Source organism: Chenopodium album, chromosome 10 (genome assembly GCF_948465745.1).
Source record: "Chenopodium album chromosome 10, dcCheAlbu1.1, whole genome shotgun sequence".
NCBI classification, from domain to species: domain Eukaryota; kingdom Viridiplantae; phylum Streptophyta; class Magnoliopsida; order Caryophyllales; family Amaranthaceae; genus Chenopodium; species Chenopodium album.
The window spans coordinates 10,800,100-10,872,188 of record NC_137843.1 but is presented as its reverse complement, the minus strand read 5'-3'; the positions used below and the strand labels follow the sequence as shown (position 1 = coordinate 10,872,188).

At 33.2% G+C, this 72,089-nt stretch overlaps 4 protein-coding genes across 4 annotated transcripts; all 4 read left to right on the top strand.

Moving 5' to 3' along the window:
* Window positions 1-35,872: 35,872 nt before the first annotated feature.
* LOC145564799 (aspartic proteinase nepenthesin-2-like) lies at window positions 35,873-37,440 on the top strand. Its single transcript, XM_081624997.1, has 2 exons — window positions 35,873-36,251; window positions 36,938-37,440. Exons 1-2 carry the CDS (start codon window positions 35,873-35,875, stop codon window positions 37,438-37,440), a joined length of 882 nt encoding a protein of 293 aa, XP_081481123.1.
* Window positions 37,441-37,817: 377 nt separating this feature from the next.
* LOC145564798 (protein ASPARTIC PROTEASE IN GUARD CELL 1-like) lies at window positions 37,818-44,009 on the top strand. Its single transcript, XM_081624996.1, has 4 exons — window positions 37,818-37,848; window positions 38,426-38,485; window positions 41,922-42,536; window positions 43,348-44,009. Exons 1-4 carry the CDS (start codon window positions 37,818-37,820, stop codon window positions 44,007-44,009), a joined length of 1,368 nt encoding a protein of 455 aa, XP_081481122.1.
* A 10,119-nt stretch (window positions 44,010-54,128) lies between these two features.
* Window positions 54,129-55,820, top strand: LOC145564797 (protein ASPARTIC PROTEASE IN GUARD CELL 2-like). The gene is made up of 3 exons (XM_081624995.1): window positions 54,129-54,195; window positions 54,304-54,354; window positions 55,288-55,820. Exons 1-3 carry the CDS (start codon window positions 54,129-54,131, stop codon window positions 55,818-55,820), a joined length of 651 nt encoding a protein of 216 aa, XP_081481121.1.
* Window positions 55,821-55,914: 94 nt separating this feature from the next.
* Window positions 55,915-57,380, top strand: LOC145564795 (aspartic proteinase nepenthesin-2-like). The gene is made up of 2 exons (XM_081624994.1): window positions 55,915-56,284; window positions 57,007-57,380. Exons 1-2 carry the CDS (start codon window positions 55,915-55,917, stop codon window positions 57,378-57,380), a joined length of 744 nt encoding a protein of 247 aa, XP_081481120.1.
* The last annotated feature ends 14,709 nt before the right edge of the window (window positions 57,381-72,089 follow it).

Genomic DNA, 72,089 nt, shown 5'->3' with positions numbered 1-72,089 from the left:
ATAGAGTATTACTTGTAACTTGCATAGCCTAACGCCAGTTACGAATAGTGTTTTTTTTTTTTTTAAAAAAATTAATTAGCAATTTCCTCTACTGCCACCACACATTAGACCTGGCAAATGGGTCATTCGGGTCGGGTATGGGTCGGGTCAAGAAGTTATCGGGTCAAATTCGGGTCGGGTCAGGTCATTTTGGGTTTTGGGTTGATTTCGGGTCAACTGATAATCGGGTCGGGTCGGGTTTCGGGTCAGGTCAAATTTGGGTCGGTTCAGTTCGGGTCGGGTGAATTTTTAGGTCGAGTTAGTTCGAGTCGGGTCAATCTTCGGGTCCAATTTTCGGGTCAACTTCGGGTCGGGTCATATTCGGGTCGATGTATTGGGTTAAATTCAACTCTATATACATTGTATATATTTATATATTTTTTGACGAGAAACTCACTATATTTATTAAGGCTACTTTTTTCATGGAATACAGTAATTGTTTGACTTTAGATTATTTTGTAATTTCATTTGGTATTGAACATTATGTTATGTATGCATTATTATTGTACTATTTTTTTTCTAGACTTGTGAGAATTGTGACTTTTATTTCGAGCTTTAGTTAATTTTTTTAATCTTATGGACAAACTCCGTAGAATAGTCGTTAAATTTCAATCTTTTTACAATTTTTTAATAACATATAGAGATAAAAGGCCTAAGAAATCGAGAAAAGTAATGCTCAAATTATGTAAATTACTTACAATGTTACACATTACAAATTAATAAAAAAAATTAAGTCAGTTTGATTGCGGTTTTTTTCTATTTTGATTTGCTCAGGTCAAGTCTTTAGCTTAAATATATTCTGGTCATTTAAGGTATAAGATAATTTTGGTTCGGGTCACTTTGGGTTTCAAGTTTATTTGGGTCAATTAATTCAAGTTAAAGGTCGGGTCACTTTGGGTATCGGGTCAATTTCGGGTCTCGAGTCACTTTGAGTCGGGTCATTTCGGGTCTCGGATCAACTTCGGGTTGGGTCATCTCGGGTTGGGTCGTTTTGGGTCGGGTCAACTCAGGTTTCGGGTTAAGGTCGGGTTAATTCCACATCGGGTCGGGTATGGGTCGGGCCGGTTTGATTCGGATTTTGGGTCAATTTCGGATCACTAATTTCGGGTCATGGGTCGGGTCATTCGGGTCGGATCATCGGGTATGGGTCAGAATTGCCAGGTTTACCACACATACACTACTTTTTTTTTTTTTTTTTTTTTAATATGAAGACCATAAAATATTAATAAACTTTTATAAAATACAATAATTATCTCTAACCAATATAATGTCAAATTTAAGCGACATCTACATATATACATCATCAACTCTAACATAATACTGAATTGATGTACTTGTAAATTACAAACATGTCTCTCATAATTCACAATAAATAATACTGTATAACTAAAAAGATAGTTCGTTAAATGATACAGTTGGGGCATAAGAGTCAAAAAAAAAGTTACGGGCTACAGCCAAAATGAATGAAAAAAATACCACCAGTATTCCTACCCCGGATAAGAGCTTCTACGGCATCTAAATCCTGCAGTTAATTTAAAGTACCATAATGTAGGGAATATTTCAAGCATCCCACACCTAAGACGTGGTCATGTTGACATATACACAGGGTGTGTGCTAAGGCTAGTGAGTGTAGGTGACATGTTTGACTCGTGTCATGACCATGGGACTAGACTATGTGACTAAACTTAATTAAGGACTAAGCTAAGACTTCACGTATGTGCACTAAACTGGACAGGCTGTAGTATTTTAGTCATAACTTTTGATCTGTGACTCCGAATTAGACTAAACCAATTCCAAATGAAAGATAAAACTCGGGGCTACAGATCCATAGGTTGTACGACTCGTAAATCTTCCTAGAACTCCGGATATTACCAAAACAAGTTGACGTTTGTGCAGTATACGGGAATAAAAATCCGGGTTGACTCAAAGGGACTATGACTCGACTTTAGACATATTTATTGGCTTAAATTAATTAATTAATTAAGCAAAGCCTTTTAGTCCTTTGTTAGTTTATTTAAGCATATTTATGATCACAAGTCAAACCAAACGGTTAGTGGAAACATATATAGGTTATGCACAAACTAATAATACCCAAATAGTCAAATAGTCACAATATGATGTAATGAGTTTGCAACCTAACCATGGCTCTACCTCTCTAAAGTTCAGGATATAGGTTAGTCAAAAAGGGTCCATGGTTATGAGTCCGGATGTACCGCGCGGAAGCCTTATCTTTGGAAGGGTTGGCGCGAGTGGATGGGACCCCGCGAGTTAAACTCGCTTCCATGGTTTGGTGAATTCAACAAACTCGGATGTACCCTTCGTTGCCAGGAGCGTTCAATTGGGTAGATGGAGCGTGAATCCCCAGAGGGTTATGGCCATATGTAGAACACATACGGGTTTCAGAAAAAGGGAAAAACTCAATCAGGAAGTAAAAACGAGCAAATAGTAGTAGAAAACTAGTTGAAACAAGAAGGTAGATTTCTGGCTCGGTATTGGAAGAATTCGGCGCAAGAAAATAGCGTCTGTCGCCAGACGCTGGCACGGTCGCCAGACGACAAGACTGTCGCCAAGCGACAACGCCATCGTTTGGCGATGACGCTGTTTTCTCAGCATTAATTCCTACATGCCTCGGCAGCTTTCTGTTCTTGAATTTTCCAGTTTTTTCATAGCATTACTTCGACTTTAGTTGTGAAAGCTATTTCCCTAATTTCCTACGTGTAAAAATCCTATGTTTTTGACGCATTTTGGATGGTCTTTCCAATGCAGAGCTGTTGATGCATATGTCACAATGTTAATCAAAATTACGCACATGAAATACTTAGAACTTTTCGAGTCTCATCCACTCATTTTAAATCATTGTCAAAATAAATTTTAGGAATTAAAATAGAAATCCTTCCCCAGTGAAGTCGCCAAAAAATTGTATGGAATATTTCAAGCATCCTACACTTGAGCCCCATTGTAATCATACACTTAAGCATGGTGGCGTCCAAAGGGAAGGAAGGTAGAGTAAAAGAGTCGCCAATAAGTTTTATGAACTTGTAAACTATTTATAGGGTGAAGGTTACACCCCTTAACGATCTAGGAGATCGTTAACTCCAATAGGTTTGGAACCATGACTGGAAGTTCGGGAATGAAGGTACAAATCCAACCTATAAGAGATTGAACCTGCTCTAAAAAGGCCTCTACTTTATTCTTCTCGTATTCATGTGCGCTTTCTGACTAACATACAATCAACAGATTAACCCTAAACATGTTTAATCTATGTTGGTTGAATATTAATGCACAAGCAAATCTATTATTGGCGATCACTTGAATTATAATCATATTAGCCTAAACAAGATTATTAATTATCTTATTAAGCGTGATTACAAGTACAAATTCCCTTTAATCCTGCAATAGAGGGCGTTATCAAGCAATAACAATAAATAAATATAATATCAAGCAACAATAAACAATCACAATCACAATCATAATAATAATATTCTCAATCTCAAAGCATAATAATATGAGCAAGATCCTAGACATGATACTAACAAGATTAATAACAAACCCTAGCATGTCACTAAACATTAAAAGATCAAAGCCCTAACATGATACTAACATGATATTAGGAAAGAAATAGGAAGCATCATAATAATATACATGATATTAGAAATATTAGTTAACCCTAAACATGATACTAGGAAGCAATAAACATCCTAACATAATACTAGGAATCAACAAAATAATCTAAGCATGATTTCTATATCAAAAGAATAATTAAAGCAATTAAATTACTTACTTCGATGCCTCGTACCTCTTTCTAATAACAAAATACAAGCGTTAGTAACTTCAAGGAAAATAACAAAACAATTAAATTAAATAATTGAAATAGGAATTTGGGACCAAACCCTCAGAAATATCAAACCTTTCACGTCTAGGACGAAGGCAACTTCGAACTTGGCTAGGTGTGTCTAGAACTAATGAATGTGGAATTTTGTAAAAGGGAAATTTTAGAAAGAGGGAGAAAGCATAAGCTTCTAGATTTTAGAGAGAGAAAGAGAGAGAATAGAGAATTAGATGATTGTTGATCGATATTCCCTGAAAACGGAGGAGATACGATCCCCGTTTATAAGAAAATAGTCCGAAAACGATAGAAAAGAGTTCAAGTCCCATTCGAAATAAAAGACCTCCTGCCGTCAACGACAGGAGTTAACGCCAGACGACAGGAGCAGCGCCAGGCGATAGGTAGTAGCGCCAGGCGACATACTTGTCGTTTGGCGCCGGAACAGTTTTTTTTTACGGATTTTGTTTTTATCATATCTTTTAATCCAAAATTCCAAATAAGTCATATCATATGTCGTTGGAAAGCTCTTGAAGTCTAATTTCTAACCCAATTTGAATCAGATTAAAATCTTTTGTAGATAAAAAGATATGGACGAAATAGTGGGACGGTGTCAGTTTTGGATAGAGTTTCGTATTTCTTTCATATCTTTTTCGTTATACCCCGGAATTAATATTATAATATATCATTGGAAATATAATTTCAAGAACTATCCAACCATATAAGATTTGGATAAAGATTATGAGGCACGAAAATAATATCTGAACAAATTCCATTTTGCACAGAACAAGGACTCTGAAAAAGAGAAGTTTTATTCAATTCCGAATTCTTTGATCTTATCTTTTCAAAAAAGGATAATTAAAATCTTATAGAATTTTATAGAAGCTTCTAATTAAATCCTAATTAGTTTAGGAATGGGATTAAACCTTGGGACCCTCCACATGATCATTGGGCCGTGGGTAAAATACGGTTTGGGCCCAGTTTAGTATTTTGGCCATAACTTCCTCATTATTCATCGGAATTGGGCTTACAATATATCGTTGGAAATGTCTTTTCAAGCCCGATCCAACTACACTATTATTGGTCCCTTATCATGGACCAAACTAAACTGGATTGGACGTTTTCATAAATAGAGTATAAGAAGAAATATTTTCAAAAACAGAAAGAAGAGATATAAAAATATCCTCATCACTATACTTTTCACACTTTCACCTCGTTTGATAATCAAATGACATGGAAGGTATTCATCACCGGGTTTGGTTTTGCGGAGACTCATTTGGGTGTCTACACATAATCAAATTATGTTTGCAAAATTTCAATTGAAACGTCTCCTACATAGAACAATAAACCCACAAACAATGAAAATACTTAAAAGATGATTTGATGGCTCGTCCAACAATAACAAATGTGGCTTCTTGAAATTAATCTTTGCAAAAGCTTGTTACAAAAAACCATTCTATCCATTAAGGGAGTCCCAAAACTTCAACAACCATAAATTGCAGGATCACTGAGAAGCAGGCAAGATTAAGTAAAAAGTCTAAATTAGAATTGGATATAGTTTTCTGCATCCATCTTGCAAGCTAAGAGAAATTTTCCATGATGACCAGCACTACTAGAATTAACAGTTTTAACGACAAAGTAATAACGATAAATGAGTTTTTTGTCGTTAATAACCTTAGTAAGTCACTTTATTACGACATTCTTATCAGTTGGTCGTACATGATTGAATGTGAAATATAAAAGGTTAAATTAATAACTCTATAAGCGTCGTTAATATGGTAGATGATAAATAAATAAAATAATAATAAATCATATTTTGTCGTAAGTGCTGAAAAGTGAATTCATTTGTAACGCGGGATTAGAGCCCGGGCAAAGTAATCATCAAAATATCAAATATTTCTATCAAAAACAAAAGGCACAATTTATTAAAACCTTATTTCCTTTCTTCTTCCCCTAAACCTCAATACCTCACCGCCATTACGCTTGTTTGTTTATTCAAGTATCATCAAATTTCTTTTGCTTGCTTCTAGTAATTGGCTTCAGTCAATTGTTCAAACAATTCTCAAGGGTCATCAAACAGATTCTTGCTTGTAGGTGAATTGGGTTGAAGTTGATCGGTAATTAGGGTTCGTCGATTCAGAATTTTAGTTTGAAAGTCAACTAAAGGGTAAATTTTTTTAATTACTCTGTAAAATTTTGACCTTAATTCCTTACATGTGCTATATAATTTTTAATTAATTTATTTTTCTGTTTAGTTTTATTGTGTATTTTTTGGGTGTTTGTTGAGATAATCAGTTTCCCGTTTAGCCGATTATCGTTTGTCTCTGTTAAGTTCAATATGTAAATCCCACATGTCAACTCAATACAAAGTTTAATTGTTTCTTGCGTATGTATTAATTTCTTGGTTTTTAGTTTTATTGGTTTTAATTAGTTGATTCCTGTGATATTTGAAAGATTATAGTATATTATTTAATAGGATTAGTGAAAAGATTATTGAAAAGTCAAATTTATCATGTGATTGTGTTCATTATGGTGGCTATAAATCAAGTATACAAGGGGTCAATATCTTAGAAGTTCTCAAAACTTGTTGTTTTGTGGCTTTATTATGATGAGTATTAGTACTCTTGTTATCTCCATCTCAAACTACTAGAACTCTTGCTGTGAGGTTATTTTTTTGCTAGCATATGAGCAATGTCCATAGCAGACTATGTGACTTGGCTCATCTAATGTCATTGGATGATTATTGATTTATGAAATCTAACTTTCACTTAAAAAAACACATTGAGCAACACATAATTTTAGATAAGTTAATTGAATTTAATAGAAACAAATGTAAGTGGGGTAGTTGAAATAATATAAAATTATAAGAAAAGATAGTACGGGTTAATATTTTATTAAAACGTAAGGGATATGAGAGAAGAAATAAATAATAAAATAAGTAGTATTGATTTTGAGTAGGACATGAAAGGAATAACACTTCAATAACGGCCAAATCTGATAAGCGTAATATTTAGAGTAAATAAAATATAACTCAAAGAAAAAGTCATAATTAGACTAGACAATGTATTACATGAGCAAGCTAAAGTGTACCATAAGTTACATCAGAGTAGAATTAGAGTATCTTTGTACGAAGTATTAATTATTATTGTGGCTAAATGCTATTATACTCTTAATATTTATCTAGACAATCTATCTTATTCTACTATCCTTTTTACTTTTCCTTTTTTTTTTTTTCATTTTAAACACCTGATTAAAGTAGTGGCACGTTTGTATTCCTTTTAATTTTTTCCCTTTTCATGCATCATTATTTAAATCCTGTATATATGTACTAAGGTAATGTTGTCACATGACTAGTATTGATATATTTCTTGTGTTGAATTTGCAGATTTTATATAGCTAATTTATTCCCTTAATTTTAATAACTTGGTAAAAATGACTCCTAAAAAAGATTGGATGGCCATTGAAGATTATGTTAATGATCCTTCATATGAAGAAGGAGTAAATAGTTTTTTAGATTATGCTTTTGAAAGGTTGAAAACTGAGACAATTCGATGTCCTTGTTCAAAATGTGTTAATGGAGAATCTGGTGATCGTGAAAAAATTAAACAACATTTATTAGTCTTTGGAATTGTTAAGAGGTATACCTTTTGGTATCATCACGGGGAAGGGTTAAATGAGCCTACTCAATCTGACGGGGATGATGATGTTCAAGAAAATGAAAACCATAATGAGGTGTTTGATATCTTGAGGGATTTATATCCTAATAATCTTGATGATATCAATGGTAGTTCCTCCTCCATTGGTAATGATGTTGAGGAGCCAAATATGGCTACCAAAAAATTTTATAACTTGATTAAGGACTCACAAGACCCTATCTATGAAGGTTGTAAGAGTTCTAAGATGTCTGCTTTATTAAAACTTCTTCATATCAAGACTCTTGGCCGTTGGAGTAATGAGTCATTTACCATGCTTTTGGATTTCTTGAAGAAGGAACTTTTACCGAAAGAATCAAATTTACCAGATTCTTATTATGAGGCAAAGAAGACCATAAAAGATCTCGGGCTTTCTTATGAGAAAATTGATGCATGTGTAAATGATTGCATGTTATATTGGAAGGAGAATGAAAGCTTGGACTCATGCAATATATGTGGTGCATCAAGATGGAAAAGTAACAAACATAATGGGGAAGACAAGTGTAAGAAAAATGGTAGAAAAATTGTGAGGAGGTTCAACCTTTCCTTCGGTAAGAGTCTTAGCCCTAATACATTTATCATAGTTTGTTTTATAGTACTTTTTTACCATACTTGGGGTTCGATATAACTATACCGTGTTTAGATCGAGTTTGCATGGGGGTGGGGATAAAGGAGGTGGTCTTGTAGGTTAACTAGGAGGGATGCCTCTCTGAGGTGGCGGTGTGTATGCAGCTTGTGTATGTGAGGAGCGAGGGGTCAGAGATGAGTGTGGCGAGGAGGGGGAAGGCATGTGTGGGCCAGCAGCAGCAACAGTAGGGGAGTTTGGAGGGCTGGCCGTGCGCTGCTGCTGGTGCGGCCTGGCAGGCTAAACCGCATGCTGCCTGCGGTGTGCGGCTGTAAGCCGCGGCTTGCCTGCGGGCTGCTGGGCTGGGCTGCGTGGTCTGGCAGGCTACTCCGCAGGTTGCCTGCGGTGTGCAAATGTGTGCCGCGGCCTGCCTACGGTGTAGGCTATCTTGCACGATTAATGGCTAAGAAAATAATAAACTGTGGCACGTAATTGACTAATATTTCGATACGGAAGAGTGTTTTCATCGAATGTGACATGTCTAGAGATAATGATTTTATTAGTGGTAATATCTAAACAACGATAACCCCTATGAATCACGATGTAACTCATAAAACTCAAGATGAAAATCTATGTATATTAATAAGAATATATTTTTTGATGTAAGTCATAACTAATTATGTAGCATACAATATTAAGCACATAAATTTTTGTTCTCTTAACATATATTTTCATATTAATGTTTATTTTAAGCTTTTAATGATTATAAAATCTATATCACATGTGCAGGTAGCACAAAAGGTGTTTAAATCCAAGTCTCGAGATCGAGTAATAGGCTATGGAGGAGGAATAAAGTTGAAAGATATTCAAGGACCACAACCTAGCAGAGAAGAACTTCAAGTTGAATTGAATGCCTCTAAAAAACAAAACCAAGTTCTTATAAACCATGTTGAACAAGTACAAGAGGAAAACAATGAATTAAAAGGTCGCATTGGATCAGTTGAGTCTAGAATGAAATTATTTCAGGAAATGTTAGTGACACAGCTTAATGTCACTATACCTTCACAGGATGGATCTGCTTAATCTGGCACATGATGAGTAGCTGCAATATATCATTGAAGATCCAGGATCTCTAATAAAGTTTTTTTTTTTTTTTTTTTTTTTTTTAAAGTTTAAGATATCAGAATTCTTTTTAGATATTCCTTGTTTAAAACATAATATTTTGTCTTGTTATATTGGATGGTAGTTGGTTTAAAATACATTAAATCTAATATAATATTAAGTTATGAATACTTTGGTTTTTCTGTTTTGTACAATTATGTTTATTGTGTTTTTTCCTTATTACCATAATAAGTATCTAGCAGTTGAGAACAGGTGGGATATGATAAAGCAAAATAGTTTATTAATTTTGTACGATTTATTTTAACGACGAAATATTTTGTTGTTGTAAGATATCAATTCAAAATTTAGTTACCGTTAGAACAATTTTTAACTATAAAATTGTTGGTCGTTAGTTGGTAATAGTTCGACACTATTAAATCTACAAATAACGACAAAAAGTCAAATTGTCGTAAATAAGTAACGACGAACTACTATTTCGCCGTATAAATTTAACGACGAACGTAGTCGTTAAAACCAATAACGTCGGAACCTATTACGACAAAAGCACGACGAAATAAGTATTGTCGTGAAAGGTTTTAACGACGACTATTGAGCCTTATTACGATAAATATTTTCGTCGTAAAAACCCCTTTTTCTAGTAGTGCAGCATACCAATATGAATATGCTGCAAAGGAACATACAGTAGCAGCATCAATAATTTCTTCTAAGGTACTTCTAGTAACATGATAGGATAAGGTAGTAGCAACATCATTAAAGATAGAAGCACACAGTAGCAACAACATGGAAGCAGCAGTAGCAGCAACATGAAAGCAGAAGTAGCAGCAACATGGAAGCAGAAGTAGCAGACCATGGAAGCAGGAGGAGCAGCAGCAATAGCAACAACTCTAAGGCTTAATCCTAATAGAAAAAATAAGATAGTCACCATACAAAACAAGATAGTCACCATAAGCAATTAGCAAAGACTCTCATAAGCAAAAACAAGATAGTCCTTTATTCTTTGTAGTTCACTTAGCTTTTAGCAAACTATTAACTCCCATATCCACACTATTTGACACAAGATAAACCCCAAATTGCGTATCAAATGCACACACAACTCCGGGGATAAGCAATACGATTCTCATCAAATCCTACCACTTACAGAAAATTTTAACCTCGTAAGAATGCCAATTACTTTTTTCTACATATCCATGTCCATTACACAACCTCACAACCATTGAAACATAAGGTTCACAACTTCACATATAAAACCCCAAGACAACACTACAATCAATATAATAAGACTTAATAAAATCTAGAAAATTTACAAATCTAAGTCATACGGCCTAGATAGTTATCCCACATTCATAAGAGAGACAAATCATAATATATTCACTTGAAATTAACAATATTTTCATACTCTAATATTCGAACTCCTTGTTTTTACTCTATCATCATTTGTCCTAAAACATGCCTTGTATATTTATCTTAGCAAAAGATAATGGCTACTAGCAAGGAAATGAATAATCATGCATTACCAAGTACCAACCATCTACAATAATTATAACTTCTACTATTTTGAAACAATCCCAAACAAAATCATAAAACAAAATTAGATACTAGTATAGTCGCAAGGGTTATGTTTCGATACAGGGAAAGAGAAAACTAATTGGAAAAGGTTTTTACTTATTTCTAATACTTGTTGTAACACTTAGAACTCATAAGAAACAAGCCTCACACTCTCCAATGGAAACATTCAAATGATTTAAAAGGAAGCAACTGATTTGGAAGTAGCAACTGGACCAAAACAACAACAACAAATTTTCCTAATCGGATCAGATATACAAGAATGAAACTCCTGATTCCCACATAAAATAATATAAAAATAAAAAATAAAGCTAATACAACTGTCCAAGTGAAATTTAGGACTCCTCAGGCTGGAGCTAGCAAGCAAGATGATTCTACCTAATGGGATAAAAATAAAATAAACACCATAATCACAGTAAAAAGTAGGCACCCTGGAGCAAGACATCAATTCAACTTCACATCATAGTGATCTGAGTGGCCTCCAAGAAAAAGAATGACGGATTGTTTCAAACCAAAAACTTTCTAAGAGTTCTTAATATTCCAAATAATCTCGCGATATTCAAAAAAGGAAAACTGGTCATGGGTCATATGCAGTCTTTTGCTCTTATTCTATTAAACAACAACACAACAACAAGCCAAATAGGGTTAAAATGTCCATATAAGATACATTTCATAGCAAAGCAAATATCAATTATTAAAGCAAAGGATTTGTTGCACAGATAAAGAAGCCACTTAAGCAGCTGAATATGAAGCATTAGAAAGTAAACATACATTGCTCAAGCCTGCAGTTGTTCGCAACAAACCCTCCGCAAGGAATCCCTGTAACATGCCAGCAACAGATAATCATTATGCAAGCGATTTACGTCAAAGTGTAAAAAATTTGATACACTTTGCATAAAAAATACATTCAAATAATAATGATATATATCTTAATCTTTCCTTAGAAAATTATCAATAGACAGAGATTTTGCAAGGTGTATATTGCAGACGACAATCATCGCATCGATGACAGTAATTCACTTTATTCCCTCACCTTGTTTGGTCAGCATAAGTAATAGTGTAGTATCGTAGTAAATATTCATCCACAAACTGGCATTTCTACTAAAATGACTCTCATTCTCATATGTTTTCAAGCTACCTGGGATACTTCTATTTCAAAACTTCATCATAATCATAAAAACCATAATTCAATCAAAAATTTGAATCAAACCCAATTATATAAATTAAAAGGGGAATTAAATTAAATTAAATTAAATTAACATACCCTAGTATTTAATCAAAAATCCCCTTTCTTTCACAACCCTTTTCGAACATAAAGATCACACTGCGGAATCCTTTCACAATACAACAAGCATAAGCCCAATCGACAAATCTGCAACATCATCAATCAAAACAACAAGAGTATTTGTAACCTTAATTTCACTTTATAATGAACCTTAGATTGAGAAATTGGTATTCGATAATTACAACAATAAAAAAGGAAAAAAAATGCTTACTTGAGTGACCGCTTCAATGGCTGAGGGAAAGCTCGGAAACTGCTTCGACGAACTAAAAACTCTAGCGTTATCCATGGAAAAAGGGAAAGGGGACGGTGATTGATGCCATTTTTGGCGATTTGAGGAAGAAGATTGGGGGAAAATGAGAAAAGATTGAGGGAAATGAGAAAAACAGGAAAGAGAAATAATGAAGCGAAGAGGACGACGAAAGAAAACCAGGAACAAGCCACACGGTAAAGTCAAAAAAGACAAAACTACCATAGGTAAATTGGGCAATTCAGCAAAGGGGGCAGAGGGTAAAGGCGTCATTTCCCTGTTCATAAGGAACAATAAATGTGCAATAGTAAGGGTACTTGGGGATTTTATATAGGTTAAAATATTCCCTTAAAAAAATTCCAACGAGAAATTGTTTTCTTTCTTTAAAAAAAATAAAATAAAATTATTTTCAGTAATTTAATATTTGTAACTGACGTTTGTAAGTTAGTTACAAACATTTTGGTCAAAGTTTCTTTACTTAATATTTGTAACTAGCATTTGTAAGCTAGTTACAAACACTTTGGTCAAAGTTTCTTTGACCTAATATTTGTAACTGGCGTTTGTAAGCTAGTTACAAACTTTTTAGTCAAAGTTTCTTTGACTCAATATTTGTAACTGACATTTATTTAGTCAGTTACTAATAAAACTTCAAACAATGATAAACCACATATTAGTAACTGACATTTACTACGTTGGTTACTAATGTCATGAAATTTGTAACTGTCATTATCTTAGTCGGTTACTATTGATGCTTACAAATAGCATTTTTTCTACTAGTTTGATTGAACATTAATTATATGCCAAACTCTAAAAGTGCGATTTTTGGTAGGAAGAGGTAGCTTTCCTAGGTCATGTGATTTCTAAGGAAGGAGTATCGGTGGATCTAGCAAAGGTAAAGGCTGTAATTGAATGGCCGACCTCGAGGAGTGTGTCAGATGTTCGGAGTTTTCTTGGGTTAGCAGGTTATTATAGGAGATTTGTTAAATATTTCTTAAGAATTGCAAGGCCTATGACGAGATTGATGAGGAAAGAATGTAAGTATGAATGGACTCCAGAGTGTGAGAAGGCTTTTCATACGTTAAAAGAAAAGTTGACTACGGCACCTGTGTTAGCCCTGCCTGATGGAAGTGAGCAATATGAAATATTTGTAACTGGCATTTGTAAGCTAGTTACAAACTTTTTAGTCAAAGTTTCTTTGACTTAATATTTGTAATTGGCATTTATTTAGTCAGTTACTAATAAAACTTCAAACAATGATAAACCACATATTAGTAACTGACGTTTACTACGCCGATTACTAATGTCATGAAATTTGTAACTGGCATTATCTTAGTCGGTTACTATTAATGCTTTCGTAACTAGCATAACATACGCCACTTACTAATAGGGCGTTACAAATAGCATTTTTTCTACTAGTGGTATAGTGATGCGTCAAAATTTGGGTTAGGTTGTGTGTTGATGCAAAATCAAAAGGTGATTGCTTATGCCTCGAGACAGTTGAAGCCTTATGAGGTGAATCACTCGACCCATGACTTGGAGTTAGCCGCAATTGTGTTTGCATTGAAGATTTGGAGGCACTATTTGTACAGAGTGACGTGTAGGATTTTCACCGATCACAAGAGTTTGAAATACATATTCACTCAAAAGGAGTTGAACATGAGACAATGACGATGGTTGAAGTTGATTAAGGATTACAATTTGGAAATTCAATATCATGAAGGGAAGGCGAATGTTGTAGCTGATGCATTAAGTAGGAAGTCAAGTTATACAGTTAACGCGATGATTCTCCCAGATCAATTGTGTGTGGAGTTCCAAAAGATGAATTTGGAGGTATTGGAACAAGGAGAAGTAAAGAAAATTTTGAGTGCCTTGTTGAGCATACCGTCAATTTATGATGATATTCGAGAAAGTCAATCGGGAGATGAGAAGTTGAACAAGATTAAGGGAAAGATCGAGGAAGGGAAAATATTGGACTTTTTGATAGCCGATGATGGAAGCATAAGGTTTAAAGGGAGATGGTGTGTTCCACATAATCGGAGTGATTTGAAGCAAAGGTTGATGGTGGAAGCTCATAGTTTTCCTTATTCAATGCATCCCGGAGGGGATAAGTTGTATAAGGACATGAAAAAGACATTCTGGTGGCCGAACATGAAAAGGGAAGTGGCAGAATTTATGGCTATATGTTTGACATGCCAAAAAGGTTAAAATCGAGCATAAGGGACCACAAGGTACAGTTCAATCCTTGGAGGTATGTAGTTGGAAGTGGGACTCGATCTCTATGGATTTTGTGGGAGCTTTGCTGAAGACTCGAGCAGGGAATGATATGATTTGGGTCATAGTGGATCGATTAACTAAGTCTGCAACGTTTATACCAATGAAGAGTACATGGTCGATGGATCAATTGGGAAGGGCATACTTGAAGTTCGTAGTGAAATACCATGGTGTGCCAAAGGACATCATATCAGATAGGGACTCAAGGTTCTTATCCAACTTCTGGTAAAGTTTACAAAAGGATATGGGGACTAAGTTGTTGATGAGCACTGCATTCCACCCCACAACCGATGGTCAAATAGAGAGAACAATACAAAATTTGGAGGATGCTAAGATCATGTGGTATGGAGTATCAGGGTTCGTGGGAAGACCATTGACTTGATAGAATTCTCCTATAACAACAGTTATCATGCAAGCATTGGAATGGCGCCATTCGAAGCTTTGTATGGGCGGAAGTGTAGAAACCCGATATGTTGGAACGACATAAGTGAGACTGTTACACTTGGGCCAGAGATAATCGAAGAGACGGTGAAACAGGTAAGGATGATTCAAGAGAAAATTAAAGCCGCACAAGATCGTCAAAGAGCTATGCATATTTGAAAAGGAGAGATGAGGAATACGAAGTAGGAGAGAAAGTTTTATTGAAAATATCTCCGATGAAAGGAGTAATGAGGTTTGGGAAGAGAGGAAAGCTAAGCATGAAGTACATTGGACCCTACAAGATCATCCAAAAGGTGGGAAAGGTAGCATATAAGTTGTATTTGCCTAACGAGCTAAAAAGAGTTCACAATGTGTTCCATGTGAGTCAAATTCGAAAGTACATATCAGATGCTTCCCATGTCTTACAGCCTAAGACCATCGAGATGGACGAGAGCTTGACTTATGAGGAAAGGCCTGTGAAGATTTTGGATAGTAAAGTGAGAAGCATTAGGAACAAGGATGTTAAGATAGTCAAGGTTTTATGGTCAAACCATAAAACCGAGGAAGCTACATGGGACCCCGAAGCAGATATGAGGAAAAGATATCCAGAGTTGTTTTCTGAGGTCAGTAGTCGAGTTACAGGGACGTAACTCCTTTTAAGGGGGGTAGAATGCGATAGAGTTTCGCTCTTTTACCCTTTTTGGTTAATTTTTGATTCATTTTGAGTTGTTATTGTAGGAGTTTATAGGTACTACGCAGCGGAAATAACATGAATCATATTCATACAGTACCTAAACCAAGGATCTAATGCATAACACATAAAGCACAAATAATCGTACCTTCGAAGCGTGATTCCACGTGCGATCGAGCAAGAACAAAGGGAGATAAAGAACCCCAAGCGTGATTCCTCTACTTGGTCCACGGGCACAGATTAAGACCTCCACTAATGCTAGTTAGTCGCAATTGAAACCTTCAATTGACCTTCTATGAAAAGAGCGACATGCTAACCAAGAACCACCACGATAACCACCACGAACCACCACCTAAGTGGCGGCCGTACAAACGTGAGGGGAGGAGAGAGATAGCCGTGATTTAGAGAGACGATTAGGGTTTTGGGATTGGTTGCATTGATGTCAAAATTCACAGTGTGTGAATTATGACTCCTTCATACAAACCCTAGGCATGAATCGTATTTATAGATCTCATCTCTAAATAAGAGCCCATGTCATAAGCCCAAAACCTAATTCCAATCTAACTATGTTAGCCCAATCCAATTCATGATTAGTTAATTGCTCATGAGGCCCATTAATGGGCCTCTTACTTGCTTAACCCAATACCCTTGTTGTGTGACCAATATAGGATCCATTCTAAAGGGCTTTGGGCTATTTAACTAGCCCAAAGATCATCTCTCATAGTCTAGCAACAGAGGATGACGCCCCAATAGAATGAACTTATTATCTCCATAATAGTGATCCTTGATATATCTAGTAATTGCACTTATCGAAGACATAATTCCTTCAATCTCCCACTTGTCTGAGACAAGTGCGCAATATTCAAATTCCTTAAGTCAATGTGTGTCGATTTGATAATATGATTGCATCTTATGTCGTGATCATATTAATCTACAAATCTTTTCTTGAAATCTGAGTTAGAATTGCAAAACAAATGATTACTACGTAATCCATTTGAGCACGGCCATGCATTTTCTGAATTCTCCCTCCTCAAGGGGCCAAGACACATTCCTAATTAAATAGGTAGACTCAATCCAATCTTATGGCAACCAAAGCTCCCACTCAACTTCTGAAATAACCGGGAAACACCCTTTATAATCTCCAGTTACGGGAAGACGTTTGAATGTACCACAGTTATATCATCCATTGAATGAAACCAATGTTCCACTCATGTCAAAGGAATCCACTAATATATCCGGAAGTTCTATACTTGAACTTCAAAGTAGGTCTTATAGTTCGATCCTGCATCATTCATGCATATCCATGTGATTGACCGAGCATTATCACTATGCTCCTATAGCCCATGAAACCGAGCTATCCAATCAATCTTACATGCTAGTCCATTCATTGAAATCATTTATGTCCACTTTAATGATTTCGAACTAGGAACTTAAATAATATGTGGATTTTGTTCACCTGTGGGGTTTCATACACCAGGTCTCTAAAATAGATAACCTGATGAGCCCATCAATCCATAATTATTTTGGACATTTTATTTAATCTTGAAACCACGATCAAATAAGATTGAAACTTTGTTTCAATTGATAAACATAATTCTGCAAGCTAATGTATTTACTTTTTAATATGCTTTCTCAAAAACATACACAACTAAAATTACATAACTTGCTTCAATCCAAAAACCTTAATATGACTCTCATACTTTGGTCATGGAAGGGGTTTAGTAAGTAGAGTTCATGAGACATTCTCATAAACATGAACTTTGCAATTTCTAAATCTTATAATCATTTTCATCTCCATACACTAAGAATTTTCCTTCGCCCTTTCGCAAGGAATGAACTTAGGAATTTCTAATTTGTATTCCAACGTTACATTGGATTTCGATTGAAATCTATCATCACTTGTTCTTTAAAACACGCGAATCAAATGGACGAGTATAGTCCATGGCATGTGCATGATGCATCCTTTGCGAATTGCATAAGGATCATCACTCAAAGTCTTAATTTCATCAACCTTTCTCAAGGTATTGAATCATTAAGCAACGTGCCATGTCACATGGGATTGAAACTCTTTTCAATATAATGTTGAACCTTATAAGAATCTTATCAATATAAGCTTCTTAACCAAAATTCTAACATCCTTCGAGACCTATCTATATAGATCTTGAATCCCAAATGTGCTCATCTTCTTCTCCAAGGTTTTCATACAAAATCCATCAACCATTACTTGACTATTCAAGCAACAATTAATCGCTCTTTGTACTAGACCAAGAAGACTTCATAGCTCCCACTAAACGTCTTATACACTCAAGACCTTTTCCTTCATTTTACGAGAACATCAAACGATTTGACTAACTCGCAAAATTAAGAACATTAACTCCCTGATGCTAACTTCAATCCATTATGGATCTTTTAGGCATCCCTAGGATTATTAGATCTCCAAACTTTTGATTGTATCATATACAAATCTTCTTTCATGAACAATTTCAAGAAAGTGTTTTGAAATCCATCTACCAAATCTTATAAGGTAGAAATCACTAAATATCTTTAATAGATCTTTGCAACATGTAAAGGTTTCATCGTAATCATAGTCATACTATGAATTAGTTGAATCCTTTAACAAGTCTTTGCTTTAGTTAGAAAACATTTTTCTTTCTTGTCTGCTTTGCTTATATTGGGTTTCACCCAATTTAGGCAAATTATTCAAGTGTCATACATTTGCTTACAGATTTAGAATCTATTTCAGATTTCCTGATTTTAAACCACTTGGAGTTATAACTTGTCAAATCATCTTTATTACTTGCATAATCATAATGTTCCAAAATAAATATTTTAGAACTCTTAGTCAATATGAAATCATATTTCTTTGGCTAAGTTTTACGTATGCTAGTCATCATTGTGGGTTTTTATGCAACAATTGAAACTCATACAACAACTTTGTTTAGTTTTCAATGAGAAACGACAATAGAGGATGTGCACTTGGAATGTACTACCTTCGACACATGGTTATTAATCCCATTACACTTAATGAGACCACGCGTTGTCATTTGTATCATGAGGTGAATCATGCTCACATTGTTGCTGTTATTCGATAACTTCTCAAATTTCTTCGAGATTTTCGAAATCACTTTTCTTGAACTCTTTCAAGGCTCTCGAACTTTTCGAGGTTCTTATACTCCCACTTACCTTTTGAGGAGGCATATTTAGCACAGGGTGAACCAACCATGGTTTTGAACCATGTTTGTTTGTTGCTTTTCTCGAACTCTTTTGAGATTTACACTACTCCCACTTGACCTTTTGGAACAATTTCCATAAGGGCACCTACTTGAGCAACAAACATTTTGTGCTAAGTATGGTTTGTGTAGTAGTACCCCTTGCTGTATATAGGAATCGAGTGTGCATTAAACATTTTAATACAACTTTTATTCCTTACTTTGTAGAAAGACTATATGAGAACTTTTCTTATCCATATCACATATGAAGCCTTTGCTACATTCTGATTTGACCTATGTAATTTTTGTTTAGTTTTGTAGCTTATCTTAAAAGTATATCCCTTGAACAATGGTTAGAAGATAGGTAATTTACATCCATTATCAAAGTATATCTCATATAGGTTGATAGCTCCCTTCATAAACACTTCACAAGGTTTTCTTTTGGACTTTGTTGTAAAACGATTTCACAACTCTTGGATGTTTATCAATGTCTTGGCTTAAATTCTCATTATTACGATCATATCGCAATACTTTGAATGTGTTGCCAATCATGTCTCGACTTAATATTTTCACAATTACAATCATATTGTAGTGTAATCATTATCTTGTCAAGTTGATACTGAAGTTCATACTGAAAATTTTGAACTTTTCAAAATTTTCACTTCCATGCTTCAACTAAGCATAAATAGTGATCGTATCACTAATGAAGTTTCATTGTCCGTCTCTAGCCTTTGAATCTTTGGTTTTCTTACATCGATATGTATTCGACCTTGAGTTCACATCATCATTTCTCTAAATGGTGACTTTGTCAAAATTTCAAATTTGAATGATAATTACATATATCAATGGATTCATAATCCAATGATATTGAAAGTCCATCCCTTTGGATCTTCCGCATGCAATTTTCATTTTCATTTGAATTAATTGACATATTAGAGACAATTTATATATATAGAAATTGTTTAATTATTTCTATCATATAGAATTTTAAACCTATTTAGCAATTCAAAACACATTATGACTCAAAGAAGCATAGAATAACATTTATTCCACGTTTTGAATCTTCGATGCTTAGTCATTACTAACATTGAATGGTGTTTTGATAATGGCAAGAATGAATAACATTTATTTAATTCTAGCCAATTATTAGTGGTGAAATACTGGTTCTACTTGTAAAGTTGCAACTTTTGCTTCCAGACTTGTAGATTCTACTTGTGAAGTAGCAACATTTGCTTCTAAACTTGTAGATTTATTCCTCCTTTAGCTATAATTTCTTCCTTTAGTTCAATCACATTGTGCAATGAGTGATCTAAACAAGACATCATATGTCCAAGAAGTAGCAATATGCTAAATCAATTTCTATAATATAATTCTTAAATTGGAACATTTCCATTCTTTTACCTTCCAATTATATGAGGTAGTTTCTAATCAATTGGAATTGGTCCATTTAATTTGAAACATTTGTTGTTCATAACAACTTTTAGCATGTAAGTAGTTTTAGGTTTGAGAAGTAGCAACTTGTTTGCATTTCTTGGCCTATAACTTCTTAATGCGATCCTTATATATTCCTAAACCTTTCCCTTTGAGCCACTTAGAACATTTCTCTTAGGTTCAAAATGATACCTTGCTCAACTACTTTAAGCATTTTTCATGATTTTGCTAAGTCTATTCTATCATTATTTATATTTGAGTTTAATCAAGTATTAAACTCTATATAAAGTAGATGAAGAATATTGTCATTTGATCAACTTTTGATCATAGATATTTCCAATCACTTTCTTATATTCAATCATATTGAGGATAAGAGATTTTATTGGATTTTTATACTTGTCTTTGGAGGGGTTTGTACCTCTCATCTCATTATATCCCTTGAAACATTTTTCAAAATGAAGATGTGTTGATATTTTACTCAAACATCTTGAATAAAACCAACCTTAGACATGTAGCATGAATTTCTAAAACTTGCCTTTTAGAACAATCTTAGCAAAATTGGAATATAGGTTTATGGATTATCTTTTAAACTCTTTTGAGAACGTTTCTCAACTTTATTTTCAATCGAGGAGATTATATATAATAATAAAATTAGAACGACATGTTACTAATAAGTAAACGCAAAATTCAATTATGTTTATAAAATTTAAAGTACCATAAGCGAATTAAATTGGTAACTTTAAAGCATTTCATTCAATTTTAAATTGATCCCTATTGAATTAAATGATTCCAAGATCCTTTATTCGTGCAATAATTAACCGGACTTTGGCCCTGCCATCAACCATTACATTTTCAAGGTGAGTAAACTCTTTACTGATTACAACTCTTTGTAATTCTTGGTTGAATAATTAACCATCTCATGTTTAATTATTACCCTTAGCTTCAAGGTTCTAAACTTTATCTTTAGGTAACCTTGTTGAGTATAACCAATTAAAAGTGTAGAATTTGTCCTACCCCCACTCCCCAATGAAAAATATGATGCCCAGCTTTGGCATGACCCATCATAAATGTCAAAGGTTTCATCGGGTTTTTAATTGGAAAAGCTGCCTCAATATTACTGGGATCTAGATTTATTATGTTGTGATTAAATAGTGAACTCTAGCGCATCATCACAAAACATCAATAAAATCTAACATGCATAAAATACTGAATGCATAAATAAGACATAGCATGGCCCCTAATCCTAAGAAAACTAATAAAGTAAATGCTCCCACTTGAATCATCATGGATCACATCCACCTTGCTCCTTTGGGCCTTCACTTCATGGGCTTCTTGGATTAACTGCAACCTGTAATTCTACTCTATTCTATCTACTACTTAAATAAAATAAAATAAAATTACAAAATACTTTATCGGTACGTAGACCGTACTAAGATTACAAAAATACATCACGATGCGCAGATCGTATTTAGCAATCTACTGGGCCATACTAGTCATTATATAGCAATAAACAACATCATATATTATAAAATTGCCACATAATAAATCACTCATCATGCTTTCCTAAACTATAACATCGAATGATCATAATTAAGGAAACATGGCATCTAAATATCTCATATTTTAATTAAAGTAATTAGATAATATCATATATTATTCATGATCATCAATAAAATATCATATATTCTAAATTAGTCATGAGATAGAATCAAATCTTATTTTAATCTTAAAAAATAAATCATATTTATCCTCAAAGATTATCCTAACAAAGTTAGGAAATTCTATCCTAATTACTAGCCAATCACAATATTTTAAATCAATTATATCCAAAAATAATTATGGGATAATCACATTATTTAAATCAATCTTTATCCTTTTGGAATATGCTCAGAATATTCTAACAAATCCTATCCAAAATTAACAACCTTAATTAAGGATAATTATCAAAAACCAATTTTTGAAATTTGATTTTATCCCAAAATAAAATCAGATTTTATTTTAAAATATATTTAAAATAGATTAATTTAATAAAACAATTTTTTTTTTTTTTTTTAAAAATTGAATCTGCTGCCACGTCAGCCAGGGGAAGCCCAGCCAACGCAGCAGCTGGAATCAGCAACCCGCAACCGCAGCCAGGAGCAAAGCCCAGCCACGGCGCAAGCAGCGGCTCTGACCGGAACATTTCCAGTCCACCACCTGCCGGAGCCACCTTCTGCGCCTGAATTTATCGCCGTCGCTCGAGGGCTGCCGTGGCAGCTAGGCCGAAGCCCAGCCACCAGCAGAGCTGTACTAGCAGCAGCAAGCGGCAGTGCAACAGTTGCACTTTCGCTGCTGCCGCCTGTCCTCTGCCCACCATCACGCACCCTTTCCGACCTACTGGCAGCCGCCGTGGCCCACCTGACGGTGGTTCGACCACCCAGCCACGGCTGCCCCCTCCCAAGTTTGAATCCCCTTTTTTTTTTTTGAGAGTTTTAATTTAATTAAACAACTTTTGCAAAATTAATTTAATTAGGTCTTTTGAATTAAAACATAACATTTATGCCCAATTCAATTTTGAAATTAAATTCACAATTCAATTTCAAATCTAGGGTTCTTCACAAAATTAATTCAAATTTAATTTAACTTTTAAATCAAATTATTGATTATACAAAAAAACATATTTTTAGTATCAAATCAAACTAATTAAATTTATGAAGCATAAATTTTCGAAAAACATCAAAATTAAGCACACAAAATCAAAATTTTAGAGCTTTATTCCAATTAAAATTTTCGAAAATACTAGGGCTTATTTCGGATTTTGCTAGAACAATTGAGCAATTAAATCATATTTAATCATATTCCAAAAATTAAATCTCCATTTAATATAAAGAATGAACCATAATTAATTATTCTCCCTCCTAATTGAATTAAAATTGTGGATTATCAAAGAATTATTGGCAATATGCGTAAATGCAATAGGCTAACTGATACCACTGTAGGAGTTTATAGGTACTACGCAGCGGAAATAACATGAATCATATTCATACAGTACCTAAACCAAGGATCTAATGCATAACACATAAAGCACAAATAATCGTACCTTCGAAGCGTGATTCCACGTGCGATCGAGCAAGAACAAAGGGAGATAAAGAACCCCAAGCGTGATTCCTCTACTTGGTCCACGGGCACAGATTAAGACCTCCACTAATGCTAGTTAGTCGCAATTGAAACCTTCAATTGACCTTCTATGAAAAGAGCGACATGCTAACCAAGAACCACCACGATAACCACCACGAACCACCACCTAAGTGGCGGCCGTACAAACGTGAGGGGAGGAGAGAGATAGCCGTGATTTAGAGAGACGATTAGGGTTTTGGGATTGGTTGCATTGATGTCAAAATTCACAGTGTGTGAATTATGACTCCTTCATACAAACCCTAGGCATGAATCGTATTTATAGATCTCATCTCTAAATAAGAGCCCATGTCATAAGCCCAAAACCTAATTCCAATCTAACTATGTTAGCCCAATCCAATTCATGATTAGTTAATTGCTCATGAGGCCCATTAATGGGCCTCTTACTTGCTTAACCCAATACCCTTGTTGTGTGACCAATATAGGATCCATTCTAAAGGGCTTTGGGCTATTTAACTAGCCCAAAGATCATCTCTCATAGTCTAGCAACAGAGGATGACGCCCCAATAGAATGAACTTATTATCTCCATAATAGTGATCCTTGATATATCTAGTAATTGCACTTATCGAAGACATAATTCCTTCAGTTATGTGTTATATCTGAGTCATAATTTGAGTCGTTCCGAGTCATTATAGGTTGTGTATAAGTCAATTTGTACTAACTTGAATTATTTAACCAACTTTTACTCAATTTTCGAGGTCAAAACTTCTTCTAAGGGGGTAGACTGTAATACCCCGTATTTTTAAAAGCCATTTACTTATTTTTAACTATGAATTTTTCCGAAATATTCTATTATTATACAAAAATATTTATATGATTTTACGAAGACGATTTTATTTTTATACGAGTCAAGCAAAATTTGTCGTACCCAAAAATCAGATTTTTAACCGTTAACACTTTGTACTCGATTCAGACGACAAAGTATCAAATTCGTTTTTTACACAAGTTCAATTCATATGTATAGTACACTAGTACTACACAAAAATGGTACGTCAACCTACCTATTAGCATTCTACTTCAATACTATCATTATTATTGTTATTATTATTATTATTATTATTATTATTATTATTATTATTATTATTATTATTATTATTATTATTATTATTATTATTATTATTATTATTATTATTATTATTATTATTATTATTATTATTATTATCCCATCTTCCTTCTTATGATACGTAAGTATCATCTCTCCATTTACCATTATACCTTCATGGAAGCTTCTCCTTCACAATCTTCACCATTTACACCTCCTCTCCATTACACATCTTTAACCACCTTCCTTCCTCCAAATGTCAAAAATAAGGTGAAACACCATTATAATTACCTCAATCCTCCTTCCACCATATGTGGCATCATCATAATCATTCACTAAGATTGAGTTTCAACCAGAATTTTCAATCCAAATTGCTTATAAATAGTGTAAGTTTTATGCTTAATTTCTTCCCAAATTAGTAAAGAAACTTCAAATTCTTTCCCCTTCCTATTCGTCCACCTCGGCCCAGCCCAGTCGCGCTGCACCGTCACCCTCCCTACGGGCTGTTGCACGCACCACCTCCTCATTCAAAAAATGGATAATAAAAAAGGATAATAAAAATAAATGTGAGGTGGGTTCCAATTCAATCTCAAGTCTTAAGTTGAGTCTTGGAATTTCAAGACTCAACTTGAGACTTGCTTGAGATTTAAGAAGAAAAATGGAAAAAGTCTTAAATGTAAGTCTTAAGATTCAAAATAATGATGTCACCCCAAATTTTAAGACTTAGGGCTAAACTTGCTCTTAGGAGCTTCCATACTAAAACCAATTGGAAATAGTAGGAGGTACCCCTCTACCTTATAAAGTGGAACAATCTCTTCTTTTTCTCCAATGTGGGACACTCACAAGTGGGTTACAATGAGTTTCAACACTCCCTCTCACTTGTGAGTGTCCTTAGAATTAGAGCACACCAGAAGGTATAATATAAGAGCAACTCCAATGGTTATAGCTAAGGACTTGCTTGCATTTTCATTAATTCTCTAGCTACGCTTGACCATTGGAGCTAGAAAACTCGATGAGCTTGGCTAAGTAAATTAGAATGCTCATTGCATCAATTAAGATCTTTCCATGTATTTTCAATTCAACAACTACTACTAAGCTAATAGCTAGCCATTGGAGCAAAAAGTAGCTAAAATGATAATTAGCTTAAAAGCTTATGTGGCATGTCAAATTAGGTTGCCATTGGAGTTGCTCTAAATCCTCTTTGAGAATAAACATCCAATAGAGGCCCCTTAACTAGTGGCTTGACAAATACCCAGTTATGAACGACCCAACAAACCTGGGCTCTGATACCATGTTAAATTTCGAAACAATATAAAATGGGCATGAGCAACCCGAATAAGGAAAATGAGAGTTTGGTCCACAAACTAGGCTTAGGAGCTTCCATACTAAAACCAATTAACAATAGTAAGAGGTACTCCTCTACCTTATAAAGTGGAACCACCTTTCCTCTTTCTCCAATGTGGGACACTCACAAGTGGGTTACAATGGGTTTCAACATATCTCTCTCTTTTAATGTTGCTTGGATCATGTAATGTGTTGGGCCTCTAATTATTTTTCTTCTCTCTCCACTTTTCCCACGTGGTCCCTTTTATATAGATGTGTCTATACATGATCCGATCCGATCCAATCAAAACCCAATTTAGATTTTGACTCATATAGACACAATAATTTAGCATGACTTAAGTTTGAACAAATCTGTCCCAACCAGAACTCATTAGATCTTGACACCTCTACTTCTGTATAGATCTATTTCTACGACATATATTACATGTGTTGGCATAACAAATGTCTTGTCTTAATTGACCAATAATACAGACAATAATTGTTACAGTACATGCAATTATTAACGATTTGTTTCCTTACTATTAATCATAAATATAATACTGGTATTTGATTTTCTACCAAATCAAACATATATACATTTACTGTGTATACATTATATATGTTTCCACAATATGTTATGACATTTGAAAAAATCATACATTTATTTAATTTTCATATACAACCATCATTAAATTTTTTTCTATGGTCTTTTACCTCAAAATGCTTCCTAACACTCTAATTTTCACCATCTTACTAGTCCTTTTTGTGGCTTCCTATCCTCCTAATAAAGGCCTAAAAGCACCATTGATCCCACCATTGTCTCCTAAATCCCCATTCTACACTCAAATCCTCGAAGCCAACAACATCTCAACAACAGCAAAAAACATCACCTAAGATCGAAACCACTACATGACATGGTTTCTTTCAAGAATATCAGTATCCCCAAACGGGAAAAAGCCAATACTCCTTTAAAGAAGATGCAGGCGTACATTTACCTTTTCAATTGCTTTAGACATTGCCATGTCTTGAAATGTGAATATTGTGGTAGGCTCACTCCCTCCCATAGACTTTTAAAAGTCGAAAAAACCCAGTCAAATTTGTCAATCTTCTCATCAGCTATAAATGCACATCCAAACATCACAGTTTGCCAATGATTATTGACTCCTACAATAGGGGCACAAATGAGATTGTATTTGTTAGTCCTGTATGTTGTGTCAAAAATGGTTACATCACCATAGATGTGGAAGTCCTTCATTTTTGAGTCTCTTTAGAAGATGCCTGTTAACTTGTTGGTCTTTTCATCACCTCCAAGTTTGAATCTGAAGAAAAGGTCTTCTTCTTCTGCTCTGTCTTTGATATAGACTGTGTATAATAGTTTGTGCATCCCCCCTTCAATTTCTTTCATTTTTCTTCTTGAAATGTAGTTTAAATGGTCCCTTAAAGTATGCCCTAGCAATTTTTCACCTCCAGCTTCTTTAGTCATCAGATTGTAAGCTTCAGTTGGCTTTAATCCACTCTCTTCCATAAGATCAATTACTTTTTCTTTGTTTTCGGTGATCTATAATACCCCGTATTTTTATACGTATTTTATTTTAAATAAGTATTTTGCGGGGTATTTAAATAATTTGAAATGAATTATTTATGACATTTTAATTATTTATTTTAAATAAGTTTGGAAATATTTTATAAAAGAAAAGTTTTATTTAATAAATTATTTTATTAAGTTGGGATTTAATTTAGGAAAGTTTTATTTTAGTAAAGTTTAATTAGGAAAGGGATTAGGAAAGAGTAGAAAGGGAAAGTTTAGGTAAGAAGGGTTTCTAGAGAAAGGGGTATAAATATTCAACATTTGGGCAAATTAAACTTTGCCCAGACTGGAGAATACCCAAAGTAAACTTTATCTCCCTTCTCCTTTATTTTTCTTTCTTTTTCCTCTTCCCCTTTTCGGTTCACCACCGTCGGCCACCACCACCACCGGTGGGCCGCCGGCAGCAGCGGCGGCGCCACCAGCAGCCTGGCAGCAACCGGCTGTGGTGCCAGCCTGCTATCCGGCCACTCCCCTTTTCGAAATTTTTTTTTTAATATTTTTTTTTTCTTTTGTTTAAATCCTAGATCTAATTATAAATTATGAGTTTTATATTAATTTTATGATGATTGATATTAAGTATGGTGCAAATTAATTTTCAGATTTTAACTCTAATTAAAAAAGCCCCAATTTTAAAACCATAGATTCATAAATAACAGATTATTGAAAGAATATGATTTAGGGTGGTTTAAACCTTTAATTTAAGGGTTTTAAAGCATAATTACAGTAAGTTTTATTAATATATATTGCTGGAATTTTTGGTAGTATGCTAAAAATTAAGTTTCTTAAAAGAATTTTAATTACTCATTAATTGGGATTAAAGTATGAGGTTTTAAATAAAATTTCAGCTTGTTTTAATTAAATTATGAGTGGTTTAATAAGAGTATATATTGCTGGAAATTTGTGTAGAGTGGATTTTAATGCCCTATTATGATTTTGGGTTGTAGGAGACTTTGAAGTAAGTGATTTCTATTAGTTGTGGCGATTTTAAGATTGTATTCGAGGTACGTTCGCGTACTTAGCATATTTTTGATGATGTAGTAACATGCTAGGCTTGATTAATTAATTCCAAGTAGTATCATGCTAGATTATGATTGAAAATTGTGATTTGGTTGATATTGGTGATTGAATTATGGAGCATGATTTATTTCTGATGGATTAATGATTTGAAAATAATCATTTGGCATGTTGAATATAAACCACACTTTTATTTATGGCATGGTAGAAAGCATGTTTAATTAAACTAAATGTTAATTTGGTTTGGAATATTAAAAGGGAATTTTATTATGGTTCATATAATTTTTATTGACCCTATAAGCATGGAAAGGAGCTATGTAAGTGTCTATATACACGAGGAATAAATTATATGTTGGTGTCTTAGTGCACTTAAGGTGTTTCTAACACCGAGGGATAGGAATTTTGGTGCATTATGCGTTTAAGGTGTCTTTGACACTGAGGTAGATTTAAAAAGGGTTCAACATTAAATATTATGTGGTCACTAATTATTCAAGAATTAAATTGGAATGTTTGATTGTTTGAGTAATTATTATGATTGAAGGATAATGGTGTGAGAGTTATCACCAAGTTTAATAATATGTAAATAACGTAAATTGAAAGAGATTACGCACCAAAACTCTTGGAACGTATATACCTTGAGTATGAACATATGGTGGGAGTTATGGGGTTTTATATTTGGAAAATTTAACAAGAATAATCCAACCTTTCATCGGTTCTCTCAAAATAATCCAACCTTTCAATTAACCTAGAATAATCCCACCTTTACTACTTATTCTCCCATAGCAATCCTATTTTACCTGTGACCTACACAACTGGTAATTTTTTATTTTTCCTTTTAATTTTGTTATTATTTTTATTCAAATTACAGTAAATTGTTTTTTTTAAAAAAAAATAAAAAACCCTTCTTTCTCCTTCCTCCCCTTCCTGTTTCATCCTCCTTCTTCAACAGTTCAAGCTAAGTCACCATTACCACTTCACCTCACCATGATTCACAACCACCACCACTAAATCCACCCTCACGACATCAATCCACCGTCACCTAAACCCCTACACCACGAATTGAACTACTACCCACCCACTCACCTCTCCACTACGAACCACCAGTCCACCACCAATACGAACACCAAGCCATCCATGGCTGCCATTAACCCTGCCACCACCTTCTCCTTTTCTCTCTCTTGACAAACCCACCACCACGAAACCCAAACTCCACCCTCACAATCCGATTATTTGATTGAAGGTTAAGGGTTTTCTGGTGGATGTGGATAGATTTCAATGGTGGGTGAGGAGAGGCAATTGCCGTCGGAGCTGCTGCCGGAATGGCTGACACCACGATGGTTGTAGGGTGGTGTTTTTTCTTTCTAGGTAGAGGAAGTAGGGTGTGGTAGATGGCAAGATGGTGGTTAATGACGGTCATAAAAGTGGCAGTGGTGGCTGGGCTTAATGGTGGCCATGAAAGGGGATGAGGGATATTGGAGCAGAAAGGGATGAGGGAGAAGAAGATAGGAATTTTATTAATTTTTATTTTTAAATTTATGTAAAGTATTAAAATTAAAAGATTAACTAAAAAATAAAATTTCAACCAATAAGAGAGTGCCACGTGACTTGGCAACCGGTCATAAGAGGTGTGGTGACCTGTTGGGGGTGGTATGGGAGAATAAGTACTAAAGGTGGGATTATTCAGGGTTAATTGAAAGGTTGGATTATTTTGGGAGAAACGATAAAAGGTTGGATTATTGTTGTTAAATTTTCCTTTATATTTAACCATAACTTCTACTGGGAGTACAGGACGCTGTATTTTCCATTTATTATTATGTGCGGAAATTCCGCCACTTACGAGTGGTTCTTTTATACTGGCATGGTTAGCTCCCGTGTTGGTACCCCTTTATTGGGGCAGGTTAGGAGGGAAACCCGTTCGATGCATAATTAATACTAAATAAATTATTTAGTTACTTAGTTGAGAAGTTTTGTTGTATGTTGCGTGCTTGTAAATAGGTGCAACGAGTTAAGTTGTGTGTTGATAGGTGGAAGTATGTTAGTGTGTTTAAATACGCTTATGTGCTCAGCTTTGCTGATTGTGTGTTTGTTGGCCTTGTCTTTACCTTGGCCCTATGATGACCCATTTTTAATGGAAAGTAATGGAAACAAGTAGAGAGAAGCTTTTCAGGTGATGAAGCATATTCATGATGGGCATGAGTAAAGAGCGAATCATGCTAGTTTCCATAAATTTATGATATGTTTATTGCTTTAAATTATTTTATGATATTATTGTTTGTGAGACTAACGCAAAGGTTTTAATTTAGTTCGGCTTTGTTAAGGGCCTACAATGGTTCCAAGTTGTAGGTTGACTTTGTTTTACTCTAGTTTGACTTTACTTTCGTTGGTTGACTTTTTAAGTTGAGTCATATTAAATATTTTAAAGGAAAGTTTTCCGTTGTGTGTCTTTGATAGTTGCCTTAGCCGTTTTCACAGTGGCGGTAACGTCTTAGATTTTCCTATTTTGAATTTTAAACAGAGCAAAACAGATAATTTTAAAGAAAGGAATTTTTAGGGTGTTACAAAGTGGTATCTGGGTGCTTAGGTTGAAATTTTATTACCAGTAAAGCTAAAAACGTGTTTTAATTTGAAACTCGGCCAAGTACTTATTTATTTGTGAATTTCTAAAGAGAGTTATTTTATTTAATTTTATTTTGAGAAGATCAAATATTTTATTTGATTAAATTAAAAACCCGTAAAATTATTTTTTTTTTATGTCAAGGTCCCGAATTTTTTTTTTTTTTAAAAGGGAGGTCCGATTTTTTTTTTTTTTTTTTTTTCATTTATTTTAGATGTCCATAATTTTTTTTAGGGGGCTGAAAATTTTTGGTCTCTTGATTCTTATTTTCGAAAATTTTATTTAAGAGGAGTCAAAAATATTTTTTTTAGTTTGTTCACTTTGCAGGAAAGCAAGGATTGAGGTAAGTATTATGTGTTAAAAGCTTTTAAAAGCATGTTGGTGAGATTGGGTAGGAAAGATATTGGGCATATAAGTTAGAAATAATCATGTTCTTGTATACATTAATATTTAGGTTGTGAATGTTTAATCATGTGAATGGATTGCTTGTGAGCATGTAATTATGTGATTAGAAATAAGGAAAAATTGTTTGATTGAACTTTGAACCTAATTCATGCAAGAACTGTATTATTTTGTTTTCTTTGGGAAAGGAAATTCTTTTCTAAGTTTTTTCCTTTACAAGATGCCGATTCTCCCTAACAAATTCACCCAAATTGGAACTCTCATTAAGAAAAACAATGAACATCCCTACGATTACGTAGAAAAGATTCGCTATTTATGTTCCTACATGAGCAATGTCCTAAGGGACAAGGTTTATAATACTCCCGACCGTATTTCAGCTATGATTGTTCATTGCCTTCCGGATGAGCCTTCTTATCTCGCCGTCAAAGCAAAATTTTCTGATTTTTATCTCTCAGGGGACATCCCAAACTACCACAACCATAAGGATTATTTTGGACAATGGTACCCAGACTACAGATTTTCCATTACTTATCTCATTAGGGTCGAGAAAGCCCATTGTCAATGTTTGCACATTCCATACCCTGACTACTATTATGACAATCCAGTAGGGAATAATACCTCTTCTTCTAGTCACCAGTCAGGAAGTTCTTCTTCTTCTTCTCAGGGCGACCAAGCAGAAAATGGAGAACAAGGAGAGGGAGATAGTTCCCTAATGGAAATTTCTAACCCAAATCCACCTCCAACTCCAATTATAATAGATATTTCATCTGATGAGGAGGCAGAGGGAGAGTTCATGCAAGTAGAGCCCGAACCAGAGTCACCTGAACCCATGGAGGAGATAGATGATCCTGAGTTCGATCCTAGAAGCTGCCATTCGCAATCTCTCCATACTAATTATTATACTATGATATCTCTTGCACTAGGGAGTTTTGTGACTTTTTTGATGTCTCTCATATTCATAGGTCGGAAAATACTGTTGCTCATTACGTTGCTAGATGGGATACTAGAGGCTGTAATGATTATGTTTGTATTGACTATTTTCCGCAAAGCCTCCTTACTTTAGTGGATCTTGATTACAATTAATGAAATGTTCTCGACCAGTTGCCATTCAAAAAAAAAAAATCTTGTATAAATGAAAGAAATAAAGAATTAAATTAAACTAGAATAACTTTAGGTGATTTCCCCTTCCCCTCCCCTTTCTTCCTTAAAAAAAAAAAAGAATAATTTTAGGTGATACATCTTTTATGAGAGATTATGATGTGGATTCTAACCCCTTGTTTATTCAAGTTTTTAGAAAACCCACAATCTTGAGATAAAGATCCAATCTTGAAGGATTTCTTTAAGATTGCATATAAACGAACCGATATTTCTCCTCACAAGATCACTCCTGAAACTTATGATTCGAATCCTCAAATTAATTAACCCACTCCTGGACGCTAATTATTTTGAGATTAAACTCTTAGCCTACTCCTAGACACTAAGTGTTTAATGTTCTAATCTTCAACCAACTCCTTGAATTGAAAACTAGCAAAAACGTTTAAGCAAAAAGCTAAACAATGAATTTTTATTCAACTGAATTTTTGTGTATTTGTTATGTCTTACAAAGACACGAAAACCCTCTATTTATAGACTAAAAACTAACTAATTCTAAGTCTAATAGAACTAGGACAAGCCCCTAGCCTTTAGCTCCAAGTAACCTAAATAGAATAGGAAAACTAGTTCTACTTAGATTAGGAAACTAGTAGTAAGACTAGTTTAACTTAGTCTATAATTCCTAAAACAAAACTTAATCAACTAAGGAAACTTATTAAGCTAAAATAACATAAATTAAAAGGAATCCTAAGTGTTTAAACCAAGAAAAACCCTTTCAAGTGAAAGGTAAAAACTTGCAAGCAAAACTCTAGAAAAAAACCTATGTATGGAAAATCTTCCATTTCAAGTCGGAGTCGAAACTCGTTGCACGCGCCTGACCACCGTCAAGGTGGGTCCAAGCCGGAGTTAGGGAGCCGGCGCGTGGGGTCGGAGTCGGCGCGTGGCAGCCGATATCCTCGTCGGAAGTAAACTGCTCCATTTCTTCTTTCTTGGAAATCATGCTTCTTTCTTTCCAATTTAAGCTATTGAACCTTTCCTTGTTTATTTCCTTGTTTGGGCAGCCTATAATGGAGTTGTTTAGACCTTCTAAAAGTGCATTAGACCCTTCAAAAGAATTAGCCTCTTGATTCACATCAGATTAACATTTAGCAACCATAATTTTTATTTTATCATGATTACTTTACAGTGCGTTTGGTTTAAGGGTGCAAATGAGCCAGAATGTTCGTGAACAACTTGTGAACAAGCTCGGTCAAAGTTCGTTCAAAAAATAAATGAACAAACAAGAATTTAGAGCTCTTTTAGTAAATGAGCCAAGCTTGAACAACTATGTGTTTGACTCGTTAAGGCTCGCACAACTCGTTTATAACTCATTTTGAGCCCTCATTTAGTACTCGAAAAAAGGCTTATCAATATATAATTAAATATTTAAAACATGGTTTTGTGTTTGCCAAATGACATCATTTGACATACCTTTTTTTTTTTTTTTTTTTGTCAATCTTTAATATAATCATACTACTTTAGTTCCCGCGTGCGATGCACAATTTTAAACAAAACACATTGTAAGGTTTATTTATAATACTGAGAAAGAAAGTTTTCTACTCTGTAATTTTTTTGTATACATGGTAAGTAAGTTCTATTGTAAGCATATTACTTATAAAATATATATAAAAAAAAAATTTTAAATTTATAATGAACACTTTTGAACATTGAAATATAAATATACCTGTAAAAAAAAGGACTCGGTAACGACAAAAGATAAAGTTAAAAAAAAAAAACTAATGACATCATCATAGTAAATTGGCGGGAAAAAAAAGTTATGTCAGAATGACATGTGTACAATTTGAAGAAGGAATGATGTCAGCAACGTTTTGTTTTAGTATTAGTTAATAGATATGTTTAATCCTTTGTCTTCCTTTATTCACTTACAATATTGTTAATCATATTCAATTTCATATATTTTTAAACTTCTTCGATCTTTCTCCACCTCCTCAATTTCTATACATTATTATTCTCGAAAAACATTTATATTAATATACACCATTCTAAAATTATACCTTTTGATTTTTAACAACATTTATATAAAAATAGTCCGTTCATCGAACGGGTAAAAAACTAATTAAATTTCAAAAGTACTTCATAAAAAATATTTTTTAACTTTTTTTTTTAAAAAAATTAAAGTATTATTGTTAGTGATCATTGTGTAGTGGTTTATAATAAATATTTGCAAGTTTCTTAATTAATATGTAATGAGCCAATCGTTGGTTTGTACACCCGGGTGTACCATGAGCATGGTACACCTAGATCAAAGTAGAAAGAACATAGCTTACAGTTTTAAAGAACATCACTAATTTATAAGAGAACACAACATTGATATATAAAGAACACAATAAATTCAGAGAAATAGTTTCAAAAAAGGTAAAATATAATTATTAATTGATTTTTATCATGTCATAATGTTAAATTATTTCAAAATATTCAGTTTCTATCTGAAATTATCTTCTCAAAAAAATAATTCGAGGTTTTGTTTTCACATTTCAAAAATTCAAAATTTAAAACTTTATTTTCAAAATTTTAGTTTTCAAATGAACATAAAAGAACAAACTATTCAAGTAAAAAGAACATATCTTGTATTATTAAAAATCAAAAGGCATTTTAAATTAAATTATATTCCTTAAAAAATTTAAATAAATTGAATTGTAATGAACATATAATTCAGAACCAAAAAACATATTAATTAAAATCAATGAACATTCCAACTAAAAAAATGAATATGGATCCAAAAAATGGTAAAAGAACATTTATCATAAGTTAAAGAACATCTTCTTCAACCTCTGAAAATACACAAAATGAAGAAAAAAAAAGTAAAATTAATAGATAAATTGAAAAGTACCTTTTTCCTAAACAACGAATTGGTTAATTACATCTTTCTATAACAAGATTCATTGAAACAACTCCATAATAATTTTAAATCACTTTGAAATTTATAATTTTCCATTGTTTCTCTCTATGTAAAACCACTTTCTCTCTCCATACAAAGAAATGAAAGTTTTTTAATCAACAGTAATTTATAAGATGGAGTGTAAATAATAAATCAAATTTTGGAATATAATTAACAAATCAGTACATTAGATCAAGGGATTCTCATGTACTTTATGTTAATATACAATGTTCTTTTTATTAATATACAATGTTCTTTCCGCATTTTTTACAAGTCTTGTATTTTGACCGGGTGTACCATGCGGGTGTATGATAAAATTTTCAGTAATGAGCATGTATTTGGGTAAGCCAAAGCAATTGATGCATGCCAATCTTGACACAGGAAGTGGTTTAACATGGTTCTCGTGTAACAATCGTGCATACAAATCGAAGTTTCCGTGGTTTAACCAAACGGAGTTAGTCACCTATAGCACCATAAGGTGTAGTAATAAGCAATTGTGCGACACTGCTGCCAACAGAGCTATCAGAGGTTGCGATGACTTGGGAGATATTTGCGAGTTTAAGATAACATATCAAGATGGTACTAATGCTTATAGAGAGATGGCTACCGAAGACGTCACATTTGATTGGCCTAAAGATCATGAGTTGGTACAATACATGTTTGGATGTAGTTGGGACAACAACATCAAATTGATGGAGGTCATTGGTATGTGCTCTGCAATCCCAACTTTTTTATTTTTTTATTTTTTAATTTTTAATGTGAAAAAAAGCCCGCACTTGGAGGTCCGGACCTGTCTGAATTAGGCTTGAGATTCCAGACCAGCATGTATGTATTTGAGGTTTGGACCAGCTCGGATTAGGCTTGAGAAGCTTAATTAAATTGAGGTTTGGACTGGTTTGAATTAGGCTTCCTTCATTTTTTTAACTTGCAATCAATTCTGTTTTCTAACCATTTGTCAATGCATAACGTTAACGACGTTTATATCTTTAACTACAAAATATAAACATTATTTTAAAAAATTTAAATTTTAATAAAGTAAATATTAAAACGAATCTAACATTTAAAGTATAATTCCCGAAAGGAAATTGATATTGGGCTTTACATAATGTACACTATTGAAATGGTACAAGGCCTGGTTCTATTGGCCAAAAAGGCCCAAAAGCCTAATCCGACTTTTGAAGAGTTTTGTGTCCGGGCTTGTTTGTGTCCACATTAAATAACCATTTTTCTTTTAACAGTTAACCACGTACAGTAATTAAAGTAGAATTAGTGTACAAAATCAAAACGTGTCAACTAAAATTGAACGAAAACAACTTAGAACTTGAAATGCAATGATAATAAACTAACAAGTAATATGTGAATTTAATCATCCATGATTCTGTTAAATTCAGGTGCATCCAACAACAAGTATTCTCTACCAAAGCAGCTATACCGAGATGATCCCAAGTTCTCATACTGCATTACAAGCGACTTAAAAGCCACCAACGCTGTAATGTTTTGTCCTGATGCAAACCTCAAAGGCGACGTCATAAAAATGTTCCGAAACGACTACTATGACTACTATTACATCGACGTTTATGGCATCAAAGTGAACGGAATGTACTTATATTTGGAACCATCAGTGCTCCAAATGTCGAAGTCTGGACAAAGAGGCTTCATCGTAGACTCAGGCACCACCCTAACACAGTTAACCTCAGAAGCTTTCGAGGTGTTGAAGAAGAAGATAGAGGAGTTATGTGGTCCTCCGACAAAGTACTTAATATACGAAATTTGTTATGACAGTGGAGTAAAGTCTGAAAACAATTGGTGGCCGGGAAGAAGAGGCCTACTATCGGACTCGACAATGGTTATATATCGTTTGAGTTTAAGGAGAGTAAATTGTGGCGGATTATGACCTTCTCTAATGGAAATAAATTGGAGTGCTTACAAATAATTAGAACAAAGTCATTGTTAAGCATTCTTGGAAATCAGCTTCTTTTTTATGTCAATGTTGGGCATGATCCTAGTAATAATCTCTTGTTTTTACAAAAGACAACATGCCCTACCATTTGAAAATTTAGTTTGATGAATAAAGCATAAGCCAACATATTATCTAATGTTATGTTTTGATTTAATTTTAAGTTACTTGGATACATACAAATTGTTATTGTTGATATTTGGGTAATAATGTTCAAGCTAAGTTCCGTTTCCTATAATCATAGTTACTAACTAATTAAACATTTAAGATTAAGTAGTAATATAATAAAAAAAACAAACATTGTGTGAGTAGCAATGGAAGATCCGGTGAGGGTTTGGTGGAAAGGTTTGGATAATAATACAATATCTGACAGATTATAAAACATATTCCTGGATCTCAACCATCAGTTCAAGGTTTTAGTTGAGTTGATCCTTTAACATAGTATCGGAGCCAATGTGACACATAGGTCGAACATGATAGAGTATAAAGCATATTTCTAGGCCTCAATCAACAGGCTAAGCTTATAAATGAGGGAAAAAGATAGAACAATCTTGTATTCACATTTCAATTGAAATAGTTCTATGATAGTAATATTCTGAATAGTTGTAATACAACTATACCAACAAAGAATTTTTGATGCCAATCTATATTTGTTTGGTACTTTTTTGTTAAAGGAAATATTTGTTTAATACGGAGTACTTAATAATATAGATTGGTATTATAAATAATAACTATGATATGGACATATGGTAATTGGTCAAAACACGTGATAGTGGATTACTTTGTTTTTATCTATTCTTAATGTTGCTTGGACCGTGTAATGCGTTGGACTTTATATGAAACCGGTTAAACACGTAATGGTGTGTTACTTTGTTTTTATCCCTCTCTTCTAACGCATCTACTTAGCTGTATGCTTGTGCAGCTATAATAGCTGTAACAGCTAGACCTGGTAAATGGGTCGTTCGTGTCGAGTACGGGTTGGGTCAGTTTGGGTCGGGTCAATTAATATTCGGGTCGTGTCAATTAATATTTGGGTCGGGTTTGGGTCAGGTCGGGTTTCGGTTTAGTTTCGGATAAATGGTAATTCGAGTCGGGTCAATTCGGGTCAAGTCAGTCTTCGGATCAAATTATCGGGTCAAGTTCGGGTCAGGTCAAATTCGGGTCTGGTAGAGTTCGAATCAGGTCAATTCAGGTCAGGTCAATCTTTGTCTATGTCGATGTAGAAATTTGACCAATAATATATTATAATTATCAATAAGTATAAAATATAACAGTTGAATATTAATTATATATTTAACTGATTATTCCAACAGTATTATATATTCAAGACTGTATTGTTTCATATGTATGATCACTATCATTAAATTGGTCAAAATTCAAATTAATTAAAGTGAATGGTGGAAAAAAATTCAATGTAACACTTAAAAGAAGAAACTAAGAGTAATAGTAATAATAACAATAACTAGTCTTCCTAATCAAATGGAACTCTTTATGAATTACGAGTACTAAATTATACGCACTTTTCAACAATTTTATATACAAAATACTATATTGTTTAATTTAGGTTAATTTCGATAAGTATTTATTTGGGTTAAATAATTAAGCCCTAAATCACTTATGTCATTTTGAGTATTTGTTAATTTTGGATCGGGTCATTTCGGATATAATTCGGGTTGCTTCAGGTTTCAGGTCCCTTCGGGTCAAAATCAGGTCGGGTCACTTCGGGTTTCGAGTCACTTCGGGTATCGGGTCCATTTCGGGTCGGGTCAATTCGGGTATCGGTTCAAGTTCGGGTCAACTCTACTTCGGGTCCGGTATGGGTAGGGTCGGGTCAACTTTGTGTTCGGGTTAATTTCAAATCTACATTTTCGGGTCACGGGTCAAGTGATTCAGGTCGGGTCATTCGGGTAGGGTTAGGATTGCCAGCTCTAGCAAGAGCACAAAACACAGCCTTTACTGAATGAAATAAAGCCCACTTTAGTCTAACTCTAATGTAATAGGGTCTATTTTATGCTGGCTTCTGATGGAGTGGGGCAGGCCCTTAGTGGGTTAAGCTTTCTATCTCTTAATCTGGTCATCTTTCTCTCTCCTTTGCTTTTCTGACTGTCGTTTTCACCGTCACCTTCATTTTCGTTTCCTTCTTTTTGTTCTTCCTTCACACTTCTAATTTCCTCATCTTTACTTCTAGATCTAATGACAAAGTTTTTATTTTTATTTTTTTATCTACTAAATTCAATTGGGGAATAAAAAATATTTCTAGAATTTGAAGAATTGAAGGGAGTATTTCAATGCTTAATTTAAAGACCCATAACTATTATAGGTGGATACTTCGTAATATTCAATGGGGTACCTTCTTTTTTTTTTTCTTTTTTTTTTTGTTAAAAATTTCCTTATTCAATTAGGTGGTGAATTTTTTCTTAGGTTCGATCAATTTGATCTATGTATGAATTTTGATTTATTATGTGGTGGTTTTGTGATTAATTTTGATTGCATTTTTTCTGATTTCGGTTTTATCTGATTTTGAATTCCTTTGCATTTTGTTAGATTTTTTGTTAGCTTCAATGAATTCAATCTCCCATAGTTTTGAAAAGAAGGTTCTTTGGGAAAAGTTCTTTTGCATGCTTCAGCTTTTCACCTAGTTTTTCACAATACCCTCCCATAGTTTTGACCAAATCAATAAAATCTTCCATAAATTCCTCTTACAGAATGAACATACAGAGCAAAGGTAATGAATATAAGGCCTTTAACTATGAACATAAAAAACAGAAGAAATAAAAAATAAAATGATTATGAAACATACGCATTATAAGTATTAAAAATATGAACATCCGCATAAAAATTGTGAATATATGAATTCAGAAAGTGAACATAATCAAGCAAAATATGACATATGCTTAGGTTCCCTAAAAGTGAATATAGAAAGCGAACATAGGCATACAATATATGAACACATGCATTTCAGAATAGATATATAACATAGGCATGCTTTTCAGAAAGTAAACATAGGTATAAAATATATGAATACATGCATTTCAAAAAGTGAACATAACCATTTAAAATATGAATATATTGATTGTTTTCCTTAGTGAATGCATAAAGAATATGAACATATGAGCACATGCATAAAGAATATGAACATATGCATAAAATATATGAGCACATGCATAAAGAATATGAACATATGCATAAAATATATGAACATATGCATTTCAGAAAGAGAATATATACATAAATAAGTGAAAAACTTGCGTTACTTTAGGAATTCACCCATTAAAATTAATCTAAACAATTTTCTACAAAAACAAGTGAAATAAATGTAAATACAAACTAATCTAAACAATTTTCATAAAATCGAAACATCAATTCACTAATTAACAGAAATTTTTTGAAGAACAGAGTTTCGAAAAATTCAGATTAAAAAATTTACATAAATTCGGACAAAAATCAGTAAAAATTTACTTTTTCTTGGGATAATCCTTTTGATTTTCCATCACTTTTCGTATATCCATTGTTGACTTTTAAATTTTTAGTGAAGTAAAATCATGTAGAGGAGAGAGAATGAAGTTTGGAAAGAGAAATCAGAGAAATTAATTGCAAAATTTTATTTTTGAAAAATTAATGAGAAGTAAAACGGTTTTTGTTCAAAAAAATAAATTTAAAATCAAAATATGGCGGTTGTAAATTGATGGTTTTGGAGTGGGCTGCGTTTGAAAAATGAGGGTTTAGGTCGCGTTTTCGTTTTGGGCGAGTTTTGCAACTAGGCTTCTTTATTGGGACGGTGGTGCATGTAGAATAGCTGCACAAGGGTGCAACTTAGACCAATTGCTTCTAATGTTGCTTGGACTATGTATGTGTTGGGCCTCTTTTTTTTTTTTTCTTTCTCTCTTCTCTTTTCCTACACGTGGTCCCTTCTATATAGTGGTATCAAAACCTGACCCGACTAACTCGATTGATAAACTATCCAATTAAAATTCGATTCAAATTTTGACTCACATGGACACAATAATTTAGCATGATTCAAATTTGAACATAACAGACCTGACCTGACCTACCTAAACTCACTAAACTCTACTCAGATATCCGAATTAACACATCTACTTTTGTATAAATCTAGTTCCAATACTATATTATATGTGTTGGCATAACAAAAGTCTCCTCTTAAAATAAGTCTTCAGTTGACCAATAATACAGACAATAATTGTTACATGCAATTATTAACGATTTGTTTCCTTACTCTTAATCATAAATATAATATTGGTATTTGATTTTCTACCAAATCAAACACAAAAAACATTTATTGTGTACACATTATACATGTTTCCGCAATATGTTATGACATTTGAAGAAATCATACATTTTTTTAATTTTCATATATACAACCATTATTGCTAACACTCTAATTTTCACCATCTTACTAGTCCTTTTTGTGGCTTCTTATCCTCCTACTAAAGGCCTTAAAACACCATTGATTCCACCATTGTCTCCTAAATCTTCATTCTACACTCAAATCCTCGAAGCCAACAACATCTCAACAACAGCAAAAAACATCACCTTAGATCAAAACCACTACATGACATGGTTTCTTTCAAGAATATCAGTATCCCCAAACGAAAAAAGCCAATACTCCTTTAAAAAAGATGCAGGCGTGCATGTAATGAGCATGTATTTGGGTAAGCCAAAGCAATTGATGCATGCCAGTTTTGACACAGGAAGTGGTTTAACATGGTTCCAATGTAACAATCGTGCATACAAATCGAAGTTTCCGTGGTTTAACCAAACGCAATCAGTCACCTATAGCACCATAAGGTGTAGTAATAAGCAATTGTGCGACACTGCTGCCAACAGAGCTATCAGAGGTTGTGATGATTTAGGAGATAATTGCGAGTTTAAGATAACATATCAAGATGGTACTAATGCTTGTGGAGAGATGGCTACCGAAGACATCACATTTGATTGGCCTAAAGATCATGTGTTGGTACAATACATGTTTGAATGTAGTTGGGACAACAGCATCAAATTGATGGGGATCATAGGTACGTGCTCTACAATCCCAATTTTTTTTTCTTTTTTTTTTTTTTTTTTTTTTTTTTTTTTTTTTTTTTTTTTTAATGAGAAAAAAAAGCTCGCACTTGGAGGTTCGGACTGGTCCGAACTAGGCTTGAGATTCCGGACCAACTTGTTTTTGAGGTTTGGACCTCCCAAATTAGGCTTTATTTAGAAGCTTATATTTGAGGTTTGGACTGGTCTGAATTATGCTTCCTCTATTTTTTTTTTTTTTTTACTTGCGTCAATTCTGTGTTACAAATTTATCAGTACATAACTTTAAACAACGGTTTTATCTTTAATTATAAAATATAAACTTTATTAAAAAAATAAATTAATAAAGTAAATATTAAAACGAATCTAACATTTAAAGTATAAGTCCCGAAAGGTAATTGAATTTGATCTTTGAATATTGTACACTATTGAAATGGTACACGGATTGGTTCAATTACCCAAAAGGCCCAAAAGCCTAATCCGACTTTTGAAGAGTTAAACCAGTTTGTGTCCACATGAAATACTTGGAATATCCATATGTTTTACTTTTGCTTTGTAACTCTTAGTATAAACATTCTTTAATTAGAATTTAAGTTTTTATATTTGTAATTTTCAATATGTAAGATTTCATATATTTTGTTTTTTAAAATTAAGATTTCATATAACTATTTTTTCCTTAAAGATTAAACAGTTAAAGTAACTAAAGTATAATTAGTGTCCAAAATCAAAACGTGTCAATTTAAATTTTGAGGTAAATGATAAAACTAATAATCTGTGAATTTATTCATCCATGACTGGTAAATTTAGGTGCATCCAACAATAAGTATGCTCTACCAAAGCAACTATACCCAGATGATCCCAAGTTCTCATACTGCATTTCAAGTGACTTAAAAGCCACCAACGCCGTAATGTTTGGTCGTGATGCAAACCTCAAAGGTGACGTCGTAAACATGTTACGAAACGACTACTATGACAGCTACTACATTGACGTTTATGGCATCAAAGTGAACGGAGAGCACTTAGCCGTGAAACCATCAGTATTCCAAATGTCGGAGTCAGGACAAAGAGGCTTCATCGTAGACTCGGGAACCACCCTAACAGAGCTAACCTCAGAAGCTTTCGACGTCTTAAAGAAGAAGATTGAGGAGTTACGTGGTCCTCCAACAGAGTACTTCGTTTTCGAAATTTGTTATGACAATGGAGTAAAGTCTGAAAACAATTGGTGGCCATGGAAGAAGAGGCCTATTATCGGAATCGACATTGGTAATTCATTGTTTGAGTTTGAGGAGAGTAAATTGTGGCGGATTATGGCCTTCTCTAATGGAAATAAATCGGAGTGCTTACAAATAATTAGAACAAAGTCCTTGTTAAACATTCTTGGAAATCAGCTTCTTTTTGATGTCAATGTTGGGCATGATCCTAATAATAATCTCTTGTTTTTACAAAAGACAACATGCCCTACCATGTGATAAATTAAATTGAATAATAAATAATTTACCAATATATTATCATCTAATGTAATGTTCTGATTTAATTTTGAGTTACTTGAATACAAATCGTGATTGTTGAAACTTGGGTAATAATGTAATAATGTTCGATCTACTCCTTCCGTCCCCAAAACTTCGACCCTTTTGGCCTAATTTTAGTCCCAAAATAATCTACTCATTTGCATTAAAATACCCACCAATTTACAATAATATTTGTGCAAAATTAGCTTTCTCATATAAAATTTTGTTTTTTCATGTATTTTTAATACTTTATCTATCTACTTTTTTACAAACCCATGTAAATTTATCTTTCCATTATGTTTTTATTTAAGTTTCTTAATAACCGCGAAATCAGTCCAAAAGGGTAAAAGTTTTGGAGACGGAAGGAGTATAATCATAGTTACTAACTAGTTAAACATTTAAGATTAGGATGTGTTCTATTCATCTGATTTTTATTTTTCTAAACTTATCTGATCTTATAAGAACTTATTAGCCCTTATTAGAACTTATTTTAGTTATAAGTTGAACTTGGGTAGCTCTTTATTGCTATCTATTTGAACTTATTTTTCCTGAACTTATCTTATCTAAATTTATTAACCTTTATCTAAACTTATTTTTCTTGAAATAAGTGGAAATAAGGTGAACAGATTAGAGCCAAGTAGTAATCAAATAAAAAATAAACATTGTGTGAGTGATCATGGAAGATCGTGTGGTATGGGTTTTTGGTGGAAGGATTTGGTCATTTGGATAATAATATATTTGATTCTACTAACTTTATTTTATCCTAAATACAATTCATTAAAATGCATGAAACATCTGACATTAATTAGGCAAGATTGAAATCACAATCTTTCATGCAATATCAAAATACATACAGTAACATAATCTGACTATAATATCCTAATTTTCCTATTACTTAAATTTATGCTTCATATAGAGCCAACAAATCTATAATATACAATTAATGACTAAAAACATAGAGCAGGATATCATATAGCTAAATAATTACCAAATACGCAGTTATCATCAACAATGTGATCTTTGACAGAAATGGGAGTGACAACTACGTCTTGACAAGAACTGCGGTGGATTTTGAAAAGGGCGGTAAAAAGAGAGGTGTAGTATGGCGCAATAGCCGGAGAGGAATAGGTAGCCACTAGCCAGGCACATGATCCCATTGCCGAAATTAAGAAAAGCGTCGAATTCACATTTCCTAACTTTGGGATCAAAGGGAGATGACAGAACAACATTCAACCAGCGTTTTGTGGCAACATCATAAGCAGCATCTATGACGTTATACTCAGGATTCGGACGAGGGGTGAATGAGGGAATATTATAAAAAAAAAGAGGACGCCGTCGTAATGAACAACTTGATGACCATAAGTCCACAAAAAAAGTTCACATTATCGGCAAGTAGTTCCCAGTGGGCTTGTTCAGGATAGTACGCGTAGAGGTGATTGAGAGGAGCATAGTGCAATAACAAGCGGTTATTGGAAGAGTCGGAGAGGAAGGGCTTAGATAGGGAGAATAAATTATCAATACCGGGGGTTAGAGGTAGCTTAACCCACTGGTTGAGTTTAGGACAAAAACACACCCCAAATTGAAATAAATAGATCTTACCACAAAAGGCAACACAACCAGGTATACAAGGTCTACCAATTAACGGTTTCAGATGAGGAGCTGATTTCCATCCTTCAACTTGATTATTGTTCAAATCTAGATACGATGTGCCACGATGACCTCGACCTTGGACTTCACCTTTATCGATACTGCCAATGAGGTAGATCCGAGTTCCCAAATTTACCATAGAACTCAAACCTCCCTCCTTTTCTAGAACATGAGGACATTTTACCACTTCAACTTTATTCAGATCAACGAAGTAGAATTCGCTATAAAAATTCTCTAAACCACCTTTTATTGTTTGTAGAAATATTTTATATCCACCTTCTTCGCGCTTGACATCTTCCTTAACCTTTCCCTTTCTCATCCTTTGTTTTCCCATCTTCAATCAGTGGCGGATCAGTCCCGCGCAACCTGAAAATTTTTACATTATCCCAGTCAATTGGAAAACAGAATCTTGACAACTCTAAAATCAATTCAAATGAATCTGGACAAATCTAAAACAACTTTTTTTTTTTTTTTGAATAAAAATCTAAAACAACTTATACTTGTACTAATAACAAAGTGAAAAGCTAAACATCGCCCTCGAATCTCCAAATAACGCCCGTAAAATAACCTAAACTTACGTATTTATCCTTGTTATATAAAAAAATTATTTTATCTTAACTTAAAGTTGGTTTTCGAAAATCCTAATCAAGTAATTAACATAGCATCTCAGCTAGTAAGGAGATTGAATTGCTCAACAACAAAACCAACAATATCTTCTCACATACCCAAGGTAGAAAAATGCAATGAGAAGATTTTTTATTTTATTTATTATTTTATAATACAAAAGTTCTTTTTTCATAATGCCACTTGAAACTTATCCGTGTTATGAGTTTGGAATTTCCTGTCGAACTCGCCTGCAAAAATCATATATAGACCGTTAGATACTTTTAAGGACCAAAGACATCAGGTTTGGGGGGATTAATCGTGCCTTTTGATATTTTTGAATTAGTCTTATCTTAAACGACCCAATTTTTTCAACAGATGTAGGCTGAAATGCCAAGATTTTTCAAATTACCGCGTGGGTGTTTGAAATTTCTTGGCATTTCACCCGAACCGCCCAGAAATGTTGAACACCCAGAAGGTGGTTCGAAATAACTAGGCATTTCCACCTTGATGTTTGGAAAAAAGGGCATTTTAACCCATTGTAGATTTTTTCTTTTAAAAAAAAATAAATAAAAAAATAAATAAAAAAAACAAACCTTGTCTCCGACAACGAACTTCTGATGTGCAGGTTGAAAATGATAGTGAAATTATAATTAAATATTTGAAGAACCATGTAGTTGGGTGCAGCAGTTATCATCTTTTATTAGAGGATATTTTTCATTTGGCTGAATCTTGTTCCTCAATTTCTTGGAGCTAGGTTCGCATGGGGGTAATAAGGTGGCCCATGTGCCTCCTTGGGTAGTTGATAAAGCTGTTTGGCAGGAGCACTTTCCTTCTAATGTTTGAGTAAATTGCTTTCAAACGATTTGCTTTTAATTAATGAGTAAGTTTGTCCTATTGGGGCTTCGTTTAAAAAAAAAAGGTAATGTGGGTAGTAAAATGGAGGAGGTGGTGATGAGGGTAATTTCGTAAAACATATTTTATTTTCCGGGAGATAACTAGAGATTCGAAGGTAGTGTTTAACAAGCCGTACAAAATTAAAAATAATTCTTCGTCTCAAAAAAAAAAAGTTCAGTATTATACTAATTGGACACAACAAATACTAATCAATAAATTCTAAAGAAAAACAAAAAATTAATACTGTAATCAACAACTACTCATCAACAAATAAAACTCAACTAATAAGCAATATAAATGAAACAAATTAAAAATTCACTACACACAATGAAACAAATTAAAAATTCACTATATTTAGGGCATTTAGTTAATTGGATTTTTCAACATTTTCCCTAGAAGGCTAGAACAAACTCATATTTTGCTCAGAGTTATAACTAATTCCCAATCTAATTCAAATTAGGATCTTCTTATATAGTTAGCACATTATGGCCTCGTTCTTTAGAGCTGCTCTACTCTGCTTCAATTTGCTTTGTTCTGCTCTGCCCTACTCTGCTCTGCTAAAAAATAATACTTAATATTGAATTATAATAATAATAATAAATATTTAATAATATTAATATATAATTAATATTGAATTATATTAATAATAATTAATATTTAATAATAATAATAATTAATATTTAATATTTAATAATTATAATATTAACAATAATAATTAATATTAATAATTATAATATTAATAATAATAATTAATATTTGATAATAATAATAGTAATAATAATAATACTTATTATTAATAATAATAATAATAATTGATTTTTTATAATAAAAATAAGTATTTAAAGATAATAACTAAAAGTTAAAGATAATACTAATTATTAATTTTTAATAATAATAAAAATAATAATTATTAATTTTTAATAATAATAATAAAAATAATAATTAAATAATATTTAATAATAATTATTATTATAATAATAATTAATGTTAAATAATAATATTAAATGATTATAATAATAATGCCATAGTATTAATAATAGTAGTAGTAGTTGTAATAATAATAATAATAATTATTATTATTATAGTAGTAGTAGTAGTAGTAGTTGTTGTAGTAGTAGTAGTAGTAGTAGTTAGTAGTAGTAGTAGTAGTAGCAGTAGGAGTAGGAGCAATAGCAGTAGTGGTAGTAGTAGCAGCAGTAGAAGTAGTAGCAGTAGTTGCAGTTAGCTATAGCAGTGGTAGCAGTTAGCAGTAGTAGTAGCAATAGCAGTAGCAGTAGCAGTAGCAGTAGCAGTAGTTAGCAGCAGTAGCAATAGCAGCAGTAGTAGCAGCAACAGTAGTAGTAGTTAGCAGCAGCAGCAGCAGTATCAGTAGCAGTAGCAGTAGCAGTAGCAGTAGCAGTAGCAGTAATAGTAATAGTAATAGTAGTAGTAGTAGTAGTAGTAGTAGTAGCAGCAACAGTAGCAGTAGTAGTAGTAGCAGTAGCAGTAGCAGTAGCAGTAGCAGTAGCAGTAGCAGTAGCAGTAGCAGTAGCAGTAGCAGTAGCAGTAGCAGTAGCAGTAGCAGTAGCAGTAGCAGTAGCAGTAGCACTAGTAGTACTAGTAGTAGTAGTGGTAGTGGTAGTAGTAGTAGTAGTAGTGGTGGTGGTGGTGGTGGTGGTGGTGGTGGTGGTGGTGGTGGTGGTGGTGGTGGTGGTGGTGGTGGTGGTGGTGGTGGTGGTGGTGGTGGTGGTGGTGGTGGTGGTGGTGGTGGTGGTGGTGGTGGTGGTGGTGGTGGTGGTGGTGGTGGTGGTGGTGGTGGTGGTGGTGGTGGTGGTGGTGGTGGTGGTGGTGGTGGTGGTGGTGGTGTAGTAGTAGTAGTAGTAGTAGTAGTAGTAGTAGTAGTAGTAGTAGTAGTAGTAGTAGTAGTAGTAGTAGTAGTAGTCGTAGTGGTAGTGGTGGTGGTGGTAGTAGTAGTGGTAGTGGTAGTGGTAGTGGTAGTAGTAGTAGTAGTAGTAGTAGTAGTAGTAGTAGTAGTAGTAGTAGTAGTAGTAGTAGTAGTAGTAAAATCTGCTCTGCTCTACTCTGCTCGGCTCGGCTTTAATCTACTTTGCTTTGCTCTGCTAGAAGCTCAAAAGAACAGGTCCTGAAATGACGAAATCAACAGAACAAATCCCAATTTTATCGGCAGAACAAAGCTGATCAGATTATTGACAAAAGATAGAAAATAAAAAATTAAGCAGGAACCCCCCCCCCCCCCCCCAAATTATAAACGGTACATATGAAAACAAAATTGTTCAAACACAAGTAAAATCAGAATAATACAGTGATGCTTAAAGAAATTAAATATAACAATCGTACAAAAACGCATGAAATCAATATTTAGAAAATAAAAACCAGAAAAAAAATAATAATAAAAAATCTGAGCAATACAGTGATCAAGTGATGCGTGGAGAATGGAGGTCGATTATTTCAATTTAATAAGTGAATGAATAAAAGTATAAAACCCTAAACGTCTGTATGTTTGATGGAATATTATAGTGTTTTGACTATTTTACCCCTCAAAAAGTTTATTTATTATTTATTAGCCATTAGGGCTGCATATAAGCATTTAATATCCTTCCTTTTTTAGTATTAAATTGGAAATTTATCGACAATTCACGAGTAAATATAAGTGTAATAAATGTTTATTTATTGTCTATTCTTTCCACTTTTAACTGCATATATCTTTTTCCTTTCTTAAATTTTTATTTTGCTCGATTCAAAAAAAAAAAAAAAAAAAAGAGCCTTCCTATTTTGCGTTGTCATCTCTTTTTTTATTTGAATTTTTGTCGTGGTTTTACTCCTACCACTCAATTCTTAATCATGTCCCCCCCACCTTTCCTAAAAAAAAAATTGTCCCTCTCACCTCAACTCTCTACTTATCAATCTATTACAAAGTACATGTTATTTAAGGCAAAATAGGATAGGACACTTAATTAACCATGTTACATTAAAAAATTTCCCTTTATAAGTATTTGAAAAAAAAAAAAAAAAACTCTAAAAAAGGATTATATCTAAATTATTACATTCGCTTTAAATAAAATCTTTTAACTTTCAAAAATATTACTATTATGAGATGAAATCAGTTCAATGGCATGATTTTTTAAAGAGTATTTTGTATGATTTCTTGACATGTCTTTAAAAACTAAAAGCTTAACACATTCGTTTGGTATCACCGTAGTTTTCTTTTTTTGGTTTTTCTGTTTTTCAAAATCATATGATATATGTCATATAATAAATAAAAAAATCAGTCAAATTTATTAAAATTATGATAATTTTGAAAATTGGCAACAGAAAAAATGGAAACACCTTTTTCTTGTTTTGTGTTTTTTTTAAAAAAAAAAAAAAATGCCTAACAATCCCTTAATTTTTCAATAACTTTCAATTAGAAAAATAATTTTTAGTAAGTAAGAGTAAGATATTAAATAAAAATATCCTCTTTTCATTCATCGAATATTGGATAAAATTAATTTTAATGTTAAATCACTATTCATTGTTTCAATTGAGTTTAAATTCTTAAATCGAATTCGTTAATTTGTTTATTTGGTGATTGAATTTTTTAATTATATAGTAAAATTAAATAAATTATGTACCAATATATTATTATCTAATGTAATGTTTTGATTTAATTTTGAGTTACTTGAATGCAAATTGTGATTGTTGAAACTTGTGTAATAATGTTCAAGCTAGTGGAGCATTGTATAATTCCTATTCACCTGATTTTTACTTATCAAAACTTATTTGATCTTATTTGAACTTATCTGAACTTATTAGTCCTTATTACAACTTATTTTTGTTATAAATTGAACTTGGGTAGCCTTGATTAACGCTTATCACAACTTATCTAAACTTATATTTCCTAAACTTATTAGAACTTATTAACCTTTATCTGAACTTATTATTCCTGAAATAGGTGAATAGAACAGCGCCTGAGTTTTGATTCCTATAATCATAGTTAATAACTAATTAACCATTTAAGATTACGTAGTAATAGAATCAAATACTTATCTCTATGTATAAATTACAAACATTAGTCAAAGTGAATTAGACTATACTTATCTTTATGTATAAATCACAAACATTTGTTACATTAGTGTTTTTTTTTTTTTTAAATTTTTTTTTTTATTTTTTAAGGGAAGCCCATAATTGGACTTTAATTCCAGAATGGTTTATTTACGAGTTTGAAGAGGGTGAATTATGGAGAACAATAGGAAACTACAAATACTTTGGTTTGCATTGTTTAATAGTATTTGAAACAAAGTCCTTAATATCCATTCTTGGATATTTGCAGCTTCTTGATGTTAATGTTGGGGTATGATTGTAACAATGAGTCCTTGTATTTAGAAAAGACCATATGCCCTATATCCCCTAATCTTTTATACACCCTCCGTTACGAATTATTCGCAACAAACTAGGAGATTGCGGTCTCCTAGGCAAAATATTGAAAGAATGATTAATGAAAAATAAGGGTATACATTTAAGTATTAATCCAACCTAAATAAATAAATCAAAGTTCACAACCCAACACCATGAATTCACGAACACTGCCACCACCTATCAACACCACCTATCAACGCCACCTAGCACCACGAAACCACCCAACATCTAGTACCACGAAACCACCCAACACCACCATCTAGCACCATGAAACCACCCAACACCACCACTTAGTACCAAGAAACCACCCACCACCAGAACCCCAAAACCCAGAATCCACGCACAACCCCGAACTTGAACCCAGAACCCCAAAACCCAGAACCCAGAACCCAGAACCCCGAACTCGAACCTTGAACCCCAAAAACCTGAACCCACAACCCCGAACTCGAACCTAGAACCCATAACCCCAAACTCGAACCTAGAACCTCAAAACCCACAACCCACGAACCGACGAATCGACAAAATGGATGTAAATGACAAACTAATGTCTTCTCTATCGTCAATTTAACTTTAATTGGTCAAATTTAACCATCAAAACTCTAGAACTAGAGTTTTCATGGTTAAATTTGACCATAAAACCTTAAAATTTAAGCTTTAGAGGCAATGACAAAACAGCAAGAAGAGGAGAGAGAGAAAACGAGTTCTGACGACAAACAACAACGGGACATCGGCAATGAGTTCCGACGACGATAGCGATCACCATGACTGCGGTGGAGATCGGGGGAGATAAACAAAGAGAAAGAAATTTTTGGGTAAATAGAGTGGAGATCGGTGTGGTAGTAGTCGTGGTGGTAGTTGCCAATGAGGGTGATGATGAATTTAGATAGGAGAGGAATGATTTTGGTATAAATGGTTTAATTAATCAATGTTAGGGTTTAAGTTAATAAGATAAAATCAATAGTTTAATTAGGATGTTTAAAAAAAGTAAGGGTAATGTACAAAAAAACTTACCATAAAAGAAAAGAAAAAAGTTTGTTGCGAGTAATATGTACAGGCCATGTATATATAGTAACTATTGCGAGTAATATGTAACGGAGGGAGTCATTATCTTTTGTTTAAAACAATATGTTATACGTTGGTAGGTGTAATTAAATACTTCTTAAGAAATAACATGATTAAGTCCATTGATAGTAATTTAAGATGAAAAAAAACATAACCTTAATTCCAAAATACAGTGTGAAAATGAACTACTTTCTCTACAATAATATACTCTGGTTTAGCTTCTTACTTGGCCCTACAAAATCCGTTTGATGATCATCTTATATACATATTTTTTATTATTCCTTTCCTCTTTTTTAGATTTTCATACTCCAATATTTCCTTGTGATAAAAACATAATGCATTTAATTAGGGAAATCAAACACAAATATATTTGATTTTTTTGGATATGATTATACGAACCATCCCATATTTCCTTTAGATAAAAATGCAGTATACTCCGTATTTGATTAGGGAAATTAGACACAAATACATTTTGACTTTTTGGATATGATTAAACGAACTATCTCATATTTCCTTGAGATAAAAACATAATGTATTTGATTAGGGAAATCAGACACAAATACATTTTGACTTTTTGGATATGATTAAACAAACTATCCCATATTTCCTTGAGATAAAAACATAATATATTTGATTAGGGAAATCGAACACAAATACATTTTGATTTTTTGGATATGATTATACAAACCATACCATATTATCTTGTGATAAAAACTAATGTATTCAATTAAGGAAATCAAACATAGATACATTTTGATTTTTTAAATACGATTATATGAACCATTTTAAATGAATTGAATCTTTCCATTTCATTTTTTTAAAAGTGATCACTAACTAGTGTATAAATGTATCAATTGAAGCTGTTTTCACAATATGCACTTAAAAGTTTTTTTTTTTTCTTTAAAACAAATACACACCAATAAGTTTAGCTATTTTACTTTGCATCAAAATGCTTTCCAACAATCTATCTTTCACCATATTTTCAATCATCTCTTTAGCTTCCTTTCCCCCTCTAACTAAAGGCTTTATCGCACCATTAATCCCACGTTTATCTCCCGAATCACCACTCTACACTGAAGTACTCGAAGCCAACAACATCACTGATAGAGTATAAAACATATTCCTGGGCCTCAACCATCAGCTTATGATAGAGTATAAAACATATTCCTGGGCCTCAACCATCAGCTTAAGCTTAGATCGAAACAAACATAACCTTAGATCGAAACCATTACATGACATGGTATCTTTCAAAATTATCGTCGACATCCTCAAATACAGTGAGTTCAATAGGTTATAATCGAGACACACGTGGACACATAGTAAAAATGAATATGGGTACTCCTATACAATCGGTGTATGGTTTATTTGACACAGGAAGTAGTTTGTCATGGTTCAAATGCAACCAGCCTATTGATAAACCAAAATCCTCGTACTTTAACCAAACACGATCATCTAGCTATCAAATTATAAGCTGTAATGACCAGCAAAAGTGTAACACTTATAAGTACAAATGGTTTATTAAAGGTTGCGACCAAACAACAAGGTGTGTATTTGATATTACATATGCAGATAAAGACTGGGCTACCGGATATCTGTCTATGGAACGAATCATATTTAGAACTAGTTATGTTAAGATATTGATACAATTCAGGTTTGGATGCAGTTTTCTTGACACCACCAAATCGCCGGGGATTATATATAGGTACGTGATCTCTAATTCTTAATTACTCTCTATGTTCCTAAATAATTGACACTACCAAATTTCATACAAATGTTGATATACTATTACATTAGTTTGATCTTAAATATAAATATATATGTTTAAATATTGAAAAAAAATATATATATTAAAAAGTTGATATTATGAAATCTTATATTAATATCTATTTCACAATATATTTCTTGATAAAATTTATTATTTTAAAACAAAACTAAAACACGTCGGTTAATTCCATTATTTAAATAGTGAAAAAGTCAAACGAGTCAATTATTAAAAATGGAGGAAGTATGTAAATGAACCATAAAGGCATTGCAAATGTCAGGTTTGTCGTAGGTCTCTGGTTTTGATCCCCGAGCCAATTATTAAGTTTTGTTTAATTTATCATATTTTGACAAACCTAATCTAAGCTAAACATATTTTTCTAAACTAATCTGAACTTATTTTTTCTGATCAGATCTGATCAAAATTTAATTTTTCTGATCATATCAAATCTAATTTAATGGTCTTATTTGACCAATTTTGACCTTATGCATACAATAATCAATAAAGAAAAAATAAATCAAAGTAGGATCTTGTTAGATTCACAATAATATCTACTTCCTCCGTTTTATTTACTTGTAACACATTATTTTGGCACGCAATTTAGATATTAGACTATATAAATAGATAAATTAATCAACAAAACTTAACCACTAGTAATAATTAAGTGATAAGTTATTTAAATTTTATAACATAATTCATCCATTTACTTATTAGTCAATTTGATTAATTTCTTAAAAATTAGTTGACACAAAGTGTTAAATTCAAGTGCAAACAACAATGAGTACTCTCTCCCAAGACAACTATACGCAGATGACCCCTAGTTTTTGTACTGCATATGAAGTGACCTAAGTCAAATCAATGTAATCTTATTAGGTTCTGAAGCAAGGATCCAAGGCCAACCCGTAAAAATGTTAACAAACCCCAACTATGATTTTTATTATATTGAAGTCCTTGCCATCGGAGTGAATAATGAGAGGTTAGATGTGCCACCATCAGTATTCCAGATGTCGGAATCCGGGACAAGAGGCTTCATCATAGACTCAGGCACCGCCTCAACTTGGTTAGCCTCAGAGACTTTCGACGCCATGATGAAGAAGATGGTGCAATTGTTCGGTCCTCCGGTTCAATACACGGTCCAGGGTGACGTACATTTTGAGATTTGTTACGACAGTGGAAAGTTTGTAAATGGGAGGCCGCCTGTTATAGGATTTGAGTTCGAGAATTATTTGCTAGAGATTGAGGAGAAAAATATGTGGTATAAGGTTCCAAGTTCAACCTTGCAATGTCTGCTAATATTTAACGGAAAGGACGACAAGGTATTTACCCTTGGAAATTATCAACTTCTTGATGTTAATGTTGGGTATGATCCTAATAAGGGAGCCTTGTATTTTGATAAGCACATATGACATGACATGGTATCTTTCAAAATTATCATCGAAATCCCCAAACGAAGTGAGTGAGATAGGTTATAATAGAGACACACGTGGACACATAGTAAGAATGTATATGGGTGATCCTCTACAAATGGTGTATGGAGAATTCGACACGGGAAGTAGTTTGACATGGTTCAAATGCAATCAACCTATTGATAAACCTGAATACTGGTACTTTAACCAAACACAATCAGCTAGCTATCGCATTATAAGTTGTACTGACCAGCAAAAGTGTAGCACTTATAAAAAAGGGTTTATCAAAGGTTGCGACAAAACAGCGGGGTGTGTATTTGATATTACATATGCAGATAAAGACTGGGCTACCGGATATTTGTCTGTGGATGACATTACATTTAGAATCGGTTATGTTAAGACATTGGTACAATTCAAGTTTGGATGTGGTTATCTTGACACCTCCCAACTACCGGGGATTATAGGTACGCGAGCTCTCTAATTCTTAATTAATCACTCCGTCAAACTTGATACAAATGTTAATACACTATTACACTAGTTTAATCTTAAATGTATATGTTTAAATATTGTTAAAAAAAATTTCAAAAAGTTGATATTATGAAACTTTATATTAATTCCTATTTCACAATATATTTCTTGATGATTTTTTTTTTTATATGTACACTGCTAAAAAAAACGATGGTCAAAATTAGTATAAATAGTGAAAAAAAATTCAAATGTGTCAATTATTTAGGAATGTAAGAAGTATTTAAATGAACCATAAAGGCATTATAAATATCACATTTGTCGTAGGTCTCTAGTTTTGATCCCCCGACCAATTATTAGGCCATGTTTAGTTTACTTTATTTTGGCTAATCTGATCTTACTTTTTCTGGACGAATTTGAACTTATTTAACCTGATTTGATTTTTTATTTCTTTTTTGATCATATCAAATTAAAGTTAATAGCCTTATTTGACCACACATTGACCATGTATATATGCTAATCAATAAAGAATAAGTATCAGAGTGGGATCTTATTAAATTCACAATATATAATATGTACTTTCTCCATTTTTATTTACTTGTAACACCAATAATAAATAAGTAATGAATTATTACGATTTAAATTTTATAACTTAATTCATTCATTTACCTAATCTAAATCACTTTCTTAAAAATTAGTTGACATAATGTGTTAAATTCAGGTGCAAACAACAATGAGTACTCTCTCCCAAGACAACTTAACGCAGATGACCCCAAGTTTTCATACTGCATATCAAGTGACCTAAGTCAAATCAATGTCATCTTATTTGGCCCCAAAGCAAGGATCCATGGCCAACCCGTAAAAATGTTGAGAAACATCAACAATGATAATTATTTCATTGAAGTCCTTGGCGTCACAGTGAATAATGAGGAGATAGATGTGGATTCATCAGTATTCCAGATGTCAAAATACGGAACAAGAGGCTTCATCATAGATTCAGGCACCGCCTCAACTTGGTTAACCTCAGAGGCTTTCGACGCCATGATGAAGAAGATGGTTCAATTGTTTGGTCCTCCAGTCCAATACACGATTTAGGGTAACGCACATTTTGAGATTTGTTACGACAGTGGAAAGTTTGTAAACGGGACGCCGCCTGTTATAGGATTTGAGTTCGAGGATTATTGCTTGAGATTGCGGAAAGTAATATGTGGTTTAAGGTTCCAAGTTCAACCTTGCAATGTTTGCTAATAATTAATGGAAAGGACGACACCATATCCACCCTTGGAAATTATCAACTTCTTGATGTTAATGTTGGGTATGATCCTAATAAAGGAGCCTTGTATTTTGGTAAGATCAAATGCCCTAATCCTTGAGATTTTTTGTTTAGATTTGAAATATAACAAAATGTTCTTAATTGCATTTCATATGGGTTGTTTTGGATTCAATAATTGATGCCCAATTTGCTACGATTTTTTTTTTTTTTTTATTCATTCATTTGATGCCCTTTTTTATTTTATGATTACATGTTGTAGAATTGCATAAACATACGGCTTGACTTTCATTAATTGAGGGCAAAACATATATATACAATGCTAATCCCTAGAATTACCTTAACTAAGGTTACAAGGATTAGGAAATAATCTAAAAGATAACTACCAAAAATATTCCACAAAATATATACCCTCAATACTCCCCCCCCCCCCCCCCCCTCAAGTTGGAGCACGAGTGTCATAAGTGCCCAACTTGGATAGAAGATATAGCCAAACTGAGACTTCCTAAGTGCCTTTGTGAAGAGATCAGCCAATTGAGAAGTTGTAGGAACATAAGAAGGAGAGATCAAGCCCTCAACAATCGCATCTCGAACGAAGTGACAATCAACTTCAATGTGTTTGGTTCTTTCATGAAAAACCGGATTCTTGGCGATGTGCAAAGCAGATTGACTATCACAAAACAACTTGATTGCCTTAGGGTGTTGCACACCCAAACTCAACAACAAACCTTTGAGCCACTTGAGCTCACAAGTGACTACAAACATTGATCTGTATTCAGCCTCTGAAGAAGATGTCGCCATAGTGGGTTGCTTTTTAGTCTTCCAAAAGATAGGCGAATGCCCCAAAAACACCAACCAACCTGTGATAGAGCGACGAGTTAGGGGACAAGCCGCCCAATCTAAATCACACCAACCTTGCAAGGTGAGATTACTTGTAGCACTCAACAAGATACCTTGACCCGGGGTACCTTTCAAATAACGAACAACACGAAGAGCTGCTTCCCAATGCTCAATGTGCGGCTCTTGCATAAACTGAGACAAGATATGAACGGAGTATGCTAAATCCAGTCTAGTTACCGCACGGTAGATCAAACGACCAACAAGCCTACGATACACCTTCGGATCCGCAAGAAGCTCACCTGTGGCACGGCCGAGCTTGTGATTTTGCTCCATGGGAAAACCACTCGGCTTTGCCCCTAATAAACCTGCTTCAGAAATAATGTCCAGAGTATATTTTCGTTGACATAAAAATAAACCCGAAGCACTACGAGCAACTTCTATGCCCAAAAAATACTTTAAAGGACCAAGATCCTTCATTTTGAAACAGTCACTGAGATAAGCCTTGAAACCAACAAGTGCATCGGAATGATTACCAGAAATAATAAGGTCATCAACGTATACTAAGACATTAATCTCAACCTTGCCTTTAGTATATGTAAATAGAGAATAATCAGAGTAAGATTGAATGAGGTCGTACCCTTTCAAAGTCGTTGTTAGTTTTGCAAACCAACACCTCGGTGCTTGTTTCAACCCATATAAGGACTTTCTCAAGCGACACACTAATGATGGATCTGCACCCTCAAACCCGGGAGGTAATTTCATGTATACCTCCTCAGCAAGATCGCCATGCAAAAAGGAATTATGCACATCCATTTGATGAAGTTCCCAATTCTTTGATGCTGCAATTGCAAGAAAAGCCCGAACGGTGGTCATATTTGCAACTGGAGCGAACGTTTCACCATAATACATGCCTTCCTGCTGATGATTACCAAAAACAACTAAACGAGATTTAAGTCTTTCAACATCACCATTAAACAAATATTTTGTCTCGTATACCCATTGACTCCGTAGAGCACGTTTACCGGGAGGAAGGTGCTCTAAGGTCCAAGTACCATTATCTTCCAAGGCTCTAATTTCTTCCTGCATAGATTGTCGCCAACCCTCATGTTTCATGGCTTCTTTAAAAGATTTCGGATCATGTCCACCATAGCAACAAACATCAAAAACGTACGAAAAACCTCCGTTTTATCATTCAATAAATAAATCCAAACGACCCTAGAATAATCATCAACTATTGTCAAAAAATAACGAGCTCCGCATGACGAAACATGTCTATACGGACCCCACAAATCACAATGAATTTTTTCAAAAATTATAGATTCTTTATTGTCACTCAAAGGAAAACTATCTCTAGGATGTTTAGCACGCATACATACTTCACATCCTTTATCTAAACAAGCTTTATTACTAACTGTGGGAAGTAACTTAACTACTTTCTCATAAGGATGATCCATACAACGATGCCACAACTCCAACTCTGAATTTGCAGCAAGAGTACTCACATGATGCACCAAATCTGATTTTCTAAAGTAATACAATCCGTCCCTCCTAGTTCCCGTTCCAATCAGCTCCTTCGTTTGGTCCTGTATAGCACACATAAAAGAATTAAATTGGACTGTACAATTAAGATCATCATTGAGTTGCGAAACAGAAATCAATTTACAACTCAAATTAGGGACATAGAGTACTCCAGTGAGAGTAATCTTGTCTGATAAACAAACAGAGCCAATGAGAGATGCCGACACAGTGTCTCCATTAGGTAACCCAACCGGACAGTCAAAACTTTTTGTATCAAAAAGCCAACATTTTTCTCCGGTTACGTGATGCGTAGCTCCTGTGTCAATAATCCAAGAGGTATCATCAAACTTACCACTCAATCGATTATCAGAAATTGTTGCATTACCCATCAATCCCGTAATTGCCTTCCATTGTTCACTGGAAAATAGCCAACCCGAAGCAAAAGAGCTTGTGTCGTCTGTGCTCGAGCCACTGCCCGTGACCGCATTGGCCTTCACCGGACCACCACGACCACGACCTGCCGAAGGTTGCCCCCCTGATTGCCGGCAACCCCTTCCGGTTAGCCATATTTATCATAGCAACAGTTCTCTTCATGCCCCCTTTTTTTACAAAAATTACAGATTTTATCTGACCAACACTTGGTGGTCTCATGTCCCACCTTCTTGCACTTCTCACACACCGGAACATGCTACCTATATGAACCGCCACGCCCCCTCCCTGCACCAGTCCGTACAGCAAAACCCAGCGCCATGGGAGGCTCCTCTTTTGAGGCGAGCAATTCCTCGTACCTTCTCATCTTAAGAAACATGTTGATATTCCATGTTTAAAGAGGGCATAGGGTCTTGGGATAGCAAAGTAGATCGAAGGGAGGCATAATAATCAGAGTATAAGCCTAACAAAAATTGTTGGAGACAATCCCCGTCACGACGATCGATATGTTGTTTTCCCACATTACATGAACACTTTCCACAGTTGCAAGAAATTAAAGGTTCAAGTCTATCAAGTTCATCCCACAGAACACACAATTTACTATAATACACCGCAACCGTCATATTCTTCAATTGCTCACATCGATTAATGTCAGATTTTATTTGTTGAATTCTTGGTCCATTAAACAAAAACGTTCATGTAAATCATCCCAAAGTTTCTTTACATCATCATATTGAGAAAGCATAGATTTTACCTCCGGGTTAATAAAGGATATCATATAGCTAATAAAGGATATCATCCAGTTAGTGGAGGATATCATCAAGTCAATAGAGGATATCATCCCGCCAATTGAGGATATTAAAAATCCGCATTTTGTCAGTCCGGACTGGCGCAATACCTTCTCATAATTTATTAACATGATCATTCATGTAATATATTGTTGGATTTGTTACAATGTCTACTTTCATAATTAATTTTGTAATATTTTTTTTATTAATTTTTAATAAAAGATATTTATGGTTAAAGTTATGCCTCGACAAGTGTAATAGATCAAGTGATACATTAAGGGTGTGTTCTATTCACCTGATTTTCACTGATCTGAACTTATCTTAACTTATCTGAAATTACCTAAACTTATCTGAACTTATAAGACCTTATTAAAACTTACTTTAGTTGTAATTAGTAGTTGGGTAACCCTTATCAGAACTTATTAAACCTGAACTAAACTTAACTGAACTTATTACACCTAAAATAAGTGAAAATAAGGTGAATAGAACATACCATAATAATAATAATAATAATAATAATAATAATAATAATAATAATAATAATTAAAAAAAAAAAGAGGGAGTATTTTCCTAATGTGCTAAATTTTCTCATATAAATTCCCTTTTGTCAACCTACAGAGTATATTACAACATTTGAATAATACACTACCTTTGTTTCATATTATGTGCAACATTTATAATTTTTTTTTAGAGAACACCTATATTTTATAAGGTTAAGGGGTTACGCCCCTATTGTCATATGGTTTGGGATGGAATTTCCTTTTATCTTACGAAGTCGATCGATTCTCTCTTATAAACGGGTTCGATCCATACTCGTATTTAAAATGGTATCACGAGCCATCGTGCATTGGATCATAGGTTCAAATCTCAGTAAAATACAACCTTGTTGGTTGGAGAGACAATCTAATGCTTCTTTGTAATTGTGATGATTTCTATCTAATAATTCATCTTATTATATTCGAAAAATTGATAAATTTTAAAACCCTGTATATTTTTTACCAGTGTAACAATTTTATTAGAAATTTATTATATATATTACCCTGGATTTTTAAATACGAAAAGTCTCCTTCAATAATAAAAGGACACAAATCTTGTCTTTCATAAGAGATTGAAAACCTTTTCTTTCGAGGGAGAAAATTTTCTCTAAAGAAGCAGTATAATTATTCACCTAAAAAAAAAAAAAAAAAAAAAAAAACTCTAATGAAGCAAACATCATGGCTTTTCACTGACAAAAGCCCTTTCAAAACTCAATAATTGAGACTTGGGCCTAAGAGAGACGAAGAGAAGAGAATGTAAGCTATCATCCTAAGCATATACTTCCTCCGTTTCTTATTAGTTGACAAGTTTCTTTAGTCACGTTTTCCAATGCACAAATCCAAACGTTAATATCTTTAATTACCGATAAGCAAAAATTATAAAAAGTTAATATTTAGAAAATATATACCGTGATGAATCTAACAAGATCCACATGGCTATATTTTGCATTATGTATAAATCATAAAACACAGTCAAAGAGGAGTGTGTGAATAGTGCTAAAGTCAAAACGTGTCAACTAAAAAAAGACGGAGGTAGTATAACTTAATTTTTTTTCCTTGTTTAATTTAGTATTAATTACTTCATTTTTTTTAATTTTGTCACATGTAGAGGCATTATTGATAGGATTGAGAGAAAAATACATATACATATACATATACATATATTTATATTTGATTAAAAATAAGTTAAGTGACTCTACCATCATACCACTGTTTCCTTGGAAAAAAACTTGTGTGGATCTGATTAACAATAATGTGAACATGAGGTTCATACGCACGCAATTGATGTTATGTGGAACATAATAACCCTAATTATAGCATAGTGTTTTTTATTGAAAGTTGTGTGACCTTAACATTATTGTGAACCTAAGATACACACACGCGTGTCAGCCGACGTTATGTTATGTTGAACACAGTGACCCTAATTTTGACATATTGACCTTCATTATTCATATTGACCAGTTGTAGACATCTACTTTTGGCCTCCTGTCCCGACAAGAACTGCTATGACGATAAATAACAAAACCATCTTTATGTTGAATCAACGTGAAAAATGCTTATGGATAACTAATTGAGCCACAAGAATGCAAAATAACTTGCCAAACCCAAAAAAAAATGAATTAAGGTCCAGGTCAACTAAGCCCGATCATAATTAGGCTTAAGCCCGAGGTTAAAACCTAATTATGACGGATTTAGAGGCGCCTAGGTTAAAAATCAATGCTGCCGCAGAGAAATCCGCGCGCGTCTCAATGAGTCGCGCTGTTCAGGCGCGCGCAACTCACAAGGTTGCGCGTGACACCCGGCGCAATCTCTAGTGATGCGCTTGTGGAAGATTCAGAATTTCATAAAAATATAAAATCGAATCTTACCATAATACCGCGCACAAGACATTCAATTGCGCTGCTCATAGCAGCACATCTAAATCACTTGCACTGGCCTGTCACGCGCAACCCATTCAAATGCGTGCGACACCTGCTGCAACAGAATACGTGAAACCCTAAATGAATCCATTCTCTATAAATAGAGGTTTCGTACGATGCTAAAACAAGCATAAATTAACCTAAAACTCTGGCAGAAACTTTGCGAACTTGTGTACTCTTAACCCTCATGTCCTAAACACTCACTCTCTCAATACTTGTTACTACGGTGGAGGTTCCCGAACAAGGAGTCCATAAGTGTTCTAAATGAAGATCTAGCAAGGAGAAGTGGTAAATTCCCGAGCACTTAGATCAATCACCTTTATTTCCTTGTTTAAATAACCTTTAATTAATTAGTATTGTTTGATCACCTTAAACGGACTTTTAATCCACATAGCATCCTGTCTTAAATAAAGAATAGAATTGAATAATTAATTGTTGATTGATCACCTAAGTCAAGGCGAATTTTGTTTATTTTTTGTTCTTTTCACGAATTTTGATTAAATAAGAATAACGACCTTTGCAATGTAATTCCTACGTGATTGATGCTTGTAAATAAAATCAACTAACTTAGTTTTAGGTATCACGTTGGATATATTGTTTGTGATGAAATTGTGAAAAAAGAAGAGCTAGTAAAGGTCGTACTAAGGCTAGGATAGCGATTCCCCCCTAAAGGGAATGTTATTTTAATACCCTCGCTCCCGAACTCATTTCTGGTACATGTAGACCAATTTGGGCATGGGTAAACTTACGATTCGTGCTAAATATCCCTTGAACTCTACTTGGGAGAAAGGCATGAACGAGGTTTATGAGTTTTCCCAAAACTCATTGGCGACTCCTACTTATTTCTTGCAAAAAGCGTAATGATAAAATCAATTCTAATTCAAGGTCCCCAATCAGTCAAGAATTCATTCCTAATACACCCTAACAAGTGTAAAGTCCTAGGCTTTTAAAAGGCCATGGACATTTAAGGAGAAGGATCCCCTACGATGGGCACACCCTCCTTACACCAGTATATTAAACTTTCATTAAAAAAAAAATTAAAAACAAAAAAAAAAACTTCTCACCTTTATAATAATATAATGGCTTTTATTTTAACATAATAACCTCTATGTTAATGATTTTTTTTATTGATAAAATAATACTGCTATAATGTCTCTAATATAATTAGTGGTCCACTATAAATTAATGTGAACCATGGTTATTTAAAAGCTATATGTTTCCTTTGCTTTAATCACAAAATCCGCTAGATGATCTTCTGAAATAAGTATTCTTGATTCCTTTCCTCTTTTTTCGATTCCAGTAATCCAATATTTCCTTGTGATAATAACATAATGTATGCAATTATGGAAATCAAACACAGAAACATTTCGATTTTTAGGATACATCTATAAGCAAAATTTTAAATGAATTGAATCTATCCATTTTATTTCTGTAAAGTGATCACTAACTAGTACAATGCATACATGTATCAATTGAACCTAAGTTTTCACAATATTCACTTAAAGTTTTAAAAAATACGTTCAATTTTCAGTTACAACCATATATAATTTTAGCTATTTTCCATTGCATCAAAATGCTTTCTAACATTCTATCTTTCACCACATTATCAATCATATATTTAGCTACCTTTTCTCCTCTTACTAAAGGCTTAATTGCACCATTAATCCCACCCTTATCTCCCGAATCACCACTCTACACTCAGTACTCGAAGCCAACAACATTACCATCCCATCAACTACAGCAAATATAACCTTAGAAAGATTAGCGGGATACGATTACTTTAACCGAACACAATCAGCTAGCTATCGCATTATAAGTTGTACTGACCAGCAAAGGTGCGACATTGAAAAAGGGTATCCGTATATCAAAGGTTGTGACGATGATACACAAGGGGGTAAATTTGATATTACGTATGAAGATGGAGAATGGACTACCGGATATCTTTCAACAGATCATACCACATTTAGAATCGGTTATGTTATGACATTGGTACAATTCAGGTTTGGGTGTAGTTATCTTGACACCGCCAAATTGCCGGGGATTATAGGTATGTAAATGAACCATAAAGTCATTACAAATATCATATTTGTCATAGGTCTCTGGCTTTGATCCTCGGGCCAATTATTAGATCCTGTTTAGTTTATTTTATTTTTGATTATTTGATCTGATTTTTTCTCAACAGATCTGAATTTATTTTTTCATATCTAATTTGACCTAAACTTTTTATTTTTTATCATATCAATTTAATTTAATTGTCTTATTTGACCAAACTTTGACCTTATATATATACTTCTTACCTGATTTTTTAAGTGTTACACATACAAAACACATTCATGTTTTTAGTTATTACACTTCTTTTCTTGACAACAAGTTGTTTTTTACTCCTTCCATTTTTAAATACTTGCTCCACTTTCCTTTTTTGGCCGTTTTTAAATATTTGCTCCATTTCCTTATTTGGAAACCTTTTACTATATTTAATTCATTGTTCTCACTTAGTGGACCCAACATAAATCATATTTTATTAATTTTATATTCTCTCTCCTCCAATTCTCTCCGCTACTTTTGCTTTTTACAATTTTATTCTTCTACCTACCACACGACCTCCATATTTTATTACTTTACTCCAATTTCTCCTACAACTCCGTGCATAGAGAAATGGAGCAAGTATTTAAAAATGGAGGAAGTAATATTATATCTCTCCTTTCATGGTCTCACACAAATCCACTACTATTTTTTATTATATTTTCCTCTCACGTTTATTACTTTTCAATAAACTATTAACTTCACTATTTTATTCTATTTTACAATTTTTTAATACTCCAACTACCCTACTTACCTCTTAATTTATTTAATTCGATTAAATTGCCTAAAACTAGGTGCCAGTTAAAGTGTAACACTTAAAAAAACTATCGAGGGAATACGCTAATCAATAAAGAATATCAAGTAGGATCTTTTAAGATTTGTAATAATACATATTTCCTCCGTTTTTATATACTTGCAACACACTACTTTGACAAGCATTTAAGAAAGATATTAGACTAGATAAACATACAAATTAATTGTCAAAATTTTACCACCAATAAGAAAAAAGTAATAAATTATCATGTTATTTGACGTGTGGTTTTTATTTTTCTTCGGTTCCATATTAATTGACATATTTTGACTTTTAACACTAATACAGTTGAATTTATACATTGACAAACATAATTAGAGTATAATAATATAAAAAAATTAATGTGTCAACTAATTTTTTTGAATTATCATAATGTGTTAAATTCAGGTGAAGACAACAATGAGGACTCACTTCTAAGACAACTATACGCAAATAAAAATTCTAGCGTAGTCGTCGACTACGGATGACTGCGGACGACTATGGTCGACTAAAATAAGAGATTAAATCTCAACCGTTTATTTATTAATTGACTAAACCTAGGCGTCCAATTCGACACCTTAAAAAAAACAGTCATCAAGTCTAGTCATCAAGTCTTTTTTTTTTTTTTTACAACCTAGTCATCAAGTCATTAAGTCTTGTTTGGTTAACATTTTTGGTTCAACTTTTTTTTTTAATATTTTTATTTTATAAAATTGAATAAAAATATCTTCCAAATAATAAATATTCATCTTAAACCTATATCATCTAAAACCTTCATGTTCAACCTACAACATTCATTCTTCTAGTTCAAATTAATTAAATTCTTATATTTAGTTTAATTTCATAAATTATAATCAATTTATTTATTTGTATCATTGTTTAAAAATTCACTTAATTTATATTTTGATTTAGTCAATTAATTTTGTTAGATGAATTCGTCAATAAAAACTTCAAAGTTCTAAAAATTATCAAGTTATAGTAATTTATTTAAAGATTCGAATAATCCTTTATTAGGTGCGTGTTTTGGGAAACAAATATTACACTATATTGATTATGGGGTGTTTTTTTAGGTAACGATATTATAAGATATTTTATTAAATTTAGTTGTTACAATTATATTAATAAATAATAAAAAAAAATTGATTTATTCGTTTAATTACAAAAAAAATAATAAAACTGATTTTTTATTTTTTTGAAGGTAAAAAAACCAAAATTAAAAAGAAGTGTTTTTATTTTTTTTTAAAAAAAGAAGCGTTATCTATTATTTAATTTTTGTTTGAAATAAAGATATATATTGGGGGTGTTAAATACCGCCGTCCAAATTTATCGCCACCGCCATCATTTCAAGCAAACTGACAATCTTTCCCTTACTAACTTTTTTCCCCATTTTCATTCTCTAACATTAGTCCATCAACCACAACTCTGTCTACCACCACCTTCTACACCGGACAACCACAACGACGGCGAAAGTTGACGAGAACAAAATTTGATCGAGGTGGCTCGACGGAAAAAGAACTAGGGGTCAATCGGAGCTCCACGGTAATCGGCTTTGATCTCCGGTTACTGTGGACGGTAACCGGTTTTGGGCTCCGGTAACCATGGTCAACCGGAGGCCAAAACCGGTTACCGTCCACAGTAACTGGAGGCCAAAACCGGTTACCCTCCACGGTAACCGATTACCGTGGATGGTAATCGGAGCCCAATTCAAAATTTGCTCAGTTTTCTTCAAAAAAAAATTAAAAAATGGTGGCTGGTAACCAGAGGTGAAAACTGGTTGTCCACCACCGGTAACCGAACGCCAAATCCGATTGACCGCCCCTGGTAACCGGAGGTGACAATTGGTTCCCGGCGCGGTCAACCGGATTTGTTCACCGGTTATGGTGCTGGCAACCGGTTTTCACCTCCGGTTACTAGCCACTTATTGCATAATAAAAACAGATCGAAAAAAAAACGGAAACTACTTACCTCCTTTCCACTCATTCCGCCGTCGCCGCCGCCACTGCCTGAGCTCGCCGAAAATTATTTCCCGGTAAACCACAAATATGTGGTTGTGTGGTAAAAAAGGTGGGTGGTTGGTGTTTGTCTTCTCGAGGAGTAGAGAGAATTAAAAAAAAATAAGGGTGAAAAACGGGTTTGGGTTTAGTAAGGGCAAAATTGTCAGTTTGCTCGAAATGATGCCGGTGGCGATAAATTTGGACGACGGTATTTAGCATTTCACTACATTTATTCAGCTAAAGTTTTTTTTTTTTTGAAGAAATTATCCAATTTAATTACATTTATTCAATTTTTTTAAAAAAACAAATAAATTTTGGAAAAAATTAATTTCTTTTTTTTTAAACAACGTGTTATTTCTTTTCAGTTTTTTTTGTCTCTTTTTTTTTATGGGCAGTTTTTTATCTCACTAATTTTTTTTTAAAAAAAATATACGTTGTTTCTTGTTTTCAATTTTAAATTTATTTTAAATCCTTGGTTTTAGTTGGGTAGTTTTTCATTTTAAAAAAAATTAGTTGGGTAGTTAAATTATATTATTTTCTTACTATTTTTTTACTAACTCGAAAATTCAATTTGCATATTCATTTAAAAATGGAAACAATTTACATATTTGGTAAAAAAAAAATTGTACAATATATATTAATCCGTCTCAACCTTCTCATTGAACTAATTCCAACTATATATATACCGAGTACATAGAGTATCTAATGGTCATCATATGTAAAGGTTATGGTTGTTAATTTAGCATGAAATTCAATAAAAATATGACCGATCTTGTTATAGTGGTTGCATTCGTATAATTATGGTAATTTTGAACTTATAAATTATAAATTGGCTTTCAATTTCAATTTTAAAATATCAATGAAAAATTATTAACAATAAATGAATTAATTCAAAAGGCAATATAATTGAAATTACTTCAATAAAAAAAATAGAAGTTTTTAAAGTTGCAAAATTACATTAGTGTCATAAATATATTGTGGGAAATAAGATTTGAACCAAGATCCTCTGATAAAATCAATAAATAATACACCATTTTTTTAAATAAAGATTGATAACAATACACCATCTTAGCTAAAGTTTAATGGTTAAAAAATACAAAAAATAAAATTAAATTAACTTTAATAGTGGTACTTTGCATTACAATGCTTTAGGACGTGTTCACATTTACTGAACTGAGCTGAACTGAACTGAATTGATTGGAGCTGAACTGAACTGAATAGAGCTGAAATGAATATTTTATGAAATAAGGAAATTAGGAGCTGAATTGATTTAAACTGATTAGGAACTGAACTGAACTAATTGGAGTTTAACTGAACTGAAGTGAACTAAATTAAACTGAAATTAAGCTGAAGTGAACAGGCCCTTAGTGGTACATCATAGTTATAACATATACAGAATTATAAATACATTAATTGTTAATTTTGACGGTTCACGTAAAAATTTTCTGATCTATACTAATATTTAATAACTGAAAACTTAAAAGAATTTAGAGTGTCACGTGTCATTTTTGTTTTCCAATTTTTTTATTTTTCTTATTATTTATTTAATATATGCCTTTTCATTCTAATGTTCAATTTTTTCCCAAATGACACTTTATTACTCTTAAATTTCTTCCCAAACAATTAGTTTCTTCTTTCAAAATTCATACAAAAACTAACTTTTATACGATAATTCTTTAATCAACCAACCCTTCACTAAAAAACATTTAATCAAAAAGTTAAACTCGTGCATTGCACAGGGTAAATACTAGTATTTTTAAAATTTGATATTAACATTTTTATACCACTTTCGTATGTGATATAGTGAAAAAGTTGGTATATGTTTATCGTTTGAACTACCAAAATTATCACTTAAAATTTAATGATTATATATTTTTTTTTAATAATAATGATGTTAATTTGATATTCCAATTCAAAATCTCAATATAAACTTGGATCGTTGTGTTTGGTAATGTTTTGGGCGAGTAACTATTTTCAGTGCTTAATTTTGGGCTTTCTTCTTTAATAAGAACCATAATTATTCTAATAAGACCTTGGTTAGATAGATTAGCAATAAATCTAGTCAAGAGTACCAAAAATGGATGTGATTATCCGAAATAACCATAAACTTCTGTATTTTGTAAAAAAAAAAAAAAAAAAAAAAAATTTAAACCACTTCATTTTAGATACGCCCAAATATAACTTTGGTATACCCAAAAGGGGAATCATTTTATACAACATAATCTATGTGTTAATCAATTCTTATATTTGTTAATCTACCAAACCTGATTGACTAATTATAAAATTCGAATTTTGGTACGCCTAAAATTCAATTGGGGATATTTAAATGAAAATTTATTCAAGCTGTAAGGGTCGTGAGTTTTGTTCTATGCAAGAGTAATTCGTTGCGAACAATATGACCAATTAATAATCAAAACTGGTAGGTTTCTTAATTGCGTGTATAAATTCGATAATTATCCTTCGATTAAAGGAAAACTAATCTGAAATTTTGGGACTAAATTGTAGTCGTTTGGGACTGCCTAATTTTGTTCTTTGTTACGTAATATGAACATTCAAGTATATATTTTCTCGTATCCCTAAATTAATTTAAGAAAAGGGGTTTCTCAATCTAAACAACAATCATTATGTAATAAGTTATGTTTTGGCCAAGAAACAATTTTCATCATTTAGATTCGGTCGATTTTTTAATCTAATAAGAACCGTGATTAAGCTCATGAGACCATGGTTATATAAAGTTGTAATAATTTAGTCAAGAATGCTAAAAACGGATGTGATTATCCAAAATAACTTTATACTTCTCTATATTGTAAAAAATAAAAAATAAAATAAAAAAATTATTGAACCACTTTGTTTTTTGTATGCCCAAATAAATATAACTTAGGTATATACAACTTGGGAAACATTTTATACACTGCGATGTTTTAATCAAGTCTTATCTTAGTCTTAGTCAATCCTTCTTAGTAACAAAAAAAATCAACTTTTGGGTACGCCCAAAATTAAATTGGGGATACCTAAAAGCGAAATTTATGTATGTAAGCTCTATAGGGGTTGAGAGTTTTTTTCTACGCAAGAGTAACCCTCCGTCAAGAAAATTAGGACTAATCGAATTTGCTAGGATTCTTGCACGTATGAATCTCGATAATAATCCTTTAATTAAACGCAAACTGATATTTAGCGTTTTATTTTGGGACTAACTAATAGTCGTTTGGGACTACCTAGTTGTGCTCATTATTATTGCATACTACATACATTCAAGTATATGTTTTAACAATGTCTTACATTTGTCAATCGTCCTGACTGTCTAATAAAATTCGAATTTTGGGTATACCGAAAAATAAATTGGGGATGCCTAAAAGCGAAATTTATGAACATTGTAGGTGCTGTGAGTTTTCTTCTAATCAAGGTTAATCCGTTGCAAAATATAGGACTAATAGACAAAATTGCTAGGATTCTTGCGTGTATGAATTTCAATATTTGTCATTGATTAAAAGCAAACATATCTTTAGCGTTGTATTTTGGGACTACTAGTAGTCGTTTGGGACCGCCTAGTTGTGTTCTTTGTTACGTACTACGTAGATTCAAGTATATGCTTTCTTGGTACCTAAATAAATTTATGGTAAGGGGTTTCTTAATCTAAA

Bases quoted from the DNA above. Each gene is read 5' to 3' on its own strand.
- LOC145564799 (XM_081624997.1), top strand. From the start codon at position 35,873: ATGAGCATGTATTTGGGTAAGCCAAAGCAATTGATGCATGCCAATCTT. The intron at 36,252-36,937 runs GTATGTGCTCTG...TGTTAAATTCAG, and splicing joins CAAATTGATGGAGGTCATTG to GTGCATCCAACAACAAGTAT.
- LOC145564798 (XM_081624996.1), top strand. From the start codon at position 37,818: ATGGAAGATCCGGTGAGGGTTTGGTGGAAAG. The intron at 37,849-38,425 runs GTTTGGATAATA...ATGCTTGTGCAG, and splicing joins GGTGAGGGTTTGGTGGAAAG to CTATAATAGCTGTAACAGCT. The intron at 38,486-41,921 runs GTCAGTTTGGGT...CCATCTTACTAG, and splicing joins TCGTGTCGAGTACGGGTTGG to TCCTTTTTGTGGCTTCTTAT.
- LOC145564797 (XM_081624995.1), top strand. From the start codon at position 54,129: ATGACCAGCAAAAGTGTAACACTTATAAGTACAAATGGTTTATTAAAG. The intron at 54,196-54,303 runs GTGTGTATTTGA...GATACAATTCAG, and splicing joins GGTTGCGACCAAACAACAAG to GTTTGGATGCAGTTTTCTTG. The intron at 54,355-55,287 runs GTACGTGATCTC...TAATCTTATTAG, and splicing joins TCGCCGGGGATTATATATAG to GTTCTGAAGCAAGGATCCAA.
- LOC145564795 (XM_081624994.1), top strand. From the start codon at position 55,915: ATGTATATGGGTGATCCTCTACAAATGGTGTATGGAGAATTCGACACG. The intron at 56,285-57,006 runs GTACGCGAGCTC...TGTTAAATTCAG, and splicing joins CCAACTACCGGGGATTATAG to GTGCAAACAACAATGAGTAC.